This window comes from Rhinoderma darwinii, chromosome 5 (genome assembly GCF_050947455.1).
Source record: "Rhinoderma darwinii isolate aRhiDar2 chromosome 5, aRhiDar2.hap1, whole genome shotgun sequence".
NCBI lineage: Eukaryota > Metazoa > Chordata > Amphibia > Anura > Rhinodermatidae > Rhinoderma > Rhinoderma darwinii.
In genome coordinates, this window is record NC_134691.1 from 151,992,543 (window position 1) to 152,064,631 (window position 72,089).

The 72,089-nt window shown below is 39.4% G+C and overlaps 1 long non-coding RNA gene across 1 annotated transcript; it reads right to left on the reverse strand.

Moving 5' to 3' along the window:
- Positions 1 to 6,834: 6,834 nt before the first annotated feature.
- LOC142652763 (uncharacterized) lies at positions 6,835 to 37,297 on the reverse strand. The gene is made up of 3 exons (XR_012847920.1): positions 37,214 to 37,297; positions 13,343 to 13,539; positions 6,835 to 7,200 (listed from the first exon to the last, which is right to left on the reverse strand). It is a non-coding gene; the product is annotated as an uncharacterized LOC142652763 (long non-coding RNA).
- Between the last annotated feature and the right edge of the window lie 34,792 nt (positions 37,298 to 72,089).

A 72,089-nucleotide genomic window follows, 5' to 3' on the forward strand; every position in this document is an offset into this window, starting at 1 on the left:
GGCTCCAAAAAGGCTGAAGAAGTGACATGCACTTCTTTTTCGTGGCCATTTTCAAAATGCCCATGTAAAAAAACAACTGTTGGAACAGAATGCCGTTTTCCCATTGAAATGGCTGAAAATGGCCGAAAACACTCCGTGTGAACATACCCTAAAACTGACAGGCTACCTGCGGTAGCTAAAAGCAGGGAGTTTTAACTGCTCCCGGCGGCGCATATTTAATCTGATGCAGCACCGTGAAAAGGCGCATGCATCAGAATAAAGCCAGTTAGTGGCCGCCGTGAAAAGGCGAATTGGCGGTCACTAACGGGTTAACTACTTTTATTAAGCATTTTGCCTATTTACAAGCATGAAGCGGTTTGTTGCCACAGATCCAGGGGAAGAGTCCACCCAGAATAAAGTGTGCTATAATACGACCTTGCAATATGTATAATATGATCTTGTGAACATCACAAAGCTTTCACAGTTTAGCCTAATGGGGAAACTTGCACTAGTCTTGAACCACAAGTCCTGGGTTTGACTCTGACCAAAGACAACATCTGCATGAAGCTTGTCTATTTTGCCCATGTTTGTGTGGGTTTCTTCTGGGTACTATGGTTTACTCCCACATTACAAAATGTATTGATAAGTTAATATGGAATTTAGATTGTGAGTCCCAATGGGGGCAGTGAGTGATGACAATCTCTGTACTGTGCTGCAGAATATGTTGGCTCTATAGAAATGAATAAAATAAATAAATTAGAAAAGGGATAGATAGATAGATAGATAGATAGATAGATAGATAGATAGATAGATAGATAGATAGATAGATAGATAGATAGATAGATAGATAGATAGATAGATAGATAGATAGGAGATAGATAGATAGGAGATAGATAGATAGGAGATAGATAGATAGGAGACAGATAGATAGGAGACAGATAGATAGATAGACAGACAGACAGACAGACAGACAGACAGACAGACAGACAGATAGACAGACAGACAGACAGACAGACAGACAGATAGATAGATAGATAGATAGATAGATAGACAGATATGACATAGATAGATAGATAGATATGAGAGAGATGATAGATAGATAGATAGATGATCGATAGATAGATAGATAGATAGATAGATAGATAGATAGATAGATAGATAGATAGATAGATAGATAGATAGATAGATAGATAGATAGATAGATAGATAGATAGATAATAGATAGATAGATAGATAGATAGATAGATAGATAGATAGATAAGATAGATAGATAGATAGATAGATAGAAAGGTAGATAGATAGATAGATAGATAGATAGATAGATAGATAGATAGATAGATAGATAGATAGATAGATAGATAGATAGATAGATAGAGTCCACATTACACACATTGATTTATGTTACAGAATACACAAAGAAAGAAGCAATAAGAAATACATATTTTGGAGGAAAAACGATCATTCAGCATGCCGAAGTTCAGTTAATTACCATAGACAAGTGCTAATAGATTGGAAACAGCGTTATTACAATTTATGCTAATACAATCTCACTATGAATCAGTATAATATTAGAGCTGTTACGGCCTTTTCCTTTCTGTTGTCTTAAAAATAGTAAGTAAGCGCAGTGTTTTAATTAGAATGCCATGACAGGTTCTGTTGATGGAACTGTTCACTTCTCATGAACAGAATTAGGTGTCATGCAAAATTTTCTTAAAATGGTGTGAGTATTAGAATACATTAATTATCACTTTATGTCCAAATATAATTCCATGGATAATCCAACTCATGTTCTATTAACTTCTAGGATTTCTGTTTTGAGTGACAAAATGTTAATGACGATTGTGCTGTGCATCGTACATGTCAGAGGAAATTATTGAATTTAAAGGATGACTACGTGGTGTTTGAATAAAAAACAATATTATATTTGTACGCTCTGTTTACTGAATATACTGGGGGGGCACATGAAAGTCTTTCTGCCCCACATACCCAGTCATCTCGCTATACCTGTCACTTGTGTCAACATTTGATTTTGAAACAGGTGATAAAGAAAATTAAAATGCTACAATAGGAATATTTGAGCCATCACATGTATCACACTTACTTAAAGATTATACAAGGTAACTACTCATACAAAATATACCAATCTGCAACATTTATCAAATTCTTACGTATTTAGGAACACATCATATCTGTGTGGATTTCAATGATGGACTCTCACGCCTTACCCTACAGTAGTCAATGTATACAAATCAATATGTGTATTAGTAGATGCTCATAAAATGTTGAATATTTTCTAGACTTTTTATGATCAATTAATATGTTTGTTTCAGAAGAGGCGGGTAGTGGGGAAAGTTTCAGCATAGAGTAGGAGCTCAAAGTTTGAAGTGTCACTATCATTCTGTTCTCCCGTCCGATCTGACATTGGCTTAGAGAGATGTATGGAGCACAATGGGCGATAGAGCAGCTGAGGCAACTGTAGGTCAAGCAAAGCGACTCATGCGTGTGGGAGGCACATGCATAAGATTCTTTGAATATTGTACGGTAGTCTTGCAAACTGTTTCACCCAGTGTGCTCCCGTCATCTATCCATTCTTGAAGTCAGATTGGCTAGAAAAGAAAAGTAATAGCGACACTTTAAAGAGTAACTGTCATTTCCTCAAATTTTTGACCTGTCATTGTAAGATGACAGAAGTTTAGATCCGTGCTGAGAACCCCACTGATCGCTAAAACTACGAGCACTTTGCCTCTTTGGCTGCCATCGGCAATCCTTGAATGCCTGAAGACGGTCTCACATAAAAAGTCTATGAGCGCATCATCAGGCTGTAGATTTTATATGTGAGTCTTCAGACATACAAGGAATGCCGATTGCAGTTGAAGAGGCTAAACACGCTAGTTGGCTCTTCTGCCCATTCGACACCCAGACCCCCACAGATCAAAACTTCTCACGTGCTGCTATGACAATCCAAATATTTGCTGAAACCTATGGCCACAAGTGTCAGGGTACGTTGTATGATTTCTAAAAGGTTAACAGAAGTAATATTATCTGTATTTGCTTATATTAAATAAATGAAGTACATCTCTTTATAAACCTGTTTGTATGATAGGGAGTTGGATTTAAATAATGGTTGGTGCATCACCGTTGTTTGTGTACATGTAAATCGGAGAGAATGAGCACATAACAGCCAAACACCTATTTTTCTAAATAATTCCCTCTCTTCAGAGAATTAAGACAGCATTCTTTGAAAAGGTGCTGGTGAGGGTTGGCACTTGTAAATGTTGCTGCCTGACTTCACCATCAGTGATCACAGCTGACGGGGAGCTAATAAAAGAGCAAATCTGCCTGTCAGACCAGATTAGTGTGTGCAAAGGGCAAGACAAAGGAATAATGCAGTTATTATTTATGGTCACTAACTAGGTTTGGCTTTTCTACTAAATCATCCTACCTGGTGTGTGCACTGAGTGTTAAAATATAAAGTATCATAATATTTTTTCAGTGCTGCCGTTACAGAAAAATGTGACATCAAATATTATACACATGTACCCATATACCATATTGATCTAAAACACTGGCATATTCTGTTGAATATTGAGTGGAAGATGGAAGAGGTCAATAGTCTTGAAAAGGTATTTATTCCCAGACAGAGGAAAGAGAGGTGTAACCGATTTTCAGCATTCAAAGCCACATGAGGTACCCTAGCAAGCTCATAGCAGTACCTAACTCCTGCTATTTCCATAGGTTTATAACATATAGATCTTTATATACTACAAGAGTGAATGGCTTATGTCCAAAAACCTTTTTATCCAACATTGGAAATATGATGAACAATAATAGAGTGACTTGTCGTAAAAACACAATAAACACAATTTACACTTCTCATAAAGCTTGAAGAACATGCAACAATAAGATGTCCAGACTTAAAGCTACTAGTATTGAAAGTCATTTAGGTTTCCCCGGCATGAATATCACAGGACAATATAACTGGTATAGAAGTATAACCTCATATTTTACACATATACATGTTACACATACAATATAATAGAAACCTTGAAAGCACGTCAGGGTAAAAAGCCCAGTCAGACTTGAAGGGAACATAAAAGATGCAATGCATTGGAACCCAACTTTGATACAAATCCAAAGTATGACTACAGAGATGTACATAGAAGTACATAGAATTGAGGGTAACACATTGCAAAGATTAAAATTGGCCCTCGACAATAGTACCAGGTTTTGGCATTCAGGACACAAGAGTTCTTCACATGTTACCACCCCATAGAATACAGGATGTGGCCAACCAGGACTGGGCCCCCTCTCTCCATAGGCCCCATAGCATGGGTTTTCCATATGGTATGTCCTTGTATAAAAAAAAACTGCAAGGCACAGCAGTTGTCCACTTTACAATCCCATTTAGGATGTGTGTAAGGCAGTCATGTGCACAAAGCATTCATTCACATAATCTACAATGAAGTTGTTAACAAAATAGCCTTGCTCTCAGACTAATTTTCATACTAGCAAGTTTTACCTATTTGTGTACGAAATGTAGCTGAGAAAATGCTGAAGGCATGGGTTAAACAAGATCGTACAGCAATGCAGCATAAAAAATAGTCTATAAAATAATATACTCCTAACATGCAACATTGACAAGAAATTGTTCTTTTCAAAATCATACAAATTTAGATTAATGAGAAGTACAAATTGCTAATATTTATATATCATATGAAAATGTTTTGCAAGCATTCTAGAGTTGAAATGTTGCGCTAAATGTGTAAATAAGTATAGAGTGAACCCTCTGTGATATGATCAAATCTATACATGTATAACGGCCCTCTCAAAGAAGAGGGCCATTATACATAGTAGATAAAGGAACTGAACATCAGTCGTAGAGAATTCTTTGTTTTAGATTAGATGTGGACTTCTTAAAGTGGTGGTCTATTGTAGAAGTTTTCACTGTATTTGCAATGAATTCTGCTGTCTATCCAACATTTTGAAAGACAAGGATTGATGAATTAATAAAAACTGGGAAAGTTTGAGTGTCCAATACTTTCCTCTACGATAACTTCAGGTATGTCACGGCATAACGATAGGGGATACATCTCTTTTGTAGGACAAAATATAGGCCGTTTTTTTTTTGGGGGGGGGGCATATAGCGTTATCTACAGGGGGTTCTGTATGGTGTTATCTACAGGGGGTTCTGTATGGCGTTATCTACAGGGGGGGTCTGTATGGCGTTATCTACAGGGGGGTTCTGTATGGTGTTATCTACAGGGCGGTCTGTATGGCATTATCTACAGGGGGTCTGTATGGCGTTATCTACAGGGGGTTCTGTATGGTGTTATCTACAGGGGGGTCTGTATGGCGTTATCTACAGGGGGGTCTGTATGGCGTTATCTACAGGGGTGTCTATATGGCGTTATCTACAGGGTGGACTCTGTATGGTGTTATCTACAGGAGGGACTCTGTGTGGCGTTATCTACAGGGGGGACTGTATGGCGTTATCTACAGGGGTTGTCTGTATGGCGTTATCTACAGGGGGGTCTGTATAGCGTTATCTACAGGGGGGCTGTATGGCGTTATCTACAGGGGGCTGTATGGCGTTATCTACAGCGGGGCTGTATAGCATTATCTACATGGGGGATTTGGGGCTGTAAGACGTTATCTACAGAGTGGCTGGAAGGCGTTTTCTACAGGGGGCTGTGTAAGGTGCTATCTATAGTGGGTGCAGTGTAGTGGAATCTATAGTGAGGCACTATCTACAAGGGGAGGGGTTGAGTGATACCCAGCGGAGGGGGGGGGCCCAGTCAAAAGTTTGCTATGTCATTCCTAGTTACGCCCCTGATTCTACTGATCCAAATTATATGTTGCAGTGCATGTCTCTGAATGTACAGTTGCCCATACATTTACAATATCTGTCAGCCGAACACTCGTTTGGACGAAAGCTACTTTTGCTAATTCCCCCATACACATGCACACTTGGCTCAGTAAAGCATGTACGTGTTGTCAATAAGGACGGGGGGGGGGGGGGGGAAGCTGCAGCCAGACACTTCTGGCAGCGGCATATCTACCACAGGAACAAAGGTTAAGGCCTCATGCACACGACCGTAGCCATGTGCACGGCCGTGATTTCCGGGTCGGCCGGCCACGGAGTGACAGCCACGAGCCGGCCGCAAATCACAGGCTGTGCACATGGCCGCGGCAATTATTTTCAATAAGGCTTCTGTTCTTTCTGTGGTCCGGGCTCCGGGGCCATGCACGGACCGGGAAAACCACGGTCGTGTGCATGGCCCCATATAATGAACGGGGCCGCAATTCTCACGTGGCTTTTCGGGGGAATTGCGGCCGCAAAAGCACGTTCGTGTGCATGAGGCCTTAATCCAACATGGCCATCATTCATTCCTACTGAGAGCAGTGTTGAGCCAACTTCGATCTAATGTGTATGGTCACCCTAAAGCAGGTGTCTGATACGGAACAAGAGAAGTGGAATGGAAAAAATGCTCTCCCTAAGAGAATGGAGTTTATTTCTTTGAAGCTTTCTGTGTACTGTATTGCAAAGAAAATAAAATATAATATACCTGATGATAGCTCCTGTTTGAAAAAATATAAACATCAAATAGCTGTAGGCATTATACTTATGTTCTTCATGTGCTCTGTAATTCCTCTGCAGACAGAAGGTGCTTCCCAAAAAAAGGCTGGATCAATGTGAGTAACATCTTGGCAGACCTGTGAAACGTGTCCTTTTTATTCATGTCACTTAATACATCAGCAGTATTTTTGATCTGCATCACATATCATCATGCCATTATTCTTAAAATATAAAGGACACTTTTTTTATTTGCGTGCAAAAACTTGTCAAAATTAGACTTTTCTTTTCAACAGATCCAAATGGACACTGACGGACCGCATTGATGTTAATAGAATCCATTGGTGTTCCGTCAAGGTCGTTTTGTATTTGGCGGGAAGAATGTCGCTGCAGAATCACAAATCATATTGAAACTCCTAAAGGGCTTGTCTAATGAAGAAAACCCTTTTCAAAAAGAAGTCTGCAGCTGATCACAGAGAGTCCAGCTTCTCTTGACCTTGGCGATAAGCTGTTATTGTAGGGGCAATCTGTGGCCAGCCACACCATTCCTCTCCAGTGGCCGTCCATGCTTTGCAGGTTCCACCAGAGCAGGAGCCGATATTACAGTGCGGTCCTCCATTCTGGAATATAGAGGACATGGGTTGTCCCTTCAGAAAAAAACAGACATTTTATAAACTTGGCAATGTTACAAATATGGTGGAAATGCCTGAAAGAAAGTAGTAAGATTACTTTAATAAACTCATTTATTAACTAGTGAACATATATATTAATTGTTAGAAAACGTCTGTCACTTTTAGGTTATCATGACTACTAGTCAAGCTTCTGGGTGGCCCTGGTTTGCATTGCAGAGCCACTCCTATTTCTCATTCTGCTCCTATCAGGGCCAAGGGTGGAATATTTGAATCTGTTCCGTTTTCTCATTGTTGCTTGTGATTTCTTGTGTCTGCATGTGTCTGATCAAACTCCTGGTTACACCCTGTATCACCTTGACTGTTTGGACTATTTGAACTGGACTTCGGCTCTGCTCACTGATTTGGACATTCTGCTCTTGGCTGGTTTTGGCCTCTGCTACTCCTTGTATTCATCTGATTTGCGATTTGGACTTTTAGTATTCCCTGGCTTTGTAGTCTGCTTGCTGATTACCCCTCTGGCTGGTCTGGTTATCCGTTCTGGTATTGCCTGCAGTTGCACCTCCTGTCCAATACCGTATTCCGTAAAAGCAACCTGGGTTCTATGCAGCCAAATCCAACCTGCCTTGTGGTGGGTTCTGGTGAAGACCATAGAGTAGCCTTAGACTCTGCTGACCAGAGTGGTGACGGACTTGCAGGTATCTGATTTACCTGCACGCTTGATCTAGAGAGTCTCCAGCTGTCTTTGGGGAATTGCTTGTATAACAATTCCATAATCTTGCACTCTGGGGAATTGCTCAAGTAGTGATTCCTTTACATTGATATTTTCAATGTTTACAGGTAAAATTGGTACTCATTTATGGAATGTTATTAAAAGAAGAAGAGTAAGAAATTAAAAACCAATGTTTCTACAATTTAGAAAAATGAAAATACCTATACATCTAAATGAATAGTAGCAGGTGGTGACTCCCAGTCTGTCTAAAAATACACTGTACTATTGGATTTTTTTTATGCTTTTGAAAATAAAAAAAAGTGTAAAAATGTATTCCCTTTTCGATTGCAGATGCCTGCTGGTGTTTATACACACACAGAATAGTACAGGAAGAAGCAATGGCTTTTTAACAAGAGGTCTAAAAGTTATCCCTTTTTGGGGGCAAATGCTTGCCGATGTTTATAAACATTTAGTGGAAAGTAAAGAAGCAAAGACTTTTTACAAAAGTTGTCAAAAATGTTTCTCTTTTTTGGGTGCAAAAGGTTTGTTATTTTTTCAAAAGGTTCAGGTTTGTTATATTTACCCTATGCAGGGTAGGGTTCCCAACAGCAGTCGTATATTATTGAACACGATGGACAAGGCAGGAGATGTGCGGATGTGCAAGGGTAGTAATAGTAGTGTCAGCAACAGCAGTACAGTATGGAACTTGATGGACAATGCAGGAGATATGCGGATGTATAGGGCTAGTAGTGGCTGCAGCACCAACATCAGCAACAGTACAGTACAGTTTGAAATATGATGGACAGGCAGACAGCGTCAGTGGCATCATTGATAAATAGCCAGTCTCCACTGTCGGCAACGGCCGATCTATTCATTGGCATGAGGTTGAGTTGTGTACAAATCTTCACGGATCCATGCCTGGTTTATTTTCACAAAAATAATGATTTCCACACTTGTGGAGGACAATTTTGTCTGCTTCAGTATGATGACAGAACCATCTATGCTGAATACCCTTAAGACAGTGCACGGATGGCAAACTGGGTAAGTTCTTGCCACTGGTCCAATCTGCTGACCCAGAAGTCCATGGGTCAGGGCTCAGGCACAGTTCAGGTACGAAACTGGTTGTTCAGGTGGTGCATATCTTTTTGCTGATGTGCATCTGGTTGACACCGGCAATGAATTTTTTTTCTATTATGTTTAACAAACTGTAACGGCTGCTGCTAGTGCTGCTGGGGCTACTGCTTCTGCTATTTGTTGTAGTGGTAAGGGTATGTTCACACGCAGTGTTTTTAGACGTAATTTGGGCGTTTTACACCTCGAATTACGCCTGAAAAAACGCCCCTAATACGCCTACAAACATCTGCCCATTGCTTTCAATGGGAATTATGATGTTCTGTTCCCACGAGCCTTTATTCTATGTGTCACTGTCAAAATATGGCGCGTAAAATGACGGCTCGTCAAAAGAAGTGCAGGACATTTCTTGGGACGTTTTTGGAGGCGTTTTTAATTGACTCCATTGAAAAACAACTCCAAAAACGGCAAAACCAGACCTGCTCAACCATGAAGGTGTCACTGCCATGCAAAATATGCGCTGTAAAAGCATGTACTGCCGCTGGCTGTAATTGCTGCTTCACATGTTGGTGGTGGCGTGCACCTTGTCGCACACCAACAATTCCAAGGAGTGGTCTACGTTCTCTGCCACGTGAGAGTACAAGACCGCCATCAGTTGCCTAAAGACAGTGGAATCCTCTAAGTGATACAGCAGAGACTGCACCACCAGCAATTTGCCCAGGTAGTAGTTCAGTTGCACACAAGTAGATTACTGGGCGCGTATTGTTGTTTCCTGCCTATGTACTACTTGTGTATGTGGCCTTGCTACTAGAAAGATGACGCTGAGGAGGCGGATGTTCTTGCTGACATTGCTGGCCAGGTCGATTTTTCCTCATGAGCAGGTGATGCCACTTCATGTTCTGAAGGAGAGCCATAGTTCCTACATTTGTGCCTGAATGGCCATGGCTTATTATCTACCTGCAGAGCATGCACACTGCAAAGGTTTTGTCGGGCAGCGATGTAAAAAACAAATTCCCAAATGGGAATTTCATGCACAAGGCCGCTACAGCAATGCTCGCAACATTTATGCCACCACCACCCGAGCTTGCTCTAAGTCTGACAGCTTTTGAACCTACACCAACAGCAGCAGTGGCATCACCTGCTCCTGAGCTGATCACAGTAGAAACAGATCTACCCTAGCAAGTTTTGAATTTTTGGTCGTATGTCGGATCCGCTTTTTATTGCCACCACTACCCTCCTCCTCTTATGTCATCAGGTTCTTGTCACCCCGATCCGGTTCCCAGGTCCTGTCCAAATGCACAATCATGATCGTTGTCATCAGACTGTGATGTTTCATGTGCTCCCTACACCCCCTCATGATTACCTCCTCTATGTTTGCCCCAAGTGCTACTACCACCACCATGGCTACAAGATGACAGAAAATAAATTATTCTATTGGGCTGCAGATTGAACTGGAAAGGAGGAGCGGACGCAGGGGGAATGCTCTGAAAACTCTCTCACAGTCACAGTGTCAAAGGTAAAATCATCCTTCTGTGACTGAGTCGATGAGTAAGTTGTCCAATCAACAATGTCATCCGCTTCCTCCGCAATAAAACAGATACTGGAGGTGATGGACAACTGTGGCGTGCTAGTAGTGGCCGCACAGCTGGTGCCGACAGTATTGCTGCTGCTAATTGCGCCACCCACATTTTTACTGGCGGATGATGAGGCACGTGAGTTTCCTCTCACATTACCCCATCCATTGGCACTATGACTTTAACAGATAATGAAATGAAGCACCACTGAGCCTACATTTGTTGTCCTGACCACAAGGCCTATAGTTCTGGAAAAAAAAAACAGAAGTCACACATTCTATCAATTAAAAGTGCTCTGTATTGTTGCATGTTGCTGCTGTTAAGTTTGGCACCAAACAATATGTAAAGTTTGAGTGGCACTTTTATTAGCAATGAGATATATGCAAAATAACGAGTGATGTCTGGTCCATGACGTCTGTGTCAGCAGGCAGTGGCACCCTATCAGCACCAGAATTTAAGTTAAAATCTATTTATGTGAATAAAATTGTCACTTAGACACAGACTGAAGTGTAACGGTGCTGTATAAATGCTTGACGCAAAACAAGACGATTTTTGGTGGCACTATTAGATACAGTATACGCAGAACAATAAGTGACAACATGTTCGTGATGTCTGTTTCAGAAGGCAACGGCATTCTATCAGGACCAGGATTAATATTATTGAAAAAGATTTGTGAATGATGTGATAAAGATTGCTGATTCACAAATTAATGTAAGAATTGTACAGCTGCAGCAGCACTCACTCAGAGCAATGACTGCCTGTGCCTGCCGAACTAACACATTTACACTGACTGACTCCTAACGCTCCCTAAAATCTATCTCTTTGTCATGTAATTGTAAATGTAACTATTTTCTTCTCCTTACATTGAAACATACTCACTGACACTAATCCACTACCTGTATTCTCTGTTTTACTGTCTCATTTTCTGTCTGAAGTCCTGTCTCTCCTATCTGTATCCTCACAAAGCACCAGCATTTTCTAGTAGGCTGGTAGGCCAGTTTATAGTTGCTATGATTGTCATCAGTGACTCAAACCTATACCCCTCCTTATTGGCTGTGCTAGAGAGAGGCAAGGCATTATGGTGAAACCCATCTGGCTGCAAACCAATGTCATGTGATCCTTATTCTCTTTTTTTTTTCTTTTGAACTGTAAAATGGTGGCCACCATTTTGAGTATTTCATGTGAAACAAATCCCAAAAGTTTGGGATTTGCTAAAATTCAAAACTTTCGAAAAATTGTTAACAAATTTGATTTGTGTAGTATCAATTCCCTCATCTCTATATGCAACCTGTAACATTTTCTGTTAATAAAATTAGTAAAAATGAAATTAAAAAATTCTGAAAAAAAAGTAATGATTGACTTGTGTGACTTAATAAAAATTTCAAATACAATATAAATGTTTTATAAAGCAATCTCTAACAGGTATTTTTATGTAAGGTCCTTAAGGCAAAAAATATCTGGGCATTTAATGTAGTTGTCTGATCACAGAGCTATCAAGAACCTCGGCAAACAGTTGATTTACATGATTGACTATGTAAAAGTGGACAGACCACGTCCACCAAGACGAGAGTTACTGCTTGTTGGCAGCTCTCTGTTCTGGCTCATAGAGGTGAGTCCGAGAAGGAGACCCCTTTCTATTTTATCCATATGCCCTATCAGGGTAAATTAAAATGTAAAGCCTTTCGTCAGCCGAAACGTACGTCGGGTGTGACGCCAGACATCACAAATCTATGGGTAAGTTGCTTATACTATATATCCACATATACTTTTTATGTAACCATTTGTTTGGGTCTGGTGCTGACTGCATCTTTGCCTTCAAATGATTACTCAAGCCTGGGACTCTTTGCATATTATCTAGAACACATTACATGTCTACAGAGTTTATATATTTCATACACTATGTAGAGCACTGAATGTGCTTTCATGGTTACAGTTACTCCAAGCCTTACTCATGATACTTCCAAAACACATGTTTATTTATCCAACTATTGTCAACTGTCTGGCCTCATCTGTTTCACATTGCGGTAATCATCTTTGATTTTAATGTGTGTGTTTTTTATATTTTGTACCAATAAAATTATATATTTTATCAGTATAAGCATGGTTTTGACTCTATTTTTAGGTTTTCATTCGGACTCCTAAATTAGTTCCGATCATACCCAAAAATAAATTCAGACCACAAACCAGACCCCTAAATAAATTCACACCCCAGACCAGACATCAAAATTAATTCAGAAATAAGACCACAAAATCAATCAGACTGAAGTTTGAACAAATAAACCCCAGACCACATTCCTCTATTTACTGCTATTTTTTCTTTATTGCATTATCTATTTACACCGCTGCACACAAAGTCCTGATGTCAGACTGCATCATGATCTAGTATGCGATTCCCTACACAAGGTCCTGACACTGCTTAGGGGAGCCCGTGGGCCTCCTTCACTATGGGGAGGGGTCACAACTGCGACCCCTTTGGTTATGACACTGATATTCCCCATGTGGTAATATATAACTAGTAACCCTCTGTACCCCTCATGGAATATACAATTGCATTTAGAGTTAGTAATTCCAACTCCAGAAAATGCAAATATTTTCCAGTAATTATTGGTGGGTAATGGCAACATTGTCTTTTCCATGTTATTAGTGCTAGGGATCAGGGGCGGTTGGATTGGTAGGTGGAATGGGTGGTTGCCTAGTGCGCCATAGAGGGGGGGTGCCCAATTTATAGATTTCTTTAAATAAAAAGTTCTGCTATAAAAAAGTATGCAAATGAGATGGGTTTTTTTTAACCAAAATTTTTTACCTTTAGGCAGGACCTTGCACTTGTTTCCACCATCTTCACCCTCACTTTTCCTCAGTCGAGTCCTCTTTACTTCCTGGCCCAGCGATGGCTCCTAACAATGTTCACGACAGGATGTTATATGTGCGGTGCAGTTAATATCCTGATGTCCAGTGCTCCACCCGAATGCGTCTGTGCCGTCTGTTTTCATGAATCAGTTGCTAAAGAAATGCAGAGAAAAAAGAAAAGGAAGACCAGGAAGGGAACTTGTGAAGGGAAAACACATTTTGTAAAAATGGATGACACACAGAAACCACCCTGATGCAACACAGTCTGTTATATTCATGAAAAGCCGTCCGTTTTTTTGCGGACACAAATTAGCTACGCTCACGTAAATAAGGGCAGGCTATCAGACAATCATTCCCCTATACTAAAGCAATCAGCTGCATTTTCAATTAATTGACACATATTTTATACTAGGGGTTAAATTATTTTAAGTACCCTTCTCAGGAAAAAGAGAATATACTTTCTGATTCATTACTTTGGCAATGTTTTCATTTCAAAAGGATCTAAAAGCATTTCTTTGTCTAGATTAAAACCCTTATGATAACAAGCTTAGTTTCTGCATTCTAGCCGGTATGCATTGATGACTAACATGCCTAGAACTTTGAACAGTTTTTTGTTCTCTAAATATGAGTAAAGTTGCAAAGTACTAGAAAAAAAGCAGCAAGTATAGAAAAGGGAAATGACTGCCAGTGAGTAAAGCAGATTAGTCACTCCATACACACGAAGTGAATTTTAGATATCAGATGAAGCATGACTACTATGATCACAGTGTAATGTTTGTATATACTCTAGAACAATGAAGTGACCTGCCAATTACTGGAAGAACATTCCTCAATCTTTCAGGCAATGCCAAGCTTAAGCCTTGTGGTCGCCTCCTGAGAGAGAAACCAGATCAACTTGTATTTCAATACAGCAGGTGTAACACAGTTATATATTTTTTTCTGGTCTCTAACGCGTTTAGACTATAGACAACAGCTTAGAACTATGTTTCAAAGTGTTATATCAGCTATTTTGCCAGACCCCTGGACTTATGGGATTTTAGAAAAAGTTTTTCTTTTTGTTCATAAGGAGGTGGCCGTCAGTCATATTTAAATGTATCATTACTGGCTCATCTTTTTATTTTGGATTGCAACAGTTTTCTGTTCGTGTCATGTTTAAAGTACTATTATATTATATATTGCAATTAAGATAAGATGTGTAAAAGCAAAGCATTACATTCAGAGGCAGATCCTAGTTTAAAATCTATCTTTGGTCCCGCCCTTGCAACTCCCTAAAATATGCACGTTACACCTTCAACACAAGAAGGAAAATAAAAGTGTAACACGGAAGCGCTTACTCACACAGTTAATATCAGGTGTACACATGCTCTTTCCATCCCAAAAAAGTGTATGCTACTACTTTTCAACCAATATTACCACCATATAGTGATCGTATAGTGGTCAGATACCAGTTCTACACTGGGGGTCTGCAAAGTGTTATTACTCTGCAGACTATACAAGTGAATACAGTACTGATCAAATGAAGGTAAAAGCAGTATACATGAATATTTATTCCGGGGACTCACAGATGACGTCTTCTCCGATTGGATTAGTTCTCTTTTCTTCTCCTTTTGGCCCAGACCTCCATCACAACTTCTCACAATAACGACAGAGTTTGCAAACATGGCATCTTTGGCCCCTTGTTTCCACAGCCCATGCACTCACTGTATTGAAACACAAGTTACCCATCCTGCTGCGCCCTTTAACTCTGCCATTGTGCTGCTATGCTTAGTACTGTGTCTGTCTAAAATATTGCACCTGCAGCATGCTTGCTGCTGCGCCAGGTCCCCCGATTATTGTACCTTCAGTGCTGCCCAATGACGCCAAATACTAAACTGCCAAAATAATAGGGCCATAACGATAGTGTCCCAAAAATAATAACTATATAACTATAATGTCCATAAAATGATGTACCGCACACATAATGTCCCCTAAAATTACAGTACCAAATCCAGTGTTCCAAAAAATAATAGTGTCATACACAGATTGCACAAAATGAGTCCTGTCACACCGAGTGCCCTCAAAAATAATAGTGCTACACTCAAATCCTCCAAAATTGATAGTGACAAACTCAGAACCGCAGAAAAATATAGTGTTACACCCGTGCTGCACACACCTGCAACTGAGTGAAATGCTCCAGCAGCAGACAGAGCTCAGTGCTCTGTTTTCTAGGCATCCGTAGCCAGCAGGAAGCCTTACTCATTGCTGCTGTTGATTACAATAAGAGCAGAATAGTGACTCTCCCTGCTGGATATTGATGGCTAGAAAACAGAGCCAAGGGCTCTGTCTGCTGCTGGAGCATTTCACTCAGTTACAGGAGTGTGCAGCAGGGGTGTCTGTGCTGCGCTTTGAAAGGAGGAGAATGCTAATACCCTATTTTGCAAAGTTAAAGCTTATAGTAAGTACTGTAGCATCTGATTTTTTTTTAACTGGAAGTTACACTCCACTTTTTATTGACATGGGATATAAAATCAAGTAATGTAAATTTTACATCCTGGAATATGTCTTTATTATTGTGATCTGTCACATTGTCACCATAAATACACCAGTTCTGAAAGGGTCCTGAGTCTTCAACACCACTAAGCAAGTAACATGACAAACAAGGAGCTCTCCAAACAGGCCAGAGACAAAGTTGTGGAGAAATATAGATCGGGTTTGGGTTATAAATAAAATATCCTAAACTTTGAACATCCCATGGAGCACCATTAAATCCATTACAATAAAATGAAAGAATATGGCACAACTACAAACCTGAGAAAGAGAAGTCCGCTCACCAAAACTCAAGACTGGGCAAGGAGGGAGAGATTCATTAAAGACACCAACGATAAGACTGAGAGAGCTCTAAATGTCCTCAGTGGAGATGTAAGTATCTTTCTGTAGGAACACTATTAGCCATACATTCCACAGAGGGGAGCTTTATGGAAGAGTTCCTAGAAAAAAGCCATTGCTTAACGAAAAACACTTTTAACCCTTTCAGGACCAAGGGTCATCGATGCCTCAATGACCAGCCCCATTTTTTTCAAATCTGAGATGTGTCATTTTATGTGGTAATAACTCTGGAATGCTTTTGCCTATCCAAGCGATTCAGAGATTGTTTTCTCGTGACATATTGTACTTTGTGTTAGTGGAAAAATTTGGTGAAATAAATTCATAGGTTATTTTTTGAGAAACACCAAAATTTTAAGAAAATTTGATAAAATTATAATTTTTCTAATTTTAAATTTAATCTACTTGTAAAACAGATAGTAATACAACACAAAATTGTTGGTAATTAACATCCCCCATATATCTACTTTATATGTACATTGTGTTTTGAGCATTATATTATTTTTCTAGGTCGTTACAAGGCTTAGAACTTTAGCAGCAATTTCTCACATTTTAAAGAAAATTTCAAAAGGCTATTTTTCAAGGACCAGTTCAGTTCTGAAGTGGCTTTGAGGGCCTTATTTACTAGATAGACCACATAAATCACCCCATTTTAAAAACTGCACCCCTCAAAGTATTCAAAACAGCATTCAGAAAGTTTATTAACCCTTTAGGCGTTTCACAGGAATTAAAGACAAATTTCATTTTTTTTGCCGAATTTCTTCCACCACTGCCCGCATCAATGCCGCACATAATCTGCGTTGCAGATTCTGTTGCGGCTCTGCCTAAAATGGGCATTAAATTGATGCAGACTAGCCATTGCGTATGGAGGTGAAAGTACTTCCCATCTCTCTATTAGTGCAGGATAGAGAGAAGGGGCAGCCCTTTCCCTAGTAAAAGTAAAATAAATTCATACTTACCCGGCCGTTGCCTTGAAGACGCGTCCCTCTCTTGACATCCAGCCCGACCTCCCTGGATGACGCGGCAGTCCATATGACCGCTGCAGGATGTGAGTGACTGCAGCCATCACTTGGACTGAAACGTCATCCCGGGAGGCCGGACTGGAGGAAGAAGCAGAGAGTTCTCGGTAAGTAGGAACGTCTATTTTTTTTACAGGTTGATGTATATTGTGATCGGAAGTCACTGTCCAGGGTGCTGAAACAGTTACTGCCGATCGTTTAACTCTTTCAGCACCCTGGACAGTGACTGTTTACTGACATCGCCTAGCAACGCTCCCGTAATTACGGGTGCACACACGTAGTCACCCGTAATTACGGGAGCCCTATTGACTTCTATGGGCCTGCCCGTGCCGTAATAACGGCCCGTCATTACGGGCATTTTTACGTTAGTGTGCATGGGGCCTCAGTCTGGCTGTAGACCTAGAAATACATAGGTCCAGCCAGAATGAGGAAATGTCATGTTCGTAAAACAAATACGCTATGGAGCACACATAACATCTGCGGACTTCATTGCGGAATTTTGACTCTTCATTGAAGTCAATGGAGAAATTTCGCAATGAGTCCGCAACAAGTCCGCTAGATGTCCGCAACAACTAGTGTATGCTGCGGACACCAAATTCCGCACCGCAGCCTATGGTCTGCAGCTGAGTTTTCCGCAACGTGTAAACGAACCTCACTAAAAAGCTGTGGAAAGCAATGGAGAAACGTGTACGCTGCGGATTTCCGCAGCGGACTGTCCGCAGCGGAATTCCAGAGCAATTATGCCAAGTCTGGTCATGCCCTAAGAGAAGACATTTAAATGTCTTGGAATGTCCTAGTCAAAGTCCAGACCTCAATCCAATTTTGTGGAATGATTTGGCTTGACTTGAAGACTGCAGTACATAAATGCAACCAATCTAACTTGATAGAGTTGGATTCGTTTTGCCTGGAAGAATGGAAAAAATCCTAGTGTCTAGATGTGCTAAACTAATTGAAACGTACCCCAAGTGACTTGCATGTATAATTGCAACAAAAGTTGGCTCCACAAAGTATTGACTTTCAGGGTGTGAATACTTATTCCCTGTAAAGTTTTCAATTTTTTTGTCTTGTTTTTGTGTAACAGTTAACATATTATGCATCTTCAAAATGGTAGGTATATTGTGTAAATTAAATTACACAAACACCTAAAATGCATTTTAATTCAAGGCTGTAATGCAATAAAACAGGAAAACATCAAAGGAATGAATATCTTCGCAAGGCACTGTAGTTAATGTGGAGTTTTTTTTTTGTTGTTGTTGTAAGCTCAGGAAAGTGAGGGCTGTTATTAGCATGACGGAACTATTCTCTAGCATGTATGAATAACCATGCAAAGTAAAGAATGTCAAGAATTTGGCTTAGCTAAGCTTCCCTCATGGAAACTACTGTGTGCTCGTCTCTAGATGAGCCACTTATAAACACATACAGAGGACAATGCTGGAACACTGGGTGATTAGAATAATGAGAAAATTATAGTGGCTCACAGATATATTATTTCTTTTCTATTTTGGATACAATATATTTCACGAAACGCACAGAACATGCACTAATTCACATTGGCCTATGCCTGAGCACAGTTTTAAGTCTAATGTTTATGTTGCCATCTCTTGTACACAGATAAAAACGAAGGGATAATTACATAAGAAGTTATCCAACCTATCTGTAAGCTTTTGGAGTGAGGATAAAAGTCTACACACTAAGGAGAAAATGAATATCTGTCGAACCTATGGACTAATGCTCCTAGGGTTTTACCTCTTCACCCGCTGCGCCGCAACTGTCTGTCCTGAAGATGGGTTGCTTCCTGCACCAGGACGTACAGTTGCAGAGTGGGGAACCGGGAGGTTAGCTGTCCCCGACAGCTGACACTCCAATCTTGCCAGTCAGTAGACCATCACCGTTGATTTCTGCAATTAACTCCTTAAATGCGGCGACCGATTGCGATCACAATGCAAGTTATAAGACATTACACTACGTAGGTAGCGTAATGTATTCCAGCAGTGATCAGAGCAGCAAGTCTAAATGTCCCCTAGTGGGACAAGTAAAAAAAGTTTAAAAGAAAGGTAATAAAAATGTTTTAAAAAAAGTGTAAAGATAAAAGTTATAATTTCTATAAACAAAAAATGCTTTTTTTTCCTATAATAAGACTTTCACTTTAGAAAAAAAATGAACACGTTAAAAAAAGTACACATATTTGGTATCACCATGTTCGTAACGATCCAAACTATAAAACTATAATATGAACACACCAAAAAAAGTCAATAAAAAACTACGCCAGAATCTGTTTTTTTTGGTCACCAGCCCTCCCAAAATAGAGAATAAAAAGTGATCAAAAAGTCGCATGTACCCGAAAATAGTACCGATAAAAACTACAACCCGTCCCACAAAAAACAAGCCCTTACACAGATTTTTTTGACAAAAAAATAAAAAAGTTATGGCTCTCAGAATATGGTGACACAGAAAATGAATTATTTTATAAAAAAGTGATTTTATTGCGCAAACGCTGCAAAACATAAAAAAAAAACTAAATACATATGATATCGCCGTAATCGTACCAACCCACAGAATAAAGTAAAATGGTCATCTATAGCCCAGGGTGAACGCCGCAAAAAAACAAAACTTTGGCAGAATTCCTGGTTTTTGGTCACCTGGCTTGCCAAAAAAAGTAATAACAAGTGATAAAAAAATCGCATGTACTCCAAAATGGTACCAATGAAAACTACAACTTGTAACGTAACAAATAAGCCCTCACACAGCTCTGGTGGAGAAAAAATAAAAAAAAAGTTCTGGCTCTCAGAATATGATGATGCAAAATGTGCAGAGTGTTCCAAAAGCGGATAAGTTCGGGCGCCATTTATCAGTGCCACACCGGCCACAAATATATGAAGTATTATATATTTACCTCATTATTATACCCTCTTATTATGCCTTGATGTACTCCGCACAGCTTGCATATACCCTGATCTACTCCGAATAGATTACATATGCCCCCACATTATAAACTGAAATACCAGTAAAATCCCAAACAGAACAACTGCCAAGCTAAATCTGTACTCCAAAAGCAAAATAATGCTCCCTCCCTTCTGAGCCCTGCAGCGTGCCCAACAGCAGTTTTCGCCAACATATATGGCATCACCATATGCAAAATAGAGAATAAAAAGTGATCAAAAAGTCGCATGTACCCGAAAATAGTACCAATAAAAACTACAACCCGTCCCACAAAAAACAAGCCCTTATACAGCTTTTTTTTACTAAAAAATAAAAAAGTTATGGCTCTCAGAATATGGTGACACAGAAAATAAATTAATTTATAAAAAAGTGATTTTATTGCGCAAACGCTGCAAAACATAAAAAAAACCGAAATACATATGATATCGCCGTAATCGTACCAACCCGCAGAATAAAGTAAAATGGTCATTTATAGCCCAGGGTGAATGGCGCAAAAAAATAAACGAAAAAACTTTGTCAGAATTCCTGGCTTTTGGTTACCTGGCTTGCCCAAAAATGTAATAACAAGTGATAAAAAAAATTGCATGTACTCCAAAATGGTACCAATGAAAACTACAGCTTGTAACGTAACAAACAAGCCCTCACACAGCTCCGGTGGAGAAAAAATAAAAAAAAGTTCTGGCTCCAAGAATATGATGATGCAAAATGTGCAGTGTTCCAAAAGCGGATAAGTTCGGGCGCCATTTATCAGTGCGACACCGGCCACAAATATATGAAGTATTATTTATTTACCTCATTATTATACCCTCTTATTATGCCCTGATGTACTCCACACAGCTTGCATATACCCTGATGTACTCCGAATAGATTACATATGCCCCCACATTATTAACTGAAATACCAGTAAAATCCCAAACAGAACAACTGCCAAGCTAAATCTGTACTCCAAAAGCAAATTAGCGCTCCCTCACTTCTGAGCCCTGCAGCGTGCCCAACAGCAGTTTGCACCCACATATATGGCATCACCATACCCGGGAGAACCTGCTTAACGTTTTATGAGGTATTTGTCTTCAGTGGCACAAACTGGGCACAACATATTATGCACTAAAATGGCATATAAGTCGAAATTTGCAATTTTCCCTTTGAACTATCCGCTGTGCATTGACCCCCTTTGCGCACTATGACTAAGGGTATGTTCACACACACTGTTTTCAGACGTAATTCAGGCGTTTTATGCCTAGAATTACGCCTGAAAAAACGGCTCCATTACGCCTACAAACATCTGCCCATTGCTTTCAATGGGTTTCACAATGTTCTGTTCCCACGAGATGTAATTTTACGTGTTGCTGTCAAAAGACGACGCGTATAAAGACGCCCGCGTCAAAGAAGTGCATGTCACTTCTTGGCACGTTTTTGGAGCCGTTTTTCATTGACTCCATTGAAAAACAGCTCTAATAACGTCCGTAAAATACTCAGCGAAAAACGCGAGTAGTTACAAAAACGTCTGAAAATCAGGAGCTGTTTTCAGGCAAAAACAGCTCCGTAATTTCAGACATATTTTGCTACTGTGTGTGAATGTCAGAGATCATTACCATGTATATTGTTTGCAAAAACATTATTACTTTATATAAACTAAAAATCTGTATATTACACAAAGATTTGTAAATGAAACAAGATGGAGTCTGTATGAGAAACACGCCTATGGAAGACACCGCCCCTGGAATGCAAGAGTGTACAGAAGAACTCACAGCTGAGGAGCCAATGGGGCTTAAGCACGTCCCACATTTCTAGGGAGGGAACATGTGTTTCTTTTCTTTGTTCAATAAAAAGTTTCAGTTCACTTCCTACTTGACTGAGGGAAAGATGTCTACCAACATCTGTCTGTCTAGTGTACTTTTTTCCATGCATGCTTTCAGTTTTCAATTTACAGAGGTGGTTATTCGGTGTGAGATAACAGGGAAAAAAGGAAGTTTAGCCCTGACATTTGGCGCCCGAACGTGGGGACACACTTGAGGGGATTTCGGAATCCGGACAACCGACAATCACAGGGTGAAACAGACGACCCAGGACTGCTCACTGAAGGAGTGTGATCACCTCCACAATAACACGGTAAGTCAGTTGATTTTATTAATCTTCGACTTATCTGTGTTAGTGGACGGTCTTGTGGGAATCTGTAGAACCCTGGTCGACTGGCTCGATTATCTCAGGCGACAGGAGAGACATCCCCGCTGTGTGGTCACGAACCCGTAAGAAATTAGTCGCGCCCGACTAACCATCCTCTGGATAATTAGGGACTAGATAGAAAATATAACCTGTTTTATATAGGGGCACGATAAGTCGTGAGTAATTTTCCAGCAAGACCTGTGAGTTGCAGACTGGAAGATTGTTATATTCCAGCGAGATGTAATACATTGCAGACTGGAGATTGTAATATTTCGGCGAGACCTAGAGAGAGTTGCAGACTCGAAATTGTAATATTTCCGGCCAGACCAAGAGAGTTGTAGACCGAAAATTGTTATATAAATTACGTGTATAATATAGACTGTTAGAATGGATGGTTTACGGTCCATATTCAAATCATCAGGATCACCCGTACCCGGACGATCCTATTCATATGATTTGGTGAAGCGAATGGAAGTTAGGAATAAGAAAGGCATTGTATGTTATATGTATTAGAAACCACAGGACCAGCTGCCGCCCGGTAATGGCGTCCGTACCTCATGTTGAGTCTGTCCTCATTGTGGGCAGCAAAACCCCCTCACAGCTGAGCAATGTGCTTCCTGTGGGAGAGGCTGCCCCCCCACCCCTGATGAGATCATGCCCGGCCCAATCAAATCAGTATGAAATAATAGCCTTGTAAATTTTCTCATTTCCCTCAGTAACACATGCTGCAGTGTTTTTTTTCTATTCTAGATTCCGTCCTGCAGGACGCTGTGCACTGGTGAGAAGACACGTCATCATAATATAGAGATGGTGGCCGACAGATTGGACACTGTTACAGATTATGTGTTTGATGTTTTGAACGTAGATAATTCCTATACAATAGTGTGATGAATGATTGCAGATACGTACGTTGTTTTGCCGGCATTGAAATTGTTAAGATTGTGAGAATAGAAGCTGTGAGGAGTGAGTGTGTGACCCCCGCCTGCAGAATTCGGTTGGGAGGGGGGCTGTGTGCTGTGTGAAAAGCAGGATGACTGATATACAGGGCGTGAATGAGATGAGACAAGTGATTATAATATTGCACTGATTTTAGATCTATATTATATGCTCTTATTTTTAACAGCAGTAATGTGTAAAAAAACAAAATTCTTAGTGTTTTGTGTTATGAGGTTAAAATCAGTTTCTTTTTTTCTGTATACAGGAATGTTTCTTATCTTTCCGCATGCACTGTTGTTGATAAAAGTTACACTGCATATTTGTGCTATGATGTGATAAGATTTAATGTGTTTTGTTGTTAATTCAAATGTATTAAACTACAGATCTTGTGAGACACGGGGTCTTGAAAATGTATGTGCCCCCACTCTTCTCTATTTTTATATACAGTTTATTGGTTTGCAGTAATTAATATTACCAGATATAATATTTTCCGTTTTATTGAATAACTAATTACAATTGTTTTGTTTTTACACATGAGGCACATGCTATAGTGCTGCCTAAATGTTATTTTGGAAAATGTGAAATGTTTTACAGGTAAATGGTTGCAAGTAATTTTAAAGATAAAATGTATTTTTGTCAGGAGGAAGTCATTTTTGTTCCAGGCTGTTGTGTATTACAGGGGGTTAAACTAGTGCCCCCCAGATAGAGTGCCCGACCTTATTATGTTGAGATGTAGTTTTGAACCCTGCTACATTACTTTCGCAGAGTCCACAAAGGGGGGAATGGTGAAGGGACTGATCAGGTACAATTTTGGTTTGTTTTGAATTAATGAATTTGGTTCCAGGAGATCTACAAAATGTGTAAGAGACCCCAATGAGTAATCCACATTAAATGTGTATAAGAGTAACCTAAATGTTGAGGCTTTTTCTGTGTTGATCCTTCCAGAACAGTAAATATGGCACTGGGTATGCTGTGCTGTAGTCTCCACCCAATATGAGGTATTGTGTAAGAGACCATCCCCCTCCAGCAAATTTACACAAGAGGTCAAGGTCACTCACAGATGAGTCTTTACAGATTTAGGAGGGAAGGAGATGAAAATTATCTGAAGATTCTTAATTTTATGTAAAGATTTTAGTAATTTTTATTTGTTTTTGTATTAATCAAGTGTTTACAGAACCTGATAAAGTGAGATTCTCAACGTGTTCTGGATTATCAGATGAGTGTGGAGAAGTGTATAACATTTGTTTTTATTTTAGAGGATGAAGACGCCACCCCTTTGAGATGTTCTATCTATATGTGACATGGGTTTTAATGTAAATTTGTAATGTAGAAATACTTGATCATATACAGTATGTACAAGACAGGATACGAGGCACCAAGTAAATTATCCGTAAACCACTCTCACCTTCTTGTTCATCTCAAGGAGCGGAGCTGGAGGTGCTCACTGAGGCTGTAACCTGGCAAAAGGTAAGACGGCCGACATTTACACTGACTCTAGGTACAGTTTTGGCATCGCCCACAATTATGGGCCCATTGGTAGTAGGAACTTTATTAGATCATCGGGTAAGCCAATCGAGAGAGCAAGAGAAGACAGAACTGACAACAAGGGAATGTGCGGCCAGGTGTCAGTAAATTGGCTTGTCCCTGGATACAATAATGCCACCACTAGGTTTGTACCACCCGGCATATGTGTGCACGGCGTAATATAGGTAAAACAGCAAAGGTATCTGTGAAAAGTGCAGCCCGGCCAGATGACCCGTCCCAGCGACTGCAGAACATACAACTACCCGAGGTAGAAGTGTATGACAATGTGCTTGTGTGTGTAGACCTGTTCTCAGGGGGGCCTGAAGCCCGGTCAGTATCTTCCCCACTGCAGACGTTGTGTGTAGTGACAGGGGAATAGTGTTATCCCAAGTATTGACCTGGTGTTTGTACAATGATAAGATGTCAGCAGTTCTCTAGATGTTGTCCCAAAGTTTGTTTAATAACGATATTCAAAAAGTTTAGTGGGAATATTAAATACTGAGGTTAAGTTTTATGTAAAGTTCTGGACCAGCCTTAGCATTGGACTATTGGAGGCATGCGTCAGTATTATGTTTGTGTAAATGAGAACTTCACGGTGCAAGTAGATTCCCATTTGAAAATATTTTTGTTGTGAAAGGAAAATTTTAGAGCAGAGAATTCTGTGCAGTGTATATGTGTATGTATAGATATATATAAAGAAGTAAAATGAGTTTGCATGTATCACTTCTAGTTACTGCTCAATGTGAACGTTTAATGCAAATATGTTATTTGTTAATGTTTTTCTTCAAATTAATTATCTGATTAAGATCAATTACTGATTATGCGTTGAAAAGATTGTTCTCCACAGGAAGAGTCCAACTCCGAATGGAGGCGTGAGAACCAGATTCTGACAGAATGTGGACGGATAAAGGAAGGTAAACCGGTACCACCCAAGGCACTTTTGATGGCACTTGCATTGATGGTGTATGACCTCACATATGCCCCAAGACTGCAAGGATCGACATGGTAAGATCTAATTGGTATGTCCCAGGTTTTACAGCTGATGCTGCTAAATTCTGTTAGAGCTGTTTGATTTGCCTACAGAACAGTCCTGGCAGACCGGTGCCAACCTTATCATAACCGCCTCCAACGAAGAGAAGAGACCTTGAGATGCCTTCCCAGGTAGAACGAACCAGAGTAGGGAGGAAAAATTGGTTTGAGACACTTGTCAGATAAACATGTGGAATCTGTGTATATTTCTGTGAATAGGAGATGTTCCAGGTAATCAGCTGAGAATAAGGTATAAATCCTGCTATAAAGTTTAAACACCAAGTTCAAATATAATGTACCCAGTAATCACACATCTTCTAGGTGCCCTGTCCAGTGGAACAGAGAAGTTTTTCTTATATAAAGGTGTTTGTTTGATGTCGATTAAGGGCCTGTCATTATTACTGTATGTACGTAGAACAACGTTTATAGTGTATGCGGATGATGTTATCACCAGATTAGTATTTATTTTAACAATTGACAAGGGTTGGGGGTCCCCGGCAAGTGCCAGTAAACATGAACTAGAAGACTTTTAATATGATGAACTCCATCACTGAGATGCGGCAGGTGCAGCCTGAGCCACTAGAACGTGTTTATCATGAACTGATGGCAGTGTCACAATTCTAAGCAGCCGCCCAGACAAGTAATCTGCCAGAGGAAGAGGATAGATACGGAGGGTTTGTGGTAGTCACAATAAAACTCCACTAATACGTCTACGCGGGATCTCACCCCAGGCTCACAGCATGAGGTGCTATGTACAGCCCGGTGACGTATACTAAAGAGACGGTGTCTGACAGATGAGAAGGACCAAGCCAAGTCCTGATGACATCAGCAAAGATCAAAGTAAAGACCAAAGACCTGAGTGAATCCGTCAGCAGTATGAAGTGTTTTAATAAGTAAGTGACCAGGTGGAGGATAGTAATAAATCCCCCACTGGACACCACTGTGCAGTCTGACTCCACAGAAGAGCACAAGACAGGAGAAGAGGACGATGATGTACAGGACTGGCAATGAACTGATGGGACCCAAAACCTGAGGGTGATAGCATGAGATTTGTGATGGCATTATATTATTAGTTTATATTGTCTGTTTGTTTATATTTATTGTTTATATTGTCTGAGGTTTATAATTATAATGTGTGTAAATATGCCACGGTGCTGCGGAGTACGATCTGAGGAGGTGTGAGGTGAAGGTCACTGGTTGTTGTCACTCATATGTAAGAAGTACATGGCAGCAATGAGAGCCCGGAGGTCATGTTACCCGGGGGTCTTTAGGTTTGGGGAAGATGCTTCCCTGTTATATCTGCAGGGGTAAAAGTCCCATTAGGACAGTAAGTGACAGTGCGACAATTATTACCATTAATAAAAATGTAGACTGGATTGGTTATATATATTACAACCAGCAGCGGTTTGTAGATTATACCAAGACAACCATCCTGTATACTGAGGAGAATAGGGACAGTTAGGACCACTCCGAAACCTTGGAAATCCAGGTACAAAGGGGGGTTACTCATGAGGAGTAGCTTGTCTCAAGCTGGTGAAGAAATCCAAAACCCCTACCCGCCTGGTTCAAGTGGTCAGTGGTAGGTTGCTAGGCAAGACTCAGGGATAGAGTAATAATATTTTTAGGGGGGACTGTCAGTGATCATTACCATCTATATTGTTTGCAAAAACATTATTACTTTATATAAACTAAAAATCTGTATATTACGCAAAGATTTGTAAATAAAGATGGAGTCTGTATGAGAAACACGCCTATGGAAGACACCGCCCATGGAATACAAGAGGAGTGTACAGAAGAACTCACAGCTGAGGAGCCAATGGGGCTTAAGCACGTCCCACATCTCTAGGGAGGGAACATGTGTTTCTTTTCTTTGTTCAATAAAAAGTTACAGTTCACTTCCTACTTGACTGAGGGAAAGATGTCTACCAACATCTGTCTGTCTGGTGTACTTTTTCCATGCATGCTTTCAGTTTTCAATTTACAGAGGTGGTTATTCGGTGTGAGATAACAGGGAAAAAAGGAAGTTTAGCCCTGACATGAACATACCCTAAATTGCATGCCATGGTGCGGGGGTTGATGTATGGAGCGGGCTCACGTGCTGAGCCCGCTCCATACGCTGCGGGTGTCAGCTGTGTATTACAGCTGACACCCGGGACTAACAGACAGGAACAGCGATCGTGTGGTTACAGAAGCCTGTAAATATAACAATATACTGCAATACATTAGTATTGCAGTATATTGTACCAGTGATCCAATGATTGCTGGTTCAAGTCTCCTAAGGGGACTAATGAAATGTGTAGAAGAATTTAAGTTATTAGTAGTGAGAAAAAAAAACATTTTAAAAGTTCAAAAAAACAAAACCTTTTCCCAGTGTTCTTCTAAAGTAATGTAAAAAAAAAAATAAACAAAATTGGTATCGCAATGTCCGTAAAAGTCCAAACTATTACAATATACCATTATTTAACTCGCACGGTAAAAAACTTAAATCATTTAAACTGCAAAAACCACAGTTTTTTTTGTCCCCTGGGCTCTCAAAAAAAATGTAATGCAACTTTTTGGTCACTTTTTATGTACCAAAAAATGGTACCAATAAAAACTACAGCTCGTCCTGCAAAAAATAAGAGCTCCCACTGCTCAATCAACCAAAAAATAAAAAAGTTACGGCTCTCAGAATGTGGTGAAACAAAACAATTGTTATTTTAACAAATAGATTTTTCTTTGTGAAAGTAGTAAAATATAAAACATATATATATATATATTTATATATAAGTTTGGTATCACCGTAATTGTATTGAATAAAGTAACGTTTTCGTTTTTATCGCATGGCGAAAGCTGGAAAAACGAAACCCCCAAAAATTTGAATCAGATTTCTTTCCAATTTGAGCCCGCAATAAACATTTTTTTCACTTTCCCAGTACATTTTATAGTACTTCAAATTGTGTCAATAGAAACTACAATTCCTCCCGCAAGAAATAAGCCCTCACACCACTCTATTGACGGAAAAAGAAAAAAGTTATGGCTCTTGGAATGCGGGGAATGAAAAACTAAAATAACAAAACAAAAAATGGATCAGCCCTGAAAGGGTTATTTCCTTTCTAATGAAAAAAACTTATGACCACATGTGGGGTATTTGCTTTACAAAAATTGGTTGTTTTTCTCCTTTATCCCTTGTGAAAATGAGAAAATCCAATATTTTAGTGGAAAAAATTGTGATATTCATTTTTACGGCCTAATTCTAATAAATTCTGCAAAAGATCCGTGGGGTCTAAATGCTCACTATATCCCATGAAAAATTCCTTGAGGGGTGTTTCCAAAATGAGGTCACTTTCTATCCCTTCTGAGCGCTGCCATGGATCCAATCAGAAGTTTATTACCACAAATCGGGTAATGCCGTAATCAGGAGAAAATGCTTTACAAATGTTGTGGTTCCTTTTTTCTTTTATTCCTTGTAAAAATTTAACATTTCTATGTTTTTTCAGAAAAAAAATAGATTTTCATTTTCACGGCCTAATTCCATTAAATTCTGCAAAAAACCCGTGCGGTCAAAATGCTAACTAAACCCCTAGATAAATTCCTTAAGAAGTGTAGTTTCCAAAATGGGGTCACTTTTGGGGTGTTTCCACAGTTTTGGTCCCTCCTGGGCATTACAAATGCAACATGGCACCGAAAACCATTCCAGCAAAATCTGTGCTCCAAAATCAAAATGGCGCTCCTTCCCTTCTGAGCCCTGCTGTGGGTCCCATCAGCAGTTTATTACCACATATGGGGTATTGCCATAATCGGGAGACATTGCTTTATACATTTTGGGGTGCATTTTCATTTCTACAGACTAATTCCAATATATTTAGCGAAAAACCTGTGTGGTCAAAATGCTAACTATACCCCTAGATAAATTCCTTAAGAGGTGTAGTTTCCAAAATGGGTTAACTTTTGGGGTGCTTCCACTGTTTTGGTACCACAAGACCTCTTCAAACCTGACATGGTGCCTGAAATATATTCAAAAAAAAAGGAGGCCCAAAATCCACTAGGTGCTCCTTTGCTTCTGAGGCCTGTGCTTCAGTCCATTATCACACTAGGGACACATGTGGGATATTTAAAAAAACTGCAGAACTTGGGCAATAAAATATTGAGTTGCATTTCTCAGGTAAAACCTTCTGTGTTAGAGTATGTTCACACGATTAACAAAATACGTCTGAAAATACGGAGCTGCTTTCAAGGGAAAACAGCTCCTGATTTTCAGACTTTTTGAGCAACTCGCAGTTTTCGCTGCGTTTTATACGGCCGTTTTTGGAGCTGTTTTCAATAGAGTCTATGAGAAAACGGCTCCAAAAACGTCCCAAGAAGTGTCCTGCACTTCTTTTGACGAGCCGTTATTTTACGCGCCATATTTTGACAGCGACGCGTAAAATTACAGCTCGTCTGCACAAAACATCGTAAGACCCATTGCAAGCAATGGGCAGATGTTTGCCGACGTATTGGCGCCGTCTTTTCAGGCGTAATTCGAGCCATAAAACGGCTCCATTACATCTGAAAAGAGGTCGTGTGCACATACCTTTACAATTTTTTTTGATTAGAAATGTATTTCGGCAAAAAAAATTAAATTTGTACATTTCCCCTCTACTTTGCTTTAATTCCTGTGAAATGCCTAAAGGGTTAAAACACTTTGTGAATGCTGATTTGAATACCTTGAGGGGTGCAGTTTTCAAATTGGGTGATTTATGAGGACTTTCTTATATATAAGGCCCTCAAAGCCACTACAGAACTGAACTGGTCCCTGAAAAAATGGCCTTTTGAAATTTTCTTTAAAATATGAGAAATTGATGCTAAAGTTCTAAGCCTTGTAACGTCCTAGAAAAGTAAAAGGACGTTCAAAAAATGATGCATACTTAAAGTAGACATATGGGAAATGTTATAATAAATCCTATACACAGGGCATACATACTGCATCATCTAGCAAAGTACATCCTCCCTTGTAACGCGACTGTACTCCTAATATATATTTAACCAAACAAGAAAAGGACCATGGAGTCTATAAGTCAAAAAATATATATAATCTTTTTATAACACAACAATATTATACTGGTTACACATATGTGTTTCTAAAAATGAATCACAAATAAAAGCATGGCCGCCAAACAAGAGTCAAATGTTCAACAAATGAAATCATGTGAATATGAGCTTGTTAGAATATACCTCAAAACAAATGCATATAGCATAGTACGAATGTAGTAGGGTACACTAGTTACAAATAATGTGTTCTGCTGTTTGAGGATAAATAAGTATATGTTATTAACATCCTTCCTATTTATCCTCAAACAGCAGAACACATTATTTGTAACTAGTGTACCCTACTACATTCGTACTATGCTATATGCATTTGTTTTGAGGTATATTCTAACAAGCTCATATTCACATGATTTCATTTGTTGAACATTTGACTCTTGTTTGGCGGCCATGCTTTTATTTGTGATTCATTTTTAGAAACACATATGTGTAACCAGTATAATATTGTTGTGTAATAAAAAGATTATATATATTTTTTGACTTATAGACTCCATGGTCCTTTTCTTGTTTGGTTAAATATGGGAAATGCTAACTAGTAACTATTTTTGTGTGGTATTGCTATCTGTTTTACAAGCAGATACGTTTAAATTTAGAAAAATGCTAATTTTTGCACATTTTCTCAACATTTTGGTGTTTTTCAGTAATAAATACCGAATTCATCGACCAAATTTTTTCACTAACATAAAGTACAACATGTCACGAGAAAACAATCTCAGAATCGCTTAGATAGGTAAAAGCATTCCGAAGTTATTACCACATAAAGTGACACGTCAGATTTGAAAAAATCGGCTGTGTCCTGAAAGGGTTAAGGGAATCTGTGCTAATAGAATAGTTAATGACCATACATTAAAAAACTCATATATAATAATGATTTCTAAAATAATATAATGCCTAAAGCCTACCTAACACCAAAAGGAGAATTTCCAATTGCTCTAAAATACACATGTGACCTGTTGTTTGACCATTCATGTATAAAAAGTGTATCAAACATAATATCTAATGGAGCGGCAGTCATTACATCAGCAGGTTCCCTGGGCTTTCTTCTCTCCTTATCTCCTTGTCAATGAATGTTAGTTTCTTCCCATTCTCTTAGCCTTTTTACTTTCTGTTGAGTACACAAAGACAGGTACAGCTGGAGAAGAAGAGACAAGCAAACCAATATTGTGTAGGAATGGCCATATCCCTCCACCAACGAATGTTCTGTGATGATGTCATTCAGGAGGCATGTCCTGGCAGGTCAGTACCTAGATATTTCCTATTACAATGTCTGCAAAAATCAATGGAGGTGTAACAAAGCCCTTAACAACACAACTAAAACACATACAATACTTAGATGATTATTGAAAATTATGAAAAATTAAGGTCCGTTATGTTTGACCTATTCTTGATTTTTAATATTGCAAACTAGCATGCAAAAAAAAAAATTAAAAACAAGACACCCGCACTGCAACCACACTCATTAATATATTTCTAAATACCTTCACCATGGAAAATCCATTCCAATTTTGGTAATAACTCCGACATTCATACTGCTGCAGTAAATGCCAAATTCTTATGTACACATTTTTCAACATATAGACATATGAAGTCTTCACAATATTTCAACATACCAATTAAAGTACCACTGAAGGGTAGATTCACCTTTAAGAAAATATAAAAGAAAATGCATAAACTATTCCATAATAGCATGCTTATATCAGTATCATTCATCTAGCATTAACTTGCCCACGTATCTAAATGGAAGCCACAATGAATTAGAATTATCCAGCGGTAATGTACTGTATGTTTTTATTGTGTTCCTCCGGTAGCTCATGCACCATACCATTAATAAAGTTATATTAGTGAACTTATTCAATCATTCCCATACTGTTAGTAACATTATAACAGTGCATTGCTTTTTTTTATCAATTCCCTCCATTTGAAGCTTTTTCTGTTGTATGATGCTAAATTCTCAAGGGTTTTCTTATGTTTTTTTAGTCTTTATATGTGACCAAAGTTCTACCACATATTCCAAGTTATTATCATTAATTCACAACTAAACAGAAAATAGGACCATAGTCTTAGTTGGTAGACGATTGGATAGCTCTAGATAAAGTCGAATTGTTACAACTTTGACAGTTCTGAGTATGTTTGAATACAATTATGGCTGAGAACTTGAAGTATCAGATTTTTGTCTATATTGACATGATGGGAAAGAAGCAAAGATGTCCAGTACTTCATTTATAGAAGGCCACATAAACATTTGCTCACTGCTTTTATAAATTCACCTCATGTGACAAAGAGTGTCCTTCTGGCCTCCATCGGGTTGGTATAAGCCAGTAGACCTTTTAAAAAAAAAAAATATGAAATAGCGTGGTAGGCTACGCTATTCCATGCAACGGTGACATGATATAATTTAATTGGTTTTCCGTCGCCCCCTAGGTCCAAATGTCCATTAAACATCCAGGTTAGTCTTTATCCCATGGATAATTGATGTAACGGGGAGACTCTACAAGGAAGAAAAGGTGGAGTCTCTGCGTTACATCAAACCTCCATGGGATAAACTTGGATGTTTAATGGACATTTGCCACTAAGCGTGATGTTAAACCATTTGAATGATATCATGTACCTGTCATTTTTTTTATATTTGAAAAAGAAGAAAGAGTTTTGCAACAGAAACAAATGTTGTTACGTGCTCTATTACATTATTACATTTGCACCTTCTGAGGATCGAAAACGTCCTCCTATTGGATGACAAACCTTAGTTATCATCCCTATAATGGGTCGCATCGATTATTGCTATTGCTGTATGTTGCCTCATACAGCACCGTATTATGGATATATTCTCCTATAGGAGCTCTATGGAAAACTTCTACTGTAACACAGCACCCAATGCTATTTCAGAATACCATGGCTCCTCTGTAAAACATACTACATCCAACAGATGCCTACATATGAAATCAGATGAACAGTATGGCCGCATAGACATCTATAGGCTCTATATTACGGCTCTGCACAAGTCCATGCAACTTGTACGGTCGTGTGCATTAACCCTTAACAGAATTTTATTCTTGCAGTAAAGGCTGATGAAGATCACTGTTATTATTTACGGGATCTATTTGTTGCTTTTTGTTTCAATATTTTTACAAATACATTCTGTATGTTTATGTATTACCAGTACTGTATATACTTCACAATTTCAGTTTACTTATCCTTTGTTGTAGTTTATGTGAGTAAATAATCTCCAAGACAGCTTTTTAAAAATCAAAACAAGTCCATGCATGACAAATTATAAAAGATCGTCTTTGAACAATCTAAAGGGCATAGTTCATGCCCAAGACTTTGAAACGTAAAACACAGGTGTCACGCCTCTGGAATTTGTAAAGAGGTTTTGTTTGATAGAGATGCACTAATCCATATAACAACTATACATGCTTCATTTCAGCCTCTCTTTTGGTGTGGCTTTTTGTAAGAAATTGAGTATTTTTTAACATGATTCACTTAGTTGAAAAAAAATAATTCAATTGATATGATATTTGCTCTAGTGTTAAACAGTCATGCTTTAAAACAATCTAAAGTGTAAAATCTGGAAAACAGTTTTTGCCATATTTGTCAATAAGTTACTTAATTTCTTACGGCATATCTCAGTAAACCCAGGAGTGGCTTAGGTCCCCTTCACATATAATCAGTAATCTAGTTTTATTTCCCTCTGGCATGGCACAGAAAAGCCGGAGGGAAACTAATGCCAGAACTGATCCCATGTTATCCTACAGGAGCAGTTTAGGCATTTAATGCATAAGTTGTGACACTATACATGTGCTGGACAGAAGAACCGTTCCCTGCACGTATTTTCTGTCCCGCTATGGATGCAAGTACACAACTTTATCAAATTGACTCTGTTTTAGGCCTAACACAAGTGAACGTATACAACTGATATATGTGAACCAAGCCTTAAGCAGTCAATATAGGCTGACATATCACAGACATTTTTACAGTGATGTTTGCGACAAAGTAATAGTGTATTTGTACAAAAGGCTTTGCGTGGTCTGCGGCTTCTGTGGTTCCTAAAAACTTCCACTTTACAATAATGCCACTCACAGTTGATCCTTGAATATCTAAGAGGGAAGAAATTTCACGAACTGACTTGTAATGGTGGCATCCTATTACAGTACCACACTCATATTATAGTGAACTCTTTACAATTACCCATTATTTTACAAATGTTTGTAAAGCAGACTGCATGGCAAGGTGCTGGGTTTTATACCTCTGTGGCAATGGGACTGAATAAAACATCTGAATTCAACGAGTAAGAGGTGTGTCCCAATATTAAAAAAAGGGTTACTGCCATGAGAGAAGAAACAAGCAGATTAATTGTAATTTATTAGGGTTGTTTGTTAGAAAAGGAAATGTGAATGTCTTGGTCACTAATTTAGGATAAATGTAATTGCTGAATATGATGGTTTGCCAACCAATAGTCCAGGAGGACTTAATATTTCCTTATGAAAGCGAAAGCTAGAACACATGTAAGTAAGAAAAACATTAGCCGTGACATGTATCACATAGTGCAGCCAGAAATAATGGGGGAAATTTATTAAGGCGTAGTTCACAGAGTTTTTTGAATGGTGAAAAAAATAGACTGATTTTTAATTGCCAGCGTTTTTGGTTGCTTATTGGACTGCGGGCAAAAACGGCCACAAAAGATGCTCAGAGCGAGCAGAAGGGGCAAAAAGCCACCTGGGGGAAAAAAACGCCTCTGCCTCAAATTGAAATCAATGGGGGGGGGGGGGGGGGGGGTTTGGGCTGTCAAAATTAGCACCAAAAAATCTCTTAATCAAAAAACTTTGGAGTAAGAGGTACCTAATTTATTAAGAGGTACATGCCTTTTGATAAATAAGATGAGTGGGTAAAATAGATAGGAAATGGATCTTTTGGAGGCGCTGCTGCGTGAAACGGTCAAAGTAGAATCAAGGAAATTCGGTCCGATATAAATAATGAAGACGCCAGTCCGGCGTCGAAACGCGTAGCCAATAAAACATTATTTATATCGGACCGAATTTCCTTGATTCTACTTTGACCGTTCCACGCAGCAGCGCCTCCAGAAGATCCATTTCTTTCCTATTTTACCCACTCATCTTGTCAAGCGGTTTCCTATGTGAACTGGCACGGATCTGGCAGCAGCATTGGTGGACCACTATTGTGAACTTACTTCTGGCCCTTGGTGAGCATACCAATATCTGTTTCTCACCTGCCTAACCTATTGACCTACACTATGTGGCGCCGTGGTTTTTGCTCTTCTCTTCACTTTTGATAAATAAGACGCATTTCTAGCAGTCCATGCGCCAGAAAATGAAATCTGGCATCGATTTGTGCTAAAATTGTAACTAGCTTTCCCTGCCCACTTTTTTTATAAAGCAATTTAAAAAAAAATTAGCACAAAAAAGAAATGTTTTTGCGCAAATTATAACTTTTGTACGCCTGAATACTGGCATAAAGTGTTTCAGAAATTTCATCCGTTGGGTCAACTTGCATGTTTGTGTCTTTTTCTTTCACTCTACTGGATTCTGTAAATGCACATTTTCTCTCTCAGTGCTTACAGGGTGGACAGATTCTCCATGAATGAGCTGTGCTGTGTGCTCTCAGCTAATCAGATGTGTTCCTCTTGCTGCTGAAATGCTAAAGGCCCTTTTACACTGGACGATTATCGGGCAGATGAGCGTTCATATAACGCTCGTTGCCGATAATTGCCCTGTGTAAACAGGGGAATGATCAGCAAATGACCGAGCAAACGCACGATTATCTGCTGATCGTATCGATTAAAAAAAATGAAATATAATCGTTGTCGGCAGCGCGTCTCCCTGTATAAACAGGGAGATGCGCTGCTGACATGATGATAATGTATGGGGACGAGCGATCGGAGTAACGACCACTTGTCCCCATCCATAGCTCCGTGTGACAGGAGCAAACGAGCACCGATCAATGAGCTGTTGCACCAGCCTAAATTGGCTGGTGTAATATAGCCTTAAGGAGTTGCGGCTGCATCCCCCTCCTACCCAACTTCTATTTACTTTTTAAGACTTGGGTAATTTTTTGGGTGACTGAGGACGTTTATGAACATTTAGAGAGATCCTGTGGGCAGGTAAATACAGGCTGCTGGTAAGTGAGGAAGATTCTACAATACTGTATTTCCTGTAAATTCACATAAACTACTGATTTTTGTAAAAGAAAATAAAAAAATTAAAGGTGTGTTTTAGTAAACTTCTCTTTAGGAACCTGGCAAAGTAATAAGAAAACATCCCATAGCAACTACTTACCTAGAAGGAAAAATGTCTTCCAACCACTCAACATCTCCCAACCACTCTAGCTCATCAAGTGTAAGACAATGCTAGGTTGTTTGTGTCACTGCTCCTAATATTGTATTTAATGACAAAAAAATACAAATAATTAAGGAATATGTATGCATATAGTCCTTAGTTGTTTTTATTTTGTCCAAATAAACTAGCTCCTACAAACAAATTAATTTTTATCATTTTTTTATATCCTACTTTTATAAGCCAAGGTCAAGAAGATTTTTTTAAATTGACGACAATGGCAAAAAAACACAACAAAAATCCCCCTCTAATATAGGAACTGGCAAGCCAATGTTTAAACTATCTCTCCATATGCGTAGCAAACAATCGCCATGCACGATATCAAAAATGTGTTAAATCAACTAACATTGATATAACTTCAAGCAATTAGCAGCATGCTGATAATGATATGAGTCTTCAGCTGTAAATAATTACGTTGCCTCAAGGCTACACTTTAATTCTTGGCTTGCTGTATCTATAAACAATAATCAAACTGCAAAACCAGTTGTGTTGTTTTTGTTCACAGTTTGTGAAATGATGTCAGTGCCCTGTAGTGATGCTGATGGCTATTTTGACCTTCGAATCTGAGGCCTGTAAGGTTAGGTGCTAATATGCACTTTCATCGATCTAAGTTAGAACGCTCAGCATGTTCCGTTGCCTGTTATAAATAAGTAGAAAAGCTGCTATGCTTAGTCAGTGTGTGTCTTAAAAAAAAGGGCTTGCTGCTGAGACTCAATAAATGAGACATTAGGAGCAAATGCTATAATTGTTGCTACCCACATCTTGTTAATGAGTAATGTACAGTTAGACGCCATGAAATTGAAGCTAAAATGTTTATACAATTATTCTTGTGTTGCAACTAACATTCTACCATAATGAAGTATCATAATTGAAGCCATTAAAACAGGGTTAAGATTTGTTTAATTAGAAACAAGAAAATGTAAAATGAGAAGTCACTTTAAGATGTGTATCAGATCCATATAATGGAAGATACGAAGAGCATATGTCTGGTTTTGCCGGATCAAATTATAATTTTTATTAACTTGTTGTGCAATCTGAAGGAAAATAATCAATGTATGTCGCTGATGAATGTGACTACTCTCTGTGATGGATTGAAATCATGGTTCATTAAAACCACAGGATTTCTCAGGCTAGGAAGAACATTGTTAGAGCTGGTAACATTTCAAGTTGTAGTCAAACCTCTCTACATTTGCTTGGTGGCCTTCAATATGTCAACTAAAGAAGTAGATGATTCCAAAAGTTATTATTACAAAAATCATAATGAATAAAATAATCATTTTACATTTATGTAATATCCACGGGACACCTCTCCATTGATTCTCAAATGACCTCCCATTCCGGAGATTCTTGCATATCCCGCAGATATGCCATAAATGTTTTAGATGGAAACACTCCTTTAACCCTTTTCAGGACCAAGGGTCATCGATGCCTCAATGACCAGCCCAATTTTTTCAAATCTGACATGTGTCATTTTATGTGGTAATAACTCTGAAATGCTTTTGCCTATCCAAGCGATTCAGAGATTGTTTTCTCGTGACATATTGTAATTTATGTAAGTGGAAAAATTTGGTCCATAAATTCATAGCTTATTTGTGAAAAACACCAAAATGTAAAGAAAATTTTAAAAAATTTACATTTTTCTAATCTTAAATGTAATCTACTTGTAAAACAGATAGTAATACCACACAAAATTGTTGCTAATTAACATCCCCCATATGTTTACTTTATATTTGCATTGTTTTTTTAACATTATATTATTTTTCTAGGACGTTACACGGCTTAGAACTTTAGCAGCAATTTCTCACATTTTCGAGAAAATTTCAAAAGCCTATTTTGTCAATGACCAGTTCAGTTCTGAAGTGTCTTTGAGGGCCTTATGTACTAGATAGACCACATAAATCACCCCATTTTAAAAACTGCACCCCTCAAAATATTCAAAACAGCATTCAGAAAGTTTATTAACCCTTTAGGCGTTTCACAGGAATTAAAGCAAAGTACAGGTGAAATGTACAAATTTCATTTTTGTTGCAGAAATTAATTTGTAATACATTTTTTTCTGTAACACAGAAGGTTTTACCAGGGAAACGCAACTCAATATTTATTGCCCAGATTCTGCAGTTTTTAGAAATATCCCACATGTGGCTCTAGTGTGCTAATAGACTGAAACACAGGCCTCAGAAGCAAAGGAGCACCTAGTGGATTTTGCAGTCTCCTTTTTTTAGAATATATTTTAGGCACCATGTCAGGTTTGAAGAGGTCTTGTGGTGCCAAAACAGTGGAATCTCCCCAAAAGTGTTTTTGGAAACTACACACCTCAAGGAATTTATCTAGGGGTATAGTTAGCATCTAGGGTCTTTCGCTATTTATTGGAATATGTCTGTGAAAATGAAAATCTACTTTTTTTCTAAAAAAATATTTAAAAATGTAACTTTTACAAGGAATAAAGAATAAAAGCACCCCAAAACTTGTGAAGCTATTTCTCACGATTACGGCAATACCCCATATGTGATAATAAACTGCTGTTTGTACCCACAGCAGAGCTCAGAATGGAGGGAGCGCCATTTGGCTTTTGGAGCGCAGATTTTGCTTCGTGGATTTCTGTTTGGGGTTTTGCTGGTATTTCAGTTTATAATGTGGTGGAATATGTAATCTGTGTGGAGTACATCAGGGCATAATAAGAGGGTATAATAATGTGGTAAATAAACAATTCATAGATATGTGCCCGGTGTCGCACTGATTAATGGTGCCCATTCCTATCCGCTTTTGGACACTCTGCACAATTTCTGTCGCTATATTCTGAGCGCCAGAACTTTTTTTAATTTTTTCTCCACCGGAGCCGTGCAAGGGCTTATTTGTTACGTTACAATCTGTAGTTTTCATTGGTACCATTTTAGGGTACATGTGATTTTTTGATCACTTTTGATTTTGATTTTTTGGCAAGCAAATTGACAAAAAACATACATTTTGACAATGTTTTTTGTCCTTTTTTTTTTTTTTAACAGTAATCACTGTGCGCTATAAAGGACATTTTACTTTATTCTGCGGGTCGGTACGATTACGGCGATACCATATGTATATAGTTTTTTTTATGTTTTGTGGCGTTTGCGCAATAAAATCACTTTTTCTATAAAATTATTACCATATTCAGGGAGCCATAACTTTTTTTATTTTTCAGTGAAAAAAGCTGTGTAAGGGCTTGTTTATTCGCGAGACGGGTTGTAGTTTTTATTGGTATTATTTTGGGGTATATGCGACTTTTTGATCATTTTTTATTCTATATTCTGGCAGGGGTGATGACCAAAAAAATAGTGATGCTAGCATTGGTTTTTAATTATTTTTTGCAGTCGTTATGAACGCGGTGATACCACATATGTGTACTTTTTTAACGTTTTAATTTTTTTCCTATAATAAAAGTCTTATTTTAGGAAAAAAAACATTTTATGTTTTTGTAACTTATGACTTGTTTTTACACATTTATGAAACATTTTTATAACTTTTTTTTTTTTACTTGTTTTACTTGAAGACCTGCAGCACTGATCGCTGCTATAATACATTTGCTACAACAAACTTTCCATGCGATCACATGATCGGGACCTGAACCAATCAGGTCCCGATCATATCTCCGGGACCAGAGGCATGGGTTGACAGCGTGATCCAGGTGTCAGCACTACTCTGAGACACCTGTATCGCGCTTTTAACACCCACTGTGAATTCACGTCGGTGCTGCACAGAGCCCAGCAAGCGCCGAGATGAATTTACTGTGGGTGGTCAGGTAGCGGTTAATAACGGTGATCATATTTTCTGTAGCCGAACCAATCGGTTCGGCTGTCAGAGAACAGGTTGCTGGGGAGTCGGGGACACTGACACAGCCGGCGTCTGAGCGCTTTTCACAGCGCTATGCCGGCTGGAACAGAGATCTGTATATACACGCCCTGGCAGCACGGGGTATGTGTAAAAAGGACGTGTATCTACAGATTGTCGGCATGAAAGGGTTAAGTGATTTTTTTTAGATGTTTTCGAATATTAGACATTAGTACCTATAGACTTTTACTTACATAGTTAGTATGGCTAAAAAAAAATACACATGTCCATCAAGTTCAACCAAGGAATGGGAAAAGGGAAGGTAGAAATTTCTACACATAGGTGCTAATATTTTTTTGTTCTAAGAAATTATCTAAGCCTTTTTTAAAGCTATCTACTGTCCCTGCTGTGACCAGCTCCTGTGGTAGACTATTCCATAGATTCACAGTTCTCACAGTAAAGAAGGCTTGTCGCCTCTGCAGGTTAAACCTTTTTTTCTCCAGACGGAGGGGGGGTATTACATGGAGCAGGATTTCACCATATTTTTTGTATGTGCCATTAATATATTTATATAAGTTAATCATGTCCCCCCTTAGTCTTCTTTTTTCAAGGCTAAATAATTTTAATTATTTTAATCTTTCCTCATAACTTAGATTCTCCATGCCCCTTATTAGCTTCGTTGCTCTTCTTTGTATTTTTTCCAAGTCCAGGGCATCCTTTCTATGAACTGGAGCCCAGAACTGAACTGCATGTTCTAGATGTTCTCACTAATGTTTTGGAAAGTGGTAATATTATATCCCTGTCCCGCGAGTCCATGCCTCTTTTAATACATGATAATATCTTGTTGGCCTTTGAAGCAGCTGATTGACACTGCATGCTGTTATTGAGTTTATGATTTACAAGTACATCCAGATCCTTCTCAACAAGTGACTGCCCCAGTGTAGCTCCACCCAGGACATACGATGCATGCAGGTTGTTCGTACCCAGGTGCATAACTTTACATTTATCTACATTAAGCTTCATTTGCCAACTGGATGCCCAAACACTCAGTTTGTTTAAATCCGCTTGCAATTCACGGACATCTTCCATAGACTGAACTATATTACATAGCTTGGTGTCATCTGCAAAAATAGAAATAGTGCTATTAATCCCATCTTCTATATCATTAATAAATAAGCTGAATAATAGAGGTGACCATTCAGAGTAGGAATCATTTACCAGAACTCTCTGGATACGGTCCTTGAGCCAATTCTCAATCCAATTACAAACGATACTTTCTAAACCTATAGTCCTTAATTTACCCATTAGACGTCTATGAGGGACAGTGTCAAATGCCTATGCAAAGTCAAAAAACACTAATCATGTCCCCCCTTAGTCTTCTTTTTTCAAGGCTAAATAATTGTAATTCTTTTAATCTTTCCTCATAACTTAGATTCTCCATGCCCCATTAGCTTCGTTGCTCTTCTTTGTATTTTTTCCAACTCCAGGGCATCCTTTCTATGAACTGGAGCCCAGAACTGAACTGCATGTTCTAGATGTTCTCACTAATGTTTTTGAAAGTGGTAATATGACATCCCTGTCCAGCGAGTCCATGCCTCTTTTAATACACGATAATATCTTGTTGGCCTTTGAAGCAGCTGATTGACATTGCATGCTGTTATTTAGTTTATAATTTACAAGTACAAGCCAATTCTCAATCCAATTACAAACTATACTATCTAAACCTATAGTCCTTAATTTACCTATAAGACGTCTATGGGGGACAGTGTCAAATACCTTTGCAAAGTCCAAAAACACTATATCCAAAGCGGCCTCTCTGTCTAGGCTTCTGCTCCCCTCTTCATAAAAACAAATCAGGTTAGTTTGACAACTTAGTAAAACCATGCTGACTGTCACTTATAATACAATTTTTTGTCACATAATCCTGTATATAGTCCCTCAATAGCCCCTCAAACATTTTCCCCACGATGGATGTTAAGCTTACTGGTCTCTAATTTCCTGGGGAAGACCTAGAGCCCTTTTTGAAAATAGGCACCACATATGCCCTGCGCCAGTCCCTTGGCACTATACCAGTCACTAGAGAATCTCTAAATATTATGGAGAGGGGGACAGAAATAACTGAACTAAGCTCTTTAAGAACTCTAGGGTGTAACCCATTGGGTCCCGGGAACTTGTGCACATTTATTTTATTTAACTTAGCTTGGACCATATCTACATTCATCCAATTCAGTTGATATATTAACAGCACTGGCACCGGCTATATCAGCTGCTCTTTGTTCTGTAAGGCATTCTTTTCTTTTCTGTTTTTATTTCTTAGGAGTAAAAATTATATACTAAAACATATTTTTTGTAATCTGTTTTTATTAACTGATGGTATATTTTATTATTTAATCTTTATCATATAATTGTGGTGACAGCCATCTTGCCTGAGCTGCTGCTTTGAGCTGTACAAAGCAGTTCCAGTTTTTCAATGGCTTTTCAATGGCTTTTGTTGTTTGATATCACACTGCAGCAAGTTATCAGAGTCAAGTTAAACTTTGCTACATCTGTAAGAAATCTCATCAAAGAACATCTAATTGACTTCAATATAAAAGTGTTGTGGGCATGCTCTGTGACATGTGCAGAGGTACACTGTGTCCAACATCTAATTGTCAGTCATAGAGGTGTGTAGCGTCCGTGGTCACAGACCACAGACTCATATTGTGCTGCAGACATCTTCCTTCCCAGAGATGCCAGCACATGCGGCCGTCCTGTCCTGCAGTGACCACTAGGATGCGCGCTCGAGCTAATTCCCGGCATTAATGGGCCAGAGCACACACATGCTTTAGATTGACTGATTACTCCCATGATCACCCTGGACTATAAGAGGGGCCCTTCCCCTTCTTTCATTGCCTGAGCTTTGTTGTGTTTACCCGTGTTGGTCTTTGCAAATGGTCCCATAGTGTTTTCCAGTTCCCAGTGTTCCCATTCCTGCTACCTGTATCCTGTATCTGGTGCTACCTTCTTCCTGTGCCATAGAGAGTTGGAGTTGTGTTGTGTCGTATACTACGCCTGCTGTATTTCACTGCGCCTGGTGTCTGCCTGCTACCAAGGTCCCATCCGAGCCTGCCATCGCTAATGTCTGTATTGCCACAGGTACCTTTATTCGAACTATTGACTTTGCCTTGGTATCCTGTTTGGCCAGCTGCTCTCCCGCTACAGTGGTATGGCCTAGTGGGTCCAGACACCCATCGTGATAAGGTGTTACCTGTGTAGAAATGTTATCTCTATATGACAGACAAAAACAGCTGAAAACAACAGATCTGTTTTCCAGAGAAAACAGCCTCAGATTTTCAGCCATTTTTGTAGCCGAAAACATCAAGGGCTCTTATTCACTGCACTACTAAGTCAAGTTGGCACAAGGGTATTATAAATTGTTGGCAATATGTATGGTGACAGTTCGCTGCTATTTTCACAATCAATGTCACTGTTATTTGGTTATATGGGTCCTGTGTGGCATTAGAGATCGTGTGGCAATTTTATTTTTACATAGTTGATAAGGTTGAAAAAAGACACAGGTCCATTATTCCAACCTATAATTCTACCTTGTTCATCAAGAGGGAGGCAAAGCCCCCATGAGGTTGATACCAATTGTCTCATTAGGGGAAAAATTCCTCCCTGACTTTTTAGAATAAATCCCTGGATCAACATCCCATCTCCAGAATCTACCACTCATAACCTGTAATATTATATTTTTCAACAAAGGCATCAAGGTCCTACTTGAACTTGTTCAAAGAATCAACCACCACAGTAAAGAATCCCTGTCTGTGATGGTGGTGAAACCTTTTCTCCTCTAAACGTAGAGGATGCCCCCTTGTCCTTGTTACAGACATCAAGGCCCTTCTTGAACTTGTTCAAATAATCAACCACCTCAACATCCTGTGGCAAAGAGTTCCATAGTCCCACTGCTCTCAGTAAGGAATCCCCATCCGTGTTGATGGTGAAATCTTTTCTCCTCTAGGCGTAGAGGATGCCACCTTGTTCTTGTTACAGGCCTAGTTGTAAAAAAATTAATAGAAAGTTTTCTGCACTGTCCAGTTATATATTTGTACATTGTAATTAGATCGCCCCTAAGCCGTCTTTTTTCTAAACTGAATAGCCCCAAGTTTGATAACCTTTCTTGGTACTGTAAGTTAATTTATCAGGGCCCCCTACTAACTTTGGGACCTTCACCAACTCCAGACAAAAATAATAACGTATATTGTTTCCTAAAACATATAACTCGTATCTTACACTAGAATTTTGAACTATAAAAACACCATTAACTACCTGGCTCCTACCTGTTACACTTTGCTTCTTCTTTTAGCACAGTATGACTGTTACCAGCGTCTGGTCGTTCCATTATTAAGCTCCATAAAAAAAAGGCATAATCTAGTAATTAAACTAAAACATTAATGTGATACTAGCATTAATTAGATAAATATGATCATATTAATAATTCATTAGATAGATGTTAATAAAAGTAGAGTGTCTGATCCAGGGTTATAGGACTTATCGCCTTTTCTCAGGGACAAGGAGGAATTTTCCCCCTGTGACACAAATTGGCTGAAAGTGTCCAGGGGTTTTCACCTTCTTCTCGATCAACAGTATAGGCATATGGATATCATAATACAGTATGATAGTATTAATAGTGTTATCATAGTAATAGTATTAATAATAGTGGTATTTTTTGCAAAGATAGAATAGTTATAGTCTAATAATATCAGTAACAAAAGGATGATTTTTTTTTTAATTAAATCAGTAATAATTGTAGTAGTAATTAAATTAGTACTGTAATATTAGTTAGATAATTGTTAATAAGATAATTAAGTTTGATCCAGGGTTTGACTGATCGCCCTTTCCCGGGGTCAAGAAGGAATTTTCCACTGTGTCACAAATTGTCGGAAAGTGATCAGGGTTTTTGCCTTCTTATGGATCAACAACTTTAGGTATAGGGATCTAATTCATATTAATAGTTGTATAATAATAATATTAGGCATGACAGTGATAGTAATAGTAATAATGTTGTAACGTCTGTGGTCGCTGACCACGAACTCCTTCCATCCGGTCGACACCCTTCTCTCCAGAGATGTCTGCACATGCGGCCGTCCTGTTCCACAGTGACCACCAGGGTACGCTCGCGAGCTCAGTCAGCCTTGGAGCGCACACTGGTGTGAGATTGAGCTGATTGCTTCCAGAGCACCCTGGACTATAAGAAGGGCTCTGCCCCTTCCTATCTTCCCTGAGCCTTGTTGTCGTTATCCTAGTATGTCTATGCAAATGGTCTCCTAGTGTTTTCCAGTTCCCAGTGTTCCCCGTTCCTGCTACCTGTAACCTGTATCCTGTGCTATCCTGGTCAATTGCCGTGTTGAGCTGAAGTCGTACTGTGCTGAGTTCCATGCCTGTTCTGCTACACCACGCCTGGCGCCTGCCTGCTGCCTTGTCCCAGCTGAGCCTGTCTTGCTACTGTCTGAGTTACCACAGTTACACTATACGAACTATTGACTGTGACCTGTGTCCCGTTGGCCAGCTACCATACCATCAAGGCGGTATGGCACAGTGGGTCCACGTACCCCTCGTGACAAATGTTAAGCAGTAATAGTAGTACTAATAAAAATAAAAGAAGTAAAGATAATAGTAATAATAACAGTAGCAGTAGTAATAATTATAAAAATAAAGATAATAATAATAATAATAATAATAATAATAGTAATAATAGCATTAGTAGTAGTAGTAATAATAATATTAATAATAATAAGGATAATAGTAGTAGTAGTAGTAGTAGTAGTAGTAGTAGTAATAATATTAATAATAATAAGCATAATAGTAATAGTAGTAGTAGTAATAATAGTAGTAGTAGTAGTAGTAGTAGTAGTAGTTGTAGTAGTAGTTGTAGTAGTAGTAGTAGTAGTAGTAGTAATAATAGTAGTAGTAGTAGTAGTAGTAGTTGTAGTAGTAGTAGTAGTAGTAGTAGTAGTAGTAGTAGTAGTAGTAGTAGTAGTAGTAGTAGTAGTAGTAGTAGTAGTAGTAGTAATAATAATAATAAAAAAGATAATAGTAATAATATAGTAGGGTTTGACCCAGGATTTGACTGATCGCCTTTTCCCAGGGTCAAGAAGGAATTTTCCCCCTGTGACATAGATTGGCTGGAAGTGTCCAGGGTTTTTCGCCTTCTTCTGGATCAACATCTTTAGGGATAGGGACCTCATAAATAGTAATAGTATAATATTAATATTATAAATAGGGCTGTAGGGTAAAACTAGTGATAATTGTAGGTATTAGAAATAAATTATAACTAGAACATTTGGAAACAATTATATACATGTTCCCAATGGTTCCATGACTGCAGGAATTATCCTCTCCCAACAAGAAGCAGATTGTTTGAGATCTTTGTTGGATTGTAAGGAATAGTGCAGACTGCAACATTATTCTGTACCTTAACAGAACATATACGTTGCAATACCTTTTTTTTTTTTTTTGAAAGGCAATAGGGAGACATATTTATCTGTATGCCACTTAGATTTTTTTTTGCCATACAGCTGAGTATATGTTTGTTAATAAGAAATTTTCCACAACAATTTTCTGGCATAGAAAATTAGCAATTTGTGAGAAGAACTATGAATTTTGTGCCATTCCGCCTCTTGCCACTTTTAGAAAAGTAAGTGAAGTTTAGAAGAAGGGGTCGTGGTCATCTATGGCTTGCCGTATTTACTATAATTTATGCCAGAAACTGGCAGAAATTATAGCGGGAAGATTTCAATTAGTTGCGCACGGTCAGTGGGAGATGTGCCTTCTTTATAACTTTGTCGCATCTCACGCCAGCTTGTTTTTTATTTAAAATGGTGTATGAAATGCCAGTATTATTAATTCTCCCCCAATATGATTAGAACCTAATACTGTCCTATAGAAACAATATTGAAGGGAAAATATAAAAAGTTTTACACCAGTTTTCTGTCGTAAAAAATCGCAGACTTTTTACTTTTCCCGCCACTTTCCAAAAGTGGCGGGGAAAGGTGTGGAGCTTAGCTGAAAGGGGCAAGGCCTCCACTGGAACATCAAATTTACTACAATTTACGCCAGAAAACTAGAGTAAATTATAGCAGAAATCTACGCCAGCTCCTTACTGGCATAGATTTGAGTATGTGGGGCATAGCAAGGTAGAAGCCCATGCCGGACCTCAAACTTGCCTTCCCCCGATCTGACTACCAGCCTTCCCCTTTTGATAGATAAAATAAAAGAAAAATTTTATTTTTATTCCCCTAACCTTTTATTCTGCTTTTTCTGTCCCCAACAAGTCCCCTGCAGCTCTCTCTTCATGCCGCCGCTCATTACGTCCGGGTGCGGGGGCTGATGTTTGGAGCGCGCTCCATATGCTGCGGGTGTCAGCTGTATTTTACAGCCGACACCCGGGACTAAGAGCCAGGACCAGCGATCGCGCTGTTGCTGGCTGTTTAACACCTAAAATGCTGCGGTCAATAGCGACCGCAGCACCTGAGGCGTTGAAATGTGGGGGGCGGCCCCATCCGACAACTCATCGCACTGCGGGGGGTGACAATGGTTGTTATGGCAGCCCAGGGGCCTAATGAAGGCCCACAGGACTGCCTTCACTCTGTCTCTGTAAAAATGATGATATACTGCAATACGTTAATGATCGCTGGTTCAAGTCCCCTAGGGAGGCTAATAAAGTGTGTAAAAAAAAGTGGGAAAAAGTTTTTAGTAATGAAAAAAAAATATTAAAAGTTAAAAAAAACCTATTCACATTTTCCCCCTAAAATAATGTCAAAAATAAAAAAAAGTTAACAAAATTGGTATCGTTGCATCCATAAAAGTCTGAACTATTACAACATAACATTATTTAATGCGCACGGTGAACGCCATAAAAAGATTAAAAAGTAGAACGCCAAAATCGCTGTTTTTTGGTGAACTTAGCTATAAATTTTTTTTTATAACAAGATCAAAATGATCTACATACCAAATAATGGTACCAATAAAATCTACAGCTAGTCCCGCAAAACATAAGCCCTCACACCGCTCAATCGGTGAAAAAGTAAAAGAGTTATGGCTCCCAGAATGTGGCGACACAAAACATATTTTTAACAAAAAGTTTATTATCAATAAAAGTAGTAATATATAAAAACCTATATAAATTTCATATCATTGTAATCATATTAAGCCACAGAATAAAGATAACTTGTCATTTTTATCGCACGGTGAAAGCCGTAAAAACGAAACCCAAAAAACTATTGAGGAATCGCAGTTTTTTCCAACTTCAGCCCGCAAAGAATTGTTTTTTCAGTTTCCCAGTACATTATATGGAGCTATAAATGGTACCAATAAAATCTACATCTCCTCCCGCTAAAAATAAGCCCTCACACCACTCTATTGACCGAAATATAAAACAGTTATGGCTCTTGGAATACAGGGAGTGAAAAACGAAAATCAAAAATCCAAAAATGGCCTGTTCACATCAGCGTTGGCTTTCTGTTCCGGGGTTCCGTCTGAGGTTTCCATCGGGTGAACCCCGCAACGGAAACTGAAACTGAAACCACAGCTTCTGTTTCAGTCACCATTGATATAAATGGTGACGGAAACATCGCTAAAGGTTTCCATTCGTCACCATTCCGGCAGAATTCCGTTTTATGGACGGAATCAATAACGGAGTCGACACGCTGAGCTGTCATTTACAGCGAGATCTCGTGAGATTACGCTTGCTGTGCAGTAAGTCACACACAAACGTTACCGAAGTGTCAGGATTGTGAATAGACATCACGTCCCGGCTGGAGGTGATGTCTATTAACTCTCAGGACACTTCAGTAATGTTAGTGTGTGTGTTTGTGGCTGCACATAGTGATCTAGTAAGATCACTATGTGCTGACTAAATGAATGGAGTGAAGTGTATGACGCTGATTGGTCTCAGGAGACTTCAGTAACGTTAGTGTGTGTGTGTGTTTGTGGCTGCACATAGTGATCTAGTAAGATCACTATGTGCTGACTAAATGAATGGAGTGAAGGGTATGACGTTGATTGGTCAGCGTCATACACTTCTCTCCACAACGCCGTCTTGGTCAAAAAGTAATACACGCCCAGTTGTCTATTAAGAAAGTCATTAGCATAAAGCTAAAATAGGTCATAACTCCGTCAAAAATGATAGTTTTTCTAAATAAAAAACACTGCTGTAATCTACATTACAGCGCCGATCACATTATGTAGAAGATAGGCCACTTATAATGTGGTGACAGAGCCTCTTTAATCCAGAATATACCTTTTATCTTACAGTGCAAAAAGACAAATCTTCATTCTTTATACCATTTATTGTGCTGACTTCATTATCTAACTGTTTGTGTATAAATATACATCATTTAAAAAATAATTCCAACGTATATCCACCCAAAAGTGCACCATACTGCTTGTTCCTTTTGAATTAGCTGACCAGCAATTAACAATACATTTTTACTGTGTCAGAATATTTAATCAATATGAAAGTGACAATTTTACCAAAGTCTTACACAGGGCACCAACTAACCAGGCTGACTACTTTCTGCAGAATTTAAAGGTGTTTTCCACGTTCTGAAAACTGATTACCTTTTAACCGAATAGGTCATCAGTATATGATCGGTGCGTGTCTGACACCCGGACCCCGCACCAATCCGCGTCTCTGGCTGCTTCCGGGCACTGGACGATATTGCCGGAAGCAGATGGCTCTGGACAAAGAATAGCGCCCGTGCTGGAGTACTGCAGCTCGGCTCCTATTCAAGTGAATGGGAGCAGAGCTGCAGTTCTGCCGAACGGCTGCTATGCAGTGGTAGGAGCCATCTGCTTCCAGCTCCAACTACTGCATACCATCCCAAACATCGGGTGCACGGAGGCAGCCTGCGTGGCGGATCGGTGCGATGTCTGGGTGTCGAACACGCACCGATCATATACTGATGACCTATCCAGTGGATATGCCATTAGTTGTCAGAAAATGAAAAACCCCTTTAAAGCAATACATGTGTGCACAGTTTATATAAGAGCTCTTTCTACATCCCTGATGTAATTCTCTCCCGCTGTGTGATAAATCCTATAGCTCTCATTTATACTGATTGAACCTTAAAGTTAGAAAATGTACCAGGGTATTTTTGGGGGTAAAAGTGGGTGAGAAGCGCCTGTATAAACCAATGGCACAAATACAAAGTGTGTGATTGTGTATTTTTACTTAAAAAAACGATGAATTCTCTGTGATATTAGCAGGTGATACGTTATATTTGATTACGTAACTGTACTTTTTGGAACAATAATGAATTATTATTATTATAAGCAAATATTTCAAAATTCTTCTCCACTCTCGATTTACTCTGACTCACAGTGAGCCTCATTACCTAAAAAATCTATTCTATCTTCTCTAGTCATTTATTACTCATGCAGTCTTTAGGTTCTAGTATTTCTTATTACATGCTAGCTCAATATGAATGGAGGTTACTAACTTGAATATAGTGCATATCACTGAAAAAGGCCATATGGAGACAATCCACAATGTAGAAATACTTATGAACTGTCACTCTCAAACCTATCACTCAGAAGGGGATGTATGCTTAGTATTGTGACTGGCACCTTATAGAAGGCTTATCTGTCTGCACTTATGATACTAAGCATCCACACCAGAGTGATAGATTTGTGAGTGGATGTTCATCAGTATTTTTTTCACCTGTGCAAACTCCCTCATATAACATTGTAACTTGTCTGCATCCTGCTTGGAACTTGTGTTTTAACCTGCCATTGTACCAGTAAGTATGATGACCCTTGATGCGGGTTGCAGGCATGGCCAAAATATCAAGGAATACCCCATATTTATCATTATTGCAGGATGCAGTCTGACGTTCTAATGTTGCGGGAGAATGGGGTTAGTGTTAGTAGTGCAATTAGAAGGTTCTGGCAGCGTGCATGATCTGTAAGCCAACATGGTAAACTACATGTTACAATCTGACGGGCACACTCTATAGAAGCTATATCTGTGTGCAATGTTAATATTAAGCAGCCACCCCCCTCCAGAATAGTAGACGTGAGAGTAAATACCATCAGTATTTTGCACCTGTGCAATCTCTCCCTATGTAGCATTGTGGCTTGTTTGTATCCTGCTGGGAACTGTTGTTTTAACCAGCCCTTGTATCAGTAAGTGTAAAGTAAAGTGTTCTATATATTTATATCTATGTACATGTGAGAGCAGATATTCCTCCAGAGATAGGTGTGTGTGTTTCTCTACCCTCCGGGGGAGGGGGGATGAAGACAGTGGACACATCCAATGCATTCCCACTGCCTGCCGCCCCCCCCCCCCTCGCCAGGTAACGAGGCTCCATGGGGGGAGCCATAAACAGTCCCATGCATGAGCATGCACATGGATGAGCATGTGAGGTCATATAGACGTGCTCGGGCAAGGTATAAGAGGGGCAACAGGCATACTGATCCCTCTCTCACTTCCTGCGCGCATCACAGAAGCTCTCTTGTTTCCTGCTTCCCAACACAGACCAACAGACCTCTTTATACACTGCTAAGTATCTTGCCCTCTTTCTTCCCTCTCCTACCCTTCTCCCCATAACCCTACTTTCCCTGGTAACACTTTTCCTTCCCTCATCTACAGATTTCCCCTGGTATTTAATCACTTGATTGTATAGGGAAAGTTAGAGCCAGGTGGGGGTGGGTCACAGAAGCAAGCATGAGTGAGTGCACTGTAACTTGTATGTATGTTTAGTTAAGTGGGTCGTTGTTAGTATAGTATTGTAATATATTGTACTGGTACTGTGCCACGTGTAGTATTAGTATACTTAGTACATATTAAGTTATTATATGTTTTGAGGTTTGCTGATACTATATCATGAATTATGTTTAGATTAATGGGTGGTGGTGTGGTATAGTACTGTTGATGTACTGTGCCACGTATAGTGTGAGTATACTTAATACATATTCAATTATGTGTATTGTGGTATACTGATACTATACTGTGATTATTTACTGTGTTTGGTGTATTTTATTTCTAAGTGTGATTACTGTTTGTATTAATAAACATTACCTTTATATGCTATGCAGTTGTATACACTTACTTAGCAGCAAAGCAAGTAGACTAACGTTAATACAAGAGAAAGGTAGGGGAAACTAGGCATAATCCTAGTGACCCTGATAGAAAGGCATTAGTAGTAGTGGCCGACACTAGCCAGTGAACTCCACTATTACACCAGCCCCTTTAACATAATGGTGAGATAAGGCCCAAACTGTTTTAAATTTATTTCTGTGTTTTGTGCAATAAAATTGTTAAAACGTGAAAGAAGATAGACGGAGAGGCGTGGACAGTTAACATACGTACACGGTGAAGTGTTGTGTTATAAAGTGTGCCTAGACCTTCAAGTTTGGATGAGTAACAAGGTTTTATTTAAGTCTTGATACAGAATAGAATTGAGAACATTGAACCTAGTTATTTTTTAGTTTTTATCTAAGGTCAACATTTTTATTTTGTTTTGCGGCGTGCTGCTCTACTGCGACAAATCGTCAGACGATCGAGCAACACATTAGAGTCTTCAGAAGTATCGACGTCGGTGTCCTTCGGCTGAAGTCCAGCTGGTCAGGAGAAAGCGTTCATGCGTTAAAGGACCTTTTTTATGCAGCAAGGGACAAGGAGGATAACACTGACCAAGATGACCAAGATGACTTCTGAGTATGAACTTCTCCACACTCAAACAACTTGCTAAACACAGTTCATTCAACCCAGTACCCCCACTACATATAAGTCAGCAGGAATGCTGTGGTCCAATCTGCTGTACGAGGCTTATGCACATGATAAGATGTGCATTAGCAAGAGGAGCGTTTTTAATAAAACCTCTAAACAGCTCCACATGCTCGCTAAACTAATCTGTGTTTATGAGGCTGCGTGGAAGCCTGATAACTCAGAAATGAAGAGTGATCCCCCAAATTTTCCCTGCCAGAAATGTGTCAACAATGTGAAGCGGGTTTGTGCTTTGCAGACAATACTGTCAGAGAATGACCAATGTAAAATTAAGATAAAGATAAGCAAATTTTCATGCTGGAATCGGAGGTGATAGTTTTGAGAAATCATGGTGATGATATTGATGCACAGCTGACAGAGTGTTATGCTGTGATCTATGGATGTGATCATTGCCAAGTTGAATGATGAGCTTGGTAACAATTGGTAACCAGTATGCAAGATATCATAAAGGATTAGTCAAAATGTTACTGGCCTTGTCTTCCTCACTAAGTCACGGCCTGATTCCGTTGTAAATTTGCCCTCTACAGGGCAAAAAGGGGGGAGTAGACAGAGTGATGCATCAGATGTATCAAATAGTGATCCAAAACAGAAATCTGAAGGTAACACTGTTACGAAAGTGTTACGCAAATGTAAGTGTACGATAATAAGAAGTGCGTCACTAGCCATGCAGCCCTTTAAAAGATCACTGTTAACTGCCCTAAGTCCAGCAGTGCATGTACGTTTAAATGTTTTGCATGTGCTGGCTAAGGCCATATTGCTAGGTACTGCAGGTCTTTGGGTGCTAAGAATTGTGGTCCTATTAAATTTTTTAAATGTGGTCAGATGGGATGAACTGCCACGGTATAAGCAACCATGGAAAGCCTAATGAAATGGCAATAGAAAATGGCCACGTAACAACAAATGCCGTATATAGGCAAGGACAAAATGGAGTGTACTTCCAGCCATATGTGCTCCACCATATGCTGAAGGGTCAAAATGGCCAACCCCAACTGGGGAGGAGTTTAAGAAATAGGTCATACATGACATGTTCACAGTGAGGTGTTATCTCTCTGATGTCTGTACTGTGTGTTTATGGTCTGTTGTATTTGTCCCCAGTTGTCCTTTTGTTTTAATTTTGTGGTTCCTTCACAGATTCTATTGTGGTGTATCCCTGGTTATCAGTAATATGTCGTTATACTATATGGGTGTTGCCTATATTTGTAATACATAAGTATATTAGGAAAATAACTGCAGAATCAGCCATTTGCAAAATGTTTTAATTGCTCTCTATTTGAATATAGCGTTGGAATTGTTATTATACTGTGAACTCAGGTAGAGAGGTGCGGGCAGGTAGCATAAGTTCACGGTGTAGGGTTTTATGTTATACTGTGCACCCAGCCCTGGGAGGTTCAGACAGCTAACACAATTTCATCTGAGGCCTGTCACGATCTCGGGGTATGTGGACCCACTAGGCCGCTCCGCAGTAGCGGAGAGGAAGCGGGCCAAGTCACAGTCAATGCACAAGTCTATACAATAAGTACGTAGCTCTAAAGTACCTGAGATAGTCCGGACAATTGGCAGAGGCTTTAGCATGGATGGGGCTGGATTTGGCAGGTAGCGCCAGAGGTGGCGGATGACAGCAGGTGCAGCAGGTTGCGCCAGACTTGGCGGATAACAGCAGATGCAGCAGGTTGCTCCAGACGTGGTGGATGACAGTAGGTGCGGCAGGTTGCACCAGAGGTAGCGGACGACAGTAGGTGCAGTAGGACACGACTCCAATCACTAGACAGGCTCAGGAACAAAACACAGCACAGGAAACAGGATACAGGTAGCAGGGCACGGGAACACAGGGAACAGGATACGGCTAAGGGACCATTTGCAAGATTAACATGGGAATTACAAACAACGTTCAGGCAAGGAATGAAAGGGCAGGGCTCTTTTTATAGTTCAAGGTGATCTGGAGCATAATTAATTATGCTCCCTTTTATTCCGAGAACAAGCGTGCGCGCGTCCTCTAGTGTACACTACGGGACAGGGCGACCGCATGCGCTGACATCTCCGGGGAGGAAGACTTTGTCAGGAAGAGGAAGATCTGTGGGCGTCAGGTAAGTGGAGGTTTCGGTCTGTGACCGTGGCCCTAACAGTACCCCCCCATTTGCCCCCTCTTCTTGGGTCCAGAGCAAGAGAGGAATTTTTTAATGAGGGTAGGGGTATTAAGGTTCTCCTCTGGCTCCCTGGATCTCTCCTCAGGACCAAACCCTCTCCTGTCCACCAAATAGAAAGTCCTTCCTCCTACCCTCTTGAAGTCCAGGATCTCCTTCACCTCAAACACATCAGATGAACCACTGGGTGAAACCAGAGGACCAGGCGTTTTACTGTAGCAGTTCAGGACCACAGGTTTAAGGAGGGACATGTGAAATGAGTTGGGATTCTTGAGCGTAGGAGGCAACCAAAGTTTATAGGAGGCAATTTGTGAGAAGGCATCTTGAGTCTAATGTTTCTTGAGGATAGCCAGACTTTGACTCCAAGAGAGAATTGAGGAGGAACTGTTCTTTTTTATCGGCCTGTTTTTTCATGCGGGCCACTGATTGGAGAATGGCAGCCTTAGTTTGCTGCCAGATGTGAATGAAAGTCCCAAATGAAGAGTTAGCTGATGAATCATGGCTGGCACAAGAAGAGGAACTGCACACAATGTAGAAGGGAGATGAAGCAGTAGCCTCACTTGTGTGGTTGTTGTATGAGAATTCCACCCAAGGCAGAAGTTGTACCCAATTGTTATGTTGGGCGAAAACAAAATGACGAAGATAGTTCTCCAAAATATAACATCTAGCAGGTTGCACACGGCTCTCCAGAACTTGGATGTGAACTGTACACCCCGATCCGAGACAATGTGCAGAGGAAGTCCGTGCAGACGGAAAATGTGGAGAACAAACAGGTTTGCCAGGAGAAGATGGAAGGCCAGTCAACAGAATAAAATGTGCCATTTTAGAGAAATGATCCACTACTACCCAGACCGTAGTACATCCAGCTGAGAGAGGAAATTCTGTAATAAAGTCCATAGCGATATGCTGCCAAGGGGTAGGAGTAGGAGCAGACCAGCAGGTTTTGAGCGAGTAGACTTGTTCAAGGCACAGTTTGTACATGAAGAGACGTAGTCCGCAATATCTCTAGGCAGCATGGGCCACCAGTAATTATGAGCTACAAAGTCCTGAGTCTTACGAACATGAGAGTGCCCTGCCAGTTTGGAGCTGTGTCCCCCACGGAGAATTCTCTTTCTGTCTGCAAGCTGAACAAAAGTCCTTCCAGGAAGAATGTCTCTAATCTGCAGAGGGTTAGCGGCAATAATCCTAGAAGGATCTATAATATATTAAGGAATCTCCTCAGAGTCATTAGTCTCAAATTATCGAGACAGGGCATCAGCCTTCAAATTCTTATCAGCAGGATGGAAGTGAAGCAAGAATTGAAATAGAGCGAAGAACAATGATGACCACCTGGCTTGGCGAGGATTTAGTTGTTGTGCTGACTAGGTACGCGAGGTTCTTATTATCCGTTTGAATGGTAATATGGTGAACAGCACCCTCCATCAAGTATATCCACTCCTCTAATGCCAACATGACGGCCAGCAACTCCTGATCCCTGATGGAATAGTTACGTTCAGCCGGAGAGAATAATTTTGAAAAGAAGCCACAGGCTACCATCTTGCCCTTTTTTTTTACATAGTTGTGCTCCAGCACCAACGGAGGATGCGTCCACCTCCAGAAAGAACTGCTGAGATGCATCAGGGGGATGAAGAGTGGAGGCTGTGGTGAAAGCGTTCTTGAGGTTTATAAATGCTGACTCTGCCTTCAGAGGCATTCACCCCCTTCTAGGTAAGGGCAGAGATTGGGGCAGTCAGAGACGAGATGTTCTGAATAAATTGCTGATAGAAGTTTGCAAATCCTAGAAATTGTTGTATGGATCGAAGCCCCTGTGGACGTGGCCACTCTAAGACGGATTTTACCTCCTCTGGATCCATCTTGAGTCCACGGTCGGATACCACATAGCCCAGGAAGGGCAGAGAGTTCATCTCGAACACACACTTCTCGAGCTTAGCATACAGGAGATTCCCCCTTAACCGAGACAGAACTTGGCGAACATGCCTCCGATGCGTGGTCAAATCAGGTGAGTAGATCAGGATGTTGTCCAGATAGACCACCACACAGACATACAGCAGATCCCGGATGATGTCATTCATGAACTCTTGGAACACAGCTGGAGCGTTACACAGTCTAAATGAAATCACAAGATATTCGTAGTGACCGTGTTGAATGCGGTTTTCCACTCGTCACCTTTGCGGATATGGATCAAGTTATAGGCCCCACGTAGATCCAGCTTAATGAACACCTTGGCCATGTGAATTCTATTGAAAAGTTCTGAAATGAGCAGCAAGGGGTACTTATTCTTGACCGTGATTTGGTTCAAACCATGGTAATTGATACATGGACGAAGAGATCTATCCTTCTTTATCACAAAGAAGAATCCGGCTCCTTAAAGTAGGCAGACATGGCTAGGGTCTCTGGCAGGGAGAGGGGAAAGACTCTCCCACTGGGTGGTGAGGCGTCAGGAAGTAACTCAACAGGGCAATCGTAGCTGCGATGGGAAGGAAGAGTCTCTGCCTCCTTTTTGCTGAATATGTCCACAAAACTGGCATAGTGTGAGGGTAGATCGGAGAGTGACTGAGGCAGGGGGGGGGGCAAAATCGGGCAAACTTGTGTCAAGCAGCGGTTAAGGCATTTGGGGCACCATTGGAGGACTTCCCCAGAACTCCAGTCGAGGACCGGAGCATGTAGACGAAGCCATGGCAGGCCCAGCAGTATAGGGTTGATAGCTTTAGGCAATACAAGGAAGGCAATCTGTTCTGAGTGAAGAACTCCGACTTGTAGTGTCATTGGTTCCGTGATGAACACAATTGGATCGGGCAATGGTAGACCATTCACAAAGGCAATAGCCAGAGGTCTGCCCAGAAAAACTGTGGGTAGATGTAAGTGATCCACTAGATCCTGCTGGATGAAGTTTTCAGCTGCTCCGGAATCAAGATAAGCAGAGGAGGAATGTGATGTCTCTCCAGATATGATGGTCACAGGAATAGATAATTTCTAAGAGGTTTTGACGTTTAAAGACATTCCCCCTAGAGTTGTCTCTCCAACCAACCCTAGGTGCTGGAGTTTCCCGGCTTCTGTCGACATTGGCGCACAAAATGACCCTTAAGGCCGCAATACAGACATAAACCAGAAGAGCGCCTGCGCTGTTTCTCCTGCTCGGACATCTTGACACTGCCTACCTGCATCGGTTCTTCAGGTAGTCTGTGAAACCGTCTCTCCTGTCAAACCTCCTGAGTGCGTTCCTGGATCCTCATGTCAACCTGGGTGGCCAACAGGATGAGGGCATCCAAGGTAGAAGGAAGGTCGCGGGCTGCAAGCTTGTCATTGATGTGTGAGGGCCGTTCTTGCCAAATGGTCGCCACCAGCACCTCATTGTTCCATGCCAACTCTGCTGCCAGGGTACGAAAGGAGATAGCATACTCTCCTACAATGGAGCCTCCTTGATTGAGGGTTAGCAGAGTAGCCAAGGCTGAAGATGTTCAGCCTGGCTCCTGGAACAGTACATTTAACCTGCCTATAGTGGTTATAATAATTTCCAAAAGTCACACAACATATTTACTAGTGATTAATTGTAATCTAAGGCAACATAAATATTTGCAAACCTTATGTGTATACTTTCTGAGATGTCTCTCTAAGGAGAATATTTCCAATACTGAGATGTCTCTCTAAGGAGAATATTTCCAGTATTAAATGATGCAAATGTGAATTACAACATTATGTTTCATACACAAATAGTTCTGTTCATCCAAATACAGACAGAACAGTTGTTTTAGAACTAAGAATAAATTATGCCACTGGGGGTTTGGTAGATGGGTCTGTATTAGTGATTAGGTTGATGCACAGTAGAATAGTTATATATACTGTAGGACCACAAGAGGAGGTATATCGTGTAAAGGCCAGCAAATAGAATGAAGGACATGTCTGATCATCTAGCAGAAAGTAGCATCCATAGAAAGTAGCAAAATAGATATGCAACAAATTAAGGTGCCCTTCATAATTACTACTATTGGGAATATAACGCGTGGCGCTTGTTTCCACGACATTTGTTTTGCTGCAAATGTAATGTACAATATGTAGGATGCACAATTAGACCACTCAAGAAAAGGGTAGCAGAACATCTGGCAGACATAAAAAATCAAAATAAAACCAATGTTTCAGGAGCAGCTAAACATTTTATAGAACTCCACCAACGTAACATCAGCACACTAAAAGTCTGCGGCTTAGAGAGAGTATACCGTCCTAAAAGAGATGGAGACTGGAGAAAGCTCCTTCTAAATAGAGAGGCACTATGGATTTTGAAATTAGACACCCGCTTCCCACAAGGAATGAACTACAGAAATGATTTAATGTACATCTATTAATTTCCTTTGATCTATTTTAGACCAATTCGAAACATTTGGGTATTAAAATAATGTTGAAGTGTTCTAACTTGGGTAAAGCATATCATTTAGAAACACCAAAAATATCATACTAAGACCACATAAATATCTTGTTTAAATTCAACATACATATTTTACTATAATCATTAATAGAGATCGCATCTGTTTGGACTGTTCACATTACCTCAGTTTGATATGCGGTATTCTTAAATAACATGTAAATGTGGATAGGATATAGCCATATCTTATACAACAAGAACATTTTATCATACATATAAAGGGAAAATGTAACATATAACTCTATAATCAATCTTCAGTACAAGGCAATTTATACACTTCGCCTGTTCATTACGACACTGCATGCTGGTCTATTTAGCGAGGAGCTGTTCTTCAGCACCAGACAATGTTATCTTTCTATCACTTCGAGTGGAGCTGTTCTTCAGATGTAATAATATACATCATTGATCAATATTAATTAAAATTCATTGTTTTATTTAAAAAGAAATATACAGACAGGAAAATTAATTATTTCAAATTCCTAGAAAGTATTGGCAGATATGCAAATCATATTATATCGTATCCAAGTAGCAATCTTTTTTTATTTTTGAAAATATACACAGCAGGTTTATTACTCCCCCTGGATTACGTCAGAGTATATAACACACCTGAGTATTCAGTAAGAACTTTAGATATCTAGTTTTTTAATTCAAAGTTATAACTTATATTCATCTGTCCTACATTATACTAGTAAAATGCCCTGAAAAATGCTTTATTAAGAATACTATAAGACGTTACGTAACTTAACTAATTGCATATATGAAATAGTTAACTTTTAAGGCCCACCTACAGGAAGTCACCTGACTCATGATATTTACTATAAATATGTGAACTCACTAGTGGAACACTAAGCTATCATTAAGGACCCCAGTGGTCTGAAACGCGTAAGCGTGGTCCCGGGATTTCTGTTTTAATCCCTTTGTTTTAACATGACCAAATAAACCATTTAACTTTTATATCAAGTGCTGGATACACCTTCATTATTCACCTCCATTACCTACAACAAATTAAGGTGCCCTTCCTAATTACTACTATTGGGAATATAACTCGTGGCGCTGGGTTTCTCTCTGACCCTTTTTTAATAAGGAACGGCACCCGTCAAGGCTGTCCACTTTCCCCAATTGTGTTTGCCCTAGCAATGGAACCCCTAGCAGAAGCAATAAGAATTAATATAAAAATTCAGGGCATCAAAGTAGGGACTAAAATCCACAAAGTTGGTCTTTATGCTGACGATGTGCTTTTGGTGATCTCCGATCCCTTCAATTCTCTACCTGCTATTGAAAATACGATTTCTCAATTTAATAAAATTTCATATTACAAAGTTAACTCAAATAAGTCTAAAATGATGGGGATTGGATTGGATCAGACTACGAAAATTGCTTTAACTGCACGTTTCCCTTTTCAGTGGAGTGAAGAGAGTATTACATATCTAGGTACCTTTATTACAAGTTCGAGCTCGACTTTATTTACAAAGAATTACCATCCGCTTTTATTTAAGGTATCAAAACTAGCGGAGAGCTTCTCCATACCAATGATATCTTGGGCTGGAAAAATTGCTATTGTTAAAATGATGATCTTGCCTATAATATTATATGTATTCCGTACAGTAACTATTCCACTTCCCATTAATTATCTCTCGAAACTTCAAAAGTTACTTACGGATTTCATATGGGCTGGTAAAAAACCTAGGATTCGATTTTCTACCATGTCCCGTTCTTGGTCTTTAGGGGGGATGGGGGTACCAGATATTAGGCAATATTTTCATTCTACGGTTCTTAGTCAGATTTATCATTGGTGGGGTAGACATAACGAACTTAAATGGGTGGAAATTGAGAGGGCTACAACGGGGGCTCACTTAATTTCTCTTTTGTCATTAGATCATTCTAATCGCCCGTATAAGAACATAAACATGCTTTCTATTGTTGCCTCTATAGCCTCTTGGCAATATTTGATTTCACATACGCCTAAGTCTGAATGTCACCCCCTTAGGTTACTACCCCTTCGGTATCTTTCTGCCTTTACACCGGAATTAAATGTACTAAAATGGGAGGCAGCTGGGGTTGAAACGATCGGTTCCCTCTACGACTCAAAGGGAATGCTGCCTTTTAACAAATTGCTTGAAACATATGGTATACCCGCTCATGATTTGTACAAATATTTTCAGATCCGTCACATTCTAAACAGTAGAAATTTAGATGGACTACTATTCCCAAGAAGCGCTTTTGTGGCTTTCAACTCGGCTGCGCCTAAAATGAAGTGCATTTCATGGTTTTATTCTACAATTTCTAATGTTCAGAGATTAGCTAAACCAGGGTATTTGCTTAAATGGGAGGCAGAACTGAATATGGTTATCACCTTAGCAGAATGGCACCAGGCGATGAATTAGGTCCCCAAAATTTCAAAGGGAGAGAGTCACAGAGAAATAGCACATAAAATATTGTATAGAATTCCAACATTGTTGAATAAATGTAACCCTTCTTACTCTCCTCTTTGTTGGAGGAATTGTGGCATCCTAGGCGATTACATGCATGTGTGGTGGTACTGTCCTTTAGTCTTTAATTTTTGGGAAACTACTTTTGCTTTTTTGTCCAGCATTCTACATTATAGAATTCGTCCCTCCCCTGCATTGGCTTTGTGTTTTGTTGGTCTTGTTGACATTCCTAGAGACTTAAGGTGTATAACAGGGCATGTCATTCTGGCAGCTAGACTGTTAATAGCCAGGTCTTGGAAATCTTCAGACCCCATTACGATCATCGAATTAATTAACCTCATCCAATTTGACTATACTATGGAAAAAATGGTAGCGGTTCGCTCTAACTCATATGGGAAATGTCTAACTGATTGGACGTTATGGTCAGTCTATAATGCTTCAAGAGCATTCCTTTTCTAGGCTATAAATACTGGAAGTGTATCTAATTGATTGGCGTAAAGATATCAGGATATAGTTGTAAGGTCCTAACAAGACTAGGTAACTGATCTATAGTAGATTATATAGATAAAGTCTCGCATTGTCACTTATATGTTTATAATTAGCGGAACTATATCTGGGAAAAATCGTAACTGCCTTATATATATTGTGTAATCTTGCCTCCCTTCTCTTTTTTTTTTTTTTTTCTTTTCTCTTCTTTATTTTTTTTCTCTCTTAAATGTTTTTATTTGTATTGTTGACTAATGAAAGTATATTTGAATACATGTTTGTATCTATTGTAAGATGTGGATATGTATGAGAAAACCAACCTGTTTTTGTCTTTGTTTATGTTATGTTGAAAAATAACAATAAAGAACTAAATTTAAAAACAAAAAAAATAACTTGTAGCGCTTGTTTCCACAACATTTGTTTTGCTGCAGAAACACCACAGTGACCACAATAATATGAATTCAATTTTTAAAATGTAAAACCATGGATTTTACATGCGGTACCAGAATGCAGTTTTTCATTGGATTGTTGCTAAGATATTTTCCTAGAACTGTATTTCTAAAAACCTTCGGCCACCAATTAAGGCAAAACAAACTTTACAAAACCTGCCGCCACCAATTTCAGCAACATGATTCAAAAACAGCATGTATTAAATGGTTTTGATACATTTTTACTGCTTCATCTTCTACTTTTGGGACTATTCGATAAAATTATGTATTTTTTATTGTCTTTTTTTAGGCAAATGAGTCTAATGTGGTTGCTCATCCCTGAAGAAGTCTATAGATTACAGTTTATTCAGTGCAGGGCCTTGACTAATCATGTTCACTGTTGTTCAGTAGTCAATGTCAGGCCACATAAAAATCTAAACAGCGGTCAGCATTTAATGGACTCTGCTAAAGTATATTTTTTCAAGGGCTGGGCAGGTACTGAGCTCTTAATAAATATCTATGAGGTGCTATTTTTATTATGAAACATTGATGTCATTTATCAGGGTCACACTGTACATTAAAAAAAAGAACCCAACTGCATCAAACACCATTCCGATATATGATTCTATTTAATCTGGTACTCAGCAGCCTAGAAAGTTAAGACATTTACTAAGCAAAATGTATTGCAAATTGACCCACAAAAACAATGAAGTACATGGTGTGCACCAAATTTGCGGCAAGATGTTTTTTTTTGTCCCAAAAGTTGCAATATTTCAAACATGTTTTTTGTTTGATAAGATGTTTGTTGTAATTGTTTGGTAGTACTAAATTCTCCCTAAATCTGAAAAGACAGAGGGGTGGAATTGGGATTGTTGTACTAATGAATAATATCATGTAAAAGAAAGAGCAATATATTTTAATTAAGATGGATCATATTCTCGGATGAGAATGATCATTTGGAAAAAAAAAATGTAAATGTAATTGGTCCATGTTTGACCTGCTCTGAATAAACAAAGAGTTAAAAAAAGAGGGTGAAAAATGTATTAAAGATCTGCGCCATGTTTTGGTGTAAAATATGGCGCACATGTTTGGCAGCCATAAGAATACGTACAAAACAGAATTGTCGCTGTCATGCCTAGTACAAAACTTCTCAAAGGTACATGCACCATTAAAATAAATTTGCCCCAATTTACATTATTTTCACTGTCTTGTAAATTCATGTATCCTGTAAAAGTGTTGAAAAATCTCTCCCAGTGATCTCAAAATTGTATTTTGGTTCAGTTTTCTTTTTTTTTGTTAATCAGGGATTGGATGTTTTGTTTATTTAAAAGGAGGAAAAAATAAATATTTACTTTCTCTTCAGATTCCACTACTGATTTTGGTGAAAAGAGGCTTAGCACAGCTAATTTATGTAAGAGAAAAATGAAAAAAAAATTGTCATCAAGATTTTCTTTGACAATTTCACAACCGTCTTAGAGGCTCTGTCACCAGATTATAAGTGCCTGCTGTGCTGATCTCGCTGCGTGATCTCGCTGTGCTGTCACATACACCCACATTAACTTTACTGAAGTTTCTTCAGAGTGAATAGACATCACCTCCAGCCAGGACGCGATGTCTATTCACACTCCCGACACTTCGGTAAAGTTTGTGTGGGACTTAATCCCTGCACAGCGTGATCTCATGAGATCACGCAGTGCTGTAAATTAAGTCCCACACAAACTTTACCGAAGTGTCAGGAGTGTGAATAGATATCGCGTCCTGGCTGGAGGTGATGTCTATTCACTCTGAAGAGACTTCAGTAAAGTTAATGTGGGTGTATGTGACAGCACAGTGAGATCATGCTGTGCTGAGTACAAATGGACATGTGTGGAGAGAAGTGTATGACGCTGATTGGTCAGCGTCATACACTTCTCTTTACAACGCCCACTTGGTCAAAAGTAAAAAAATGTCCAGTTGGACATTAAGAAACAAATTAGCATAAATCTAAAATTGCTCATAACTCGCTCAAAAATGATCGTTTTTCAAAATAAAAAACACTTGTTATCTACATTACAGCGCCAATCAGATTATGTAGGAGATAGGGCAGTTATAATTTGGTGACAGAGCCTCTTTAAGTCATCTCATCTCCTCGCTCCTCCCTTTCCCTGCACAGTGACCACTGCACATGTGGAAGAGCATGCCCACAATACTCTCCCATAGAAGTCAATTAGTTGCTTTCTAACTAAGTGTTTTCTTTATGTTGAGCTGCCTGCTTGTTAAGCAAATTACTGGAGTAGTATTTTACAGCTCAGAGCAGCTGTTCAGGCAAGACGGCCGCCTCCACAATTCTGTAAAGAAATTAAATAAAAAATATGCAATCAGAAAAAACTGATTACAAATAAAATAATACAGTTGCAGTATAAAGTTGTAATTAGGTGCAAACATTTTTAAAATATATAAATAAATTTGAAACATGGCACTACAATTTTTTGGCTCATTATTTTTCATTTTTCTTCCAAAATAATACCCAGGACATTTTAAACTGTATAACTTCCCTTAAGCTAGGAGACTTGGCTCATTTAGACTTATAGGAATAATTATACACGCTTGGTATCACTAGTTAAAGTTGTGAAGGTGGGGGGCAACTTTTTTCAGATAGACCTTATATATGAATACTTCTGTTTAGTAAAGAAAAAAGAAGAAAATCTCACTTTCAGAAGAAAGCATGACTAACCAGAGATGATATAATATATAGACATTTGTGATGACATTGCTATGGTTAAAACATTAGAAATTTTCTATTTTCAAATAAACTGGTAGAATTAACTGTTTAGTTGTATGTAAACAGCCATTCTTAAGTGGTCATTAACTTTTCAACAAACTGCACAAATCAATAGTTGAAGCGAATATAAGGAACTTTGTAATATTTCCCATAAAATACCTCTTTCTCCACTTATCAGGCTCCTTTCCTCCCTTCAACTGTTCACTTACTCTGAATTAACTGTTTTTTCCATCTTCTCAGGACATGATGGATTAGCAACTCACTGAGCAATCAGGTTACAGCTGCCAATAGATGTCTTAGGAGCTGCAGCAAAACTAGAGTCCTGAGGACCACAGGGCAAATTTTTCACCTGGTCTCACGAGGCTACCCCCCCCACGCTTGTTGCTCAGAGGCACGGACCCAGTTGGTGTTGCGAGTCTCAAAGACAACATAGCTGTAATACAATTCTCTACGTTTAATAATATACCTCTAAATTATACAATAATAAAGTTACGAATTAAGACCAATATCTAAGAAACCAATATCACCATACTGTTACTGAACAAAACCCAGTATGCCAAGGCCGATATTATTGATAATACCACTATACATTGGACGAACAATACCGCCACACCATGACCACATATTACCACCACATAGTGACTAAATAAAACCACTATACTGATACTGAATAAAATCCACTATATAAAAACTAATATTACCACCATATAGTAACCATATAGTGAAAGGTACCAGTGCTAACCAAGCGTTCTGCAGACCATATAACTGATTACAGCACAGACATCTTTGATTCCTTGATCTTGCAGCATTCTCTCCTCCTATTCCGTAACAGTGCTCCTTACTGCCCCACACAGTAACATTGCTCCAAAGAGTAAAAGTGCCACCACACAGTAATAATGTCCCCCTTTGTGTCGCCGTAAAGTAGTTCTTCTCTTTTGTACCCCATAGAGTGATTAGATATACCCATATAATAGACAGGTGCATCCATATAGTAGATAGGCCCCATTATCGTTGATAAACACTCAAATAGTAGATAGGTGCCCCTATATAGTATATAGGTTCTCCATATAGTACTTAGACTCCCATATAGTAGATAGGTGTCCCCATATAGTAGTTAGGCCTGTGATATAATAAATTCATTCCCCCATATAGTAGATAGGTGTCCCCATATTGTAGACAGCTGCCGCCACATAGTAACATTGCTCCCAAACAGTAAAAGTGCCATCACACAGTAACAATGTCCACCTTTGTGCCCCATAGAGCAGTTAGGTACCCCCATATAATAGACATGTGCCCCATATAGTTCATAGGCCCCCATATAGTTGATAAACTCCCATATAGTCGATAGGTGCCCCCATATAGTAGATAGGTGTTCCATATAGTAGTTATGCCCCCATATAGTAGTTAGGCCCACCATATAATAAATAGCTGCCCTATATAGTGTCCCCATATAGTAGACAGGTGCCCCTACATAGTGGAAAGGTGCACCCTATAGCAGACAGGTGCCCCCATATAGTAGTTTAGCTCCCAATATTGTAGACTGGTGACCCCATATAGTAGTTAGGTGCACCTATAAAGTAGTTAGGCCTCCCATATAGTAGCCAGGCCTCACATGTAGAAGTTAGGTGCCCCCAAACAGTAGTTGTATCCACATATGGTAGTTAGGTCCCCCATATAGTAACCTCCCTATATAATATATAATAGATATGCCACAATATATTATGTAGGTGCCTCATATAGTTGTTAGGCCACTTCCTTCCTTAATAGTGCAGTACTTTGCAGTAATAAAAATAAAACAAAATGTAAACTCACCTAACCCCATTCCCACAATTAGCTACTGTGTCTTCTGCTTATTGCCCATTGCAGGGGAGTGGCAGTGACGTCATCACGCCACCTGCCCTGGGAGGTCAGGCTGACATCCTAAGTAACCTCTAGTAGGCAACAGGCCTAAAACAGCCTGTGGCTCACTAGGGTTAGTGGCGTGGCAGCGAGCCAATAGCTCTCTGCTCCACCATAGTAAGCAGCGGTCGCAGAGGAGCCCAGGGCCAGCAGCCCCCCCCCCTCTTGTCTCTTTTCTAGAGAGCCTCTGCTATGGAAAGGGCAGGGGGGAGGAGAGCAAGAGCAGTGAGAGAGACACACACAAAGACTCTGCTATAGCTTTCTAGTAAGTGTTATATCTCAACACAGTGCTGGATTTGAAGCTAGACTGCTCAGTACTGCTGTGTAATTTCCAATGTGTTGCTACTGCTTCTATATATGTGATAGCTAGAGATAGGAGCGCAGGATTCCCCTCTTTTCTGTGTGCAGTGTTTAAAAGCAGTTAGGTTCCACTCACTAGATCAGGAAAAATTGAGAATTAGAGATAGAGCCTACAGAGGGGAAAACTGCTAAGAAATACCATATACAAGTCATATATTGGCCATTAAAAGTGTTATTCTTCATGTACACACATATGGTAGCTTTTTCTGAAAAGTCACCTGAACGGTATGGTAATCTTTAACCCCTTAATGACCGGCCTATTTTAAACCTTTAAGTGTAGCTAAACATTTGACAAACTTCTGGCATGTCATAGTGAAATGTCAGAAGTTTGGATTGGTGGGGGTTCGAGCACTGAGACCCCCACCAATCGCTAGATCGAAGCAGCTGAAGCGCTCGTGTGAGTGCTCAGCCGCTTCGTGTCTGTTCTGCTTTTTACGGAAATAAATGTATCGGTGTACGGACTCAATAGAAAGTCTATGAGCCCGTACTCCGATACATCGGCTGTGTGCAGGTGTCTGTCTGTCTTTAGACTGCCCGACACATGCTTTAGCCGGCACAGAACACCCGTGCCGTGCTTATGTCAAATCGCTGTGAAAAGGCGGCACTCTGGCATAAATACCCTTAACGGACACCTTGAAAAGGCATATTGACGGTCGTTATGGGGTTAAGCCAGTTATACAAAATATATCAAAGTCATTGAAACTTACCACATAATTAGTTGAATAAGGTCCCATCTGTGTAAGCAAAGTGTCACATGATCTGTGAAATGATGTCAGCATAAATACACCTTCGGAAAGGAACATGAGTTGGCAACATCACTAAGCAAGCAACATGAAGACCAAGGAGCTCTCAAAATAGGTCAGAGACAAAGTTGTGGAGAAGTATAGATCAGGGTTGCGCTATGGTAAAATCCCCTAAACCTTGAACATGACTCACAGCACCATAAAATACATTATAACAAATTGAAAGAATATGGCACAACAAAAAACCTGACAAGAGAAGGCCGCCCAATAAAATTCACAGACGAGATAAGGAGGGCATTAATCAGTGATTTAACAAAGAAACCAATGATAACACTAAAAGAGCTCCAAAGAACCACAGCGGAGATGGAAGTTTCTGTCCATAGGACCTTGATCCTCCACAGATTGGGGCTTTATGGTAGAGGGGCCAGAAAAACTCCTTAAAGGAAAACATAAGAAAATGCTTTTTGATTTCGCCAAACAGCATGTGACAGACTCCCCAAACACATAGAAGATGGTTCTTAGGTCAGATGAGACTTATATTTAACTTTGTGGCCATCATGGGAAACACTATGTGTGGTACTAACCCAACACTTCCCATCACTACAAGAACACCATTTCCACAGTAAAGAATGGTGGTGGTGGCAGCATCATGCTGTGGGGATGCTTTTCATCGACAGAGACTTGAAAACTGATCAGGATTAAAGGAAAAATGGATGGCAGTACATACAGGGCAATTCTTTAGAAAAATCTGTTTCAGTCTACCAGTGAATTGAGACTGGGACAGAGGTTCACCTTCCAGCAAGACAATAACCCTAATGATGCTCATAAAGCTACACTGGAGTGGTTTAAGGGAAAACATTTAAATGTCTTAGAATGGCCTAGTCAAAGCCCAGACTTTAATTATTTTAGAATTTGTGGCATGACTTTAAGACTGCTGTAGACCAACACAACCCATCTAACTTGAAGGAGTTGGATCCGTTTTGCCTGGAAGAATGGGCACAAATCCCAATTTCTGGATGGGCTAAGCGAATAGAAACATACATTAAGAGACTTGCATCTGTAATTGCAGCAAAAGGTGGCTCCACAATGTATTGACTTTCAGGGGGTTAATACTTATGCACATTAAAGTTCTCTGTTTTTAGTCTTATTTATTGTCTGTCACACAAAAAAATATTTTTCACCTTTAAAGTGGTAGGTACACTGTGTAAATCAAATGATACAAACCCCAAAAAATCCATTTTAATTCAAGGTTGTAATGCAACAAAACATGAAGTGGTGAATACTTTCGCAAGACACTGTAACAACCTCATATCTCTACACTACTGAATTATTGCTGACCTGGGATAACTGGCCCAAAATGTCTAATTTTTATTATATTTTGTTTTTTGTGTAATTATCATGACATAATTTCAAAGTATATAAAGCAGGGGACTCAAGCACGGGGCACGCGGGCCGCATGCGGCCCCTGAGGCTGTCATCTGCAGCCCGCGGGATACAGAGCCGCTAGTATAGGCACTGCTCCGGGACTGTGGAATCCCCTGACATCGCTGTCCATATATGACAGCGATTTCTGTGCCTTCCCCAGAGCTGGGGTCCCGGGCAGAGAGCTTGTATAGGCTCTGCTCTGGAACTCTCTGGAATCCCCTGACATCGCTGTCCACATATGGACAGTGATGTCTGGGGCTTCCCCAGAGCCGGAGTCCCGGGCAGAGCACTAGTATAGGCTCTGCTCCGGGACTCTGGCGAAGCCTCTGACACCACTGTCCATACCTGGACAGTGATTTCAGGGGATTCCCCAGAGCCGGAGTCCCAGAGTAGAGCGCTAGTAGCGCTCTGCCCAGGACTTCGGCTCTGGGGTTGCCCTGACATCCCTATCCATATTTGGACAGTGATGTCAGGAGCACAGCTGGAGTCCCAGGAAGAGCCTGCTAGCGCTCTGCCCGGGACTCCAGCTCTGGGGTTGCCCCTGACATCTCATTCCATATATAGACAGTGATGTCAGGAGCAGAGCTGGAATCAGCTTTATTGTTGAAATAAGCACGTGGAGAAATCTTGCAAATTTCTATTAAGTTTAAACCTAGCAGTATTGTTCTAGTAATGTAGTACTGTTATAGTAATGTATTATTATTATTATTATTATAGTAATATAGTATTAGTATAGTAATGTAGTATTGTTATAATAATGTAGTGTTGTTAAAGTTAATGCAGTATTGTTATAGTAATGTAGTATTATAGTAATGTATTATTGTTATAGTAATGTAGTATTGTTATAGTAATGTAGTATTATTATAGTAATGTAGTATTGTTATAGTAATGTAGTTTTATAGTAATGTAGTATTATTGTTATAGTAATGTAGTATTATTATAGTTATGTAGTATTGTTATAGTAGTTCAAATAACTAATTGATTAACAATAATTCTGTATTGTATCAAATTTGAAAGTAATGCGGCCCGTAAACTTCACATTTTGCTATGTGCGGCCCATTTATCCCGCCGAGTTTGAGACCCCTGATATAAAGGTATCACAGAGACTGGTGAGGAAAAAGAATACATAATAAAAAATGTGTATATTTATTTATATATAT